General features: G+C 36.6%; 1 protein-coding gene across 8 annotated transcripts; it reads right to left on the bottom strand.

Annotated features, from left to right (window-relative positions):
* Nucleotides 1–12,763: 12,763 nt before the first annotated feature.
* LOC108983575 lies at nucleotides 12,764–32,998 on the bottom strand. Of its 8 annotated transcripts, none has more exons than XM_035689494.1 (9): nucleotides 32,549–32,998; nucleotides 29,958–30,886; nucleotides 28,234–28,307; nucleotides 28,055–28,135; nucleotides 27,731–27,912; nucleotides 15,861–16,421; nucleotides 15,080–15,229; nucleotides 13,680–14,116; nucleotides 12,764–13,542 (listed from the first exon to the last, which is right to left on the bottom strand). In XM_035689494.1, exons 5-9 carry the CDS (start codon nucleotides 27,840–27,842, stop codon nucleotides 12,913–12,915), a joined length of 1,890 nt encoding a protein of 629 aa, XP_035545387.1. In that variant the 5' UTR covers nucleotides 27,843–27,912; nucleotides 28,055–28,135; nucleotides 28,234–28,307; nucleotides 29,958–30,886; nucleotides 32,549–32,998; the 3' UTR covers nucleotides 12,764–12,912. The 8 variants fall into 8 exon arrangements, with proteins under 8 accessions (XP_035545387.1, XP_035545390.1, XP_035545385.1 ...); XM_035689497.1 differs by having other exon boundaries at nucleotides 29,958–30,138; XM_035689492.1 differs by having other exon boundaries at nucleotides 29,958–30,120.
* Nucleotides 32,999–72,089: the final 39,091 nt, after the last annotated feature.

Here is a 72,089-nt window from a genome sequence, read left to right as displayed (position 1 = left end):
GATATGATATGAGTGCACCCACTTTGGAAACAAAGTGGTCTTTTACTTGTTCTTTCCTGTGTGCACACTCGGGGCTCCGAGATTGAAAAAGGGGAAGTTCACCATATGACACTGCCTGGTTTGGCCACCGAGGATAGCACAACCCTACCACGGGGGTTAAACATGGTATATGATATGATAAGATGAAGATGTTCAGTTATGTTATGCCAAAGCGTTTTTGAATATGAAACGGATCTTTAAATATGAATAGTTCATTTTGAGTATGAAAAGATTGAAAAGTCACTCTGATTTTCTGATAACACGTTTTTCTGAGATCTGCATATAAAAATAAAATGTTTTGTTTCTGCATACTGAACTTTCTGAAAAGGCTCATGTTTACATACTAGTATATGTTCTCTGCTTACTGAGTTGTTGATAACTCACCCCCTCTTATCTCCAATATTTTCAGATGATTTTTGGATATTTCACCTGAGGATCAGGACTATGAAGAATTGGGTGAGATGACTTAAGAATAGTGGATTAGGAATAGAAAACTTTCAATGAATATTGGTGATTTTTTATAATTGTATTGTTGAAATGTGAGTTTAAGTGACATGTAGAGGAGTTGGTAATTTTGGGGATTACTGTATGGAAGACTTTATATACGAATATGTATGGTTAATTAAATTTGAAGTGTTTACTTTGGATTTGGAACTTTTGGAAGTGTATTAGCAATGTTGGAGTTGATTATCAGGTGTTTTGAGTTAACTCTCCGGACCCTCGGGGTCGGGGCGTTACAGAGCATCAACTAAAAATATCAAGACCATTGGAGTAAGATTAAGCCCTAAAAGACAAACTTTCTTAAAACATAAACTATTTTTCCTCTTTCAGTTTCTAAGTTTCTAAGAAAAGCTTTCATCAAAAGCTTTAATCATGCAATTAATCTGTAACAAACATTCATATATACATGCTAACAACACTCCATAAGATTCTCGGACCAATACTTGTCCATTAGCTTGGTCAAAAACTCTAAAATATAACACTCTCCAAATTATAGCCCATAATGACCTTTCCAAGGTTAAAATATATTTTTACCAATCAAACGACCATGAAATAAAGCAAAAAAGTTACCCATGGAAACTAGAATCAAAGACTAACAACTTTCATGCAGGAGTAAATGTGAGATAATACTTACAAGAGGTCTAAAATCACCACGTAATACGTCAAAGAAAACTTCCCGAGAGAGCTACCAAGTGTTTCTCTCTAAGAACGGGAATGAGAAGTGATGAAATGAAAGGAAGGGTACCTTTCACACCTCTAGCCTTCTGGAGGGTGAGGTGTGGGCTTGAATGACCCTTGAGTGATGGTGCTTAGGTCACAAAAAGGTAAGAATAGTGAAGGGGGAGTGGGCTGCTGCTGCTGCCTTCTAGAAGGGGTGTGATGAAGTGACTTTTTCCCTCACATCAAGGGACTATTTGGGGCTGTTGAGGGCAGAGGTTGATCTTCCATGGGTGGGTGGTAACTTCCTCTAGAAACTTTGCCAAGATGGACAAAATTTGTAGGCTTTAATGGACCTTAAACAAGTGGGCTTCATTTGGGGTTTAAGAAGAGTTTGTCTAGGGTTTGAGGTGCTATCAAGCCCAAATCTGATTTTTCTTGACCCAATCAAATTTCCAAGGTTTAAAGGGGTGGATCATGCTATCATAACATGAATTTGAGGAATTAATAGCATGTAAAAGTAATTTAACCAAGTGATTAAACACAATGCTAGAAATCAGATCAAATAGGATTTGGAGGCCAACTTTAGGGTTTGGGGAAACCGTTTAGTGTTATCGGTTCCAACAAAAATTTTGAGGTTTCAATTCGATTCCAACCATTTAGGGTTTTACTAAGGTTGAAATCCTATTTGGTTTGGTACAATTTGGGTGGTTGGATGGAATAGGTTTTGCTTAGGTGGCATGATCTTATACCTTGGTTTCCTTTTCAAACCAGCTCGTGGTTCCTCTTAGCACCATGTGTCCAATACTATTCACCAATTGTGGCTAAGATCTTGTCAAATGTCTAAATAAAACTTCTCAAACCTAATTTGGACATTTCACACTGTGATTTTGAAAACACAACATGAGGTGCTACTATTGAGATTATTATTCACTTCGGGAAAGTGAAAAATAAATTTTGCACTGAAAAATCCTAAATATACATACTAAACTAATTGTGCAATTCATTTATCAAAATTCAACCCCGAAGTGCCTTGAAATAAATAAAACGCATTTTTGAACAAGTGTTTGAAACGAAAAGTGGGATTATGACGCCATAGAATCATAAATAATCATCTGAGTCTAATGGTGCAAACCATATGGAATTATGACACTTCTAACTATCTCAAATAAATAAAATCACGCTTTTGGCACCATAGTGAGTGGCAACACTGATTATACTGACAAACTAAAACCTACGCAATTGGTCAGTTCATAAAAACTTAGGGATTTTTACGAGATTCCTGAAACCTAAAGAAATTCCACCATTGAATTTCTAGCGGGATGTTACAGTTCTAGTCGAAGCTCATAATTGAGAAGATGCTCGTATGTCTCCTGGAGATTCATGGGTTCAAGTCAAGTTGTGAGGGAGTTTATGAGTGCATAATAATCCGAACCAAGGCCTGCAAGGATGTAACCAATGAGCTCACAGTTGGTGAGGGATTGGCCTATGGCGGCCAAGGGATCAGCATAGGACTTCATCTTCTAGAAATATTCACTAATGGAGCTACTGCCTTTTTTTGAAGATGATAAATTTACTCAGAGATTGATTATCTGAACATAGACTAAACAGAGAACATGCTCTCCAGGGCATGCCACACTTCACAGGAAGTGTGAAGACCAATTACGTGAGCAAAATATCTTCGAACAAAGAAGAAACAATGGCCGAAAGGAAAAGTTGGTCCTGCTACTGCCAACGATGATGTTCTAGTTAGGAATAAAATGTGAACCATTGTTGTCATTGGTGGATGCTGGAAGCAATAGAGGAGGTGCCGGTATGGAGCCATCAACAAAACCATACAAGTGCTGCCCCTTGAGATAGGGAACCAATTAGGCATTCTAGAGGAGGTAGTTTTCTCTATTAAACTTTATGGTAATAAGGTGATTGACATTGATGAGAAGGAGAGGTGAGGTAGAGGAAGCAAGAGAGGAAACTGTGGTTGAAGAAGATGCCATGGAAAAAAAAGAGGAACTATGACCTTAGTCGTGAATGGCTCTAGATACCATAAAACAGCATGTGAAAAATATTGTTTTGTTGATAATAACTGATACACATGAGCATAGATATATGCAAGTGTAATACCATAGATCTAGGAGAGAATACATGATCAGTAAAAAATGTAAGATAGCACAGACAAGATGCATGATTTGTGGAGCTAGCTGGGTGCTTGATTTGAGGAGGTTAGTACCTGCTCATGCGTTGCTGAAGCTTTGACTGAACCATTTAATGCAGAGGATATGGTGGCTTGATGCATGGGAATAGATTGTACACTATCAACAATGAATGGAAGTGTATAAGATCACCATGTGAGCGTCGCTACAACATTTAATAGTGTTAGTATAGAAATTATATGTTACTTCGCAATTTCATACATATGAAAATATAGAGTAACATAATTTCTATTACAAGTATTTAATTAATGTTATGTTTATCACAATCCAAGTTAGATCATCCAATGGAAAAGATCTCTATTTCTACATAGGAGGCTAATTGTGTTTATTCTTGCAGGATAAACAATGATAATGTCTTGATCGATAAGGTTGGAGGAGCCTAATCCGGTACATGATATGTTCCCTCCCCCGTTAGACAGCAAGCATGAGAATGGTAATAATTAGGAGCAAGTGCAAAAGAATGATTCCCAAAGGGAAAGCAAAAAACTAAAACAAAAGAATATCAAGCAGTGAGACACCATCCCGAAGAGCGAGGACGATGAGGATCAATTGCAACTACAAAAGAATGACACCCTAATGATTAACAAAAAACCAAGAGCTGATCATATATAATAGCCACCAGACAAATCTCATTCCTACAAGTGGAAACTCGAAGATAATTGATCACCAAACAAGTTGTTTTTGCATCCAATTATACAATTATGAGTCAATGAGCATGCAGGAGCACATGAATCCGGTACAAAATATGTTCCCCCAAGATAAGAGATAAGTTTTACACAAAGTTGAGGAAATCTCCCATAACATATTTGTGGGAGGCACTATTGTATTTATAGACTATATCGGTTATATTAGATAAGTACAATGAGATTGAGATTATTACACAAGATAAATATGAATAAAAGATTCACTAGAGTTAATCTATATCTTGATTTGCTTTAGCTTTATCCTTATCACCCTCCCACAAGTTCAACGGGTTGGAGATCACGTTGAGCTTGTTCTAAAATGAGAAGAATTTGTTGGAGACAAGTGGCTTGGTAAGTACATCAGCAATTTGATCATTAGTCGATAAGAAACGAACTTGAAGGGCTTTATGTCTAACATGCTCATGTACAAAGTGATAGTCAATCTCTACATGTTTTGTCCTGGCGTGAAATATAGGGTTCGATGTCATGTAAGTTGCATCAATAAGGAGAGAAGTAAGCCAGAGGATCTCAACAGTAGCATTAGCAACAACCCAATCCTTCCCACTACCTCTCTCCGTCTCTCTTTCCCTCACGTTATCTCCCTCTCTCTCTCATCACTTTCTCTCCCTCTCCTAGTGCTCTGCCACCGTGCCCAGCCACCTGCTGCCGCTCGTGCTTCTCTCGACAGGTCTCTACCGCCTCTACCCACAATGAACAGCTAGGTTGTTTTCAAGTAAAATGAAAGGGATTTGTTTAAACTTTCCCATAAAGCTTTTATGCAAAGTAGAGTAAACTTTTTGAGATTTATTTACATTTATGCCCCTTTTCGTCGCAAGCCAAAGCATTTTAAATTGGAAATTTAGGTTCGGCCTATTTTTTAACGATTTGCCTCAGTTTGATTACAGAAAATTATTATCCTATTTTAAGCAGACTTCGTCTCAATTTATATTAGCCCAAAAAATTTATTTAATATGGAATAGTTAAGGATTTAAATAATATTAGTTTGTATTAAATTTTTTCCTTTCAATGAAATTCCAAAAGTTCAAAAAAAAAAAAAAAAAAAAAAGAAGAAGAAGAAGGAGAAGAAGAAGAAAAAAAAGTAAGGGTTTAACTTCATTTTGAACGCTCTAAATCTGATCAAATCTATTTTTATTAAACAAAATTCTACTAGTTATTTTAATGGATTTTGTTATAATTATGTTAAGTGAATAACAAACTAGATATGTATTTTACACGGGCTTAGTTTTAGTTGAGTAAATATGTTAGTCATGCACTTTATTTTACATAAATAATTTAGAGTTTAGAAGTTGGAGAAATTAAGTAATTAATTTGGGAAGTGGTGATATTTTAGGGTTACGAGTGTAACGTCCCGTTCCCGAGGATCTGGAGAGTTAACTCATATTACCAGATAATCAACTCCAACATTGATAATACTCTTCCGAAAGCTTCAAATCAAACATAAACACTTCAAATTTAATTAATCACACATACTTGTATATAAAATCCCCAATACAGTCACCACAAAAATTATCAACTTCTCTATATGTCACATAAGCTCACATTTCCACAATATAATTGTAAAAAAATCATCAATACTCATCGAAAACTTTCTATTCTTAAGTCACTATTCTTAAGTCATCTCACTCAATTCGTCATAGTCCTGATCCTCAGCTGAAATATCCAAAAATCATCTGAAAATATTGGAGATAAGAGGGGGGTAAGTTATCAACAACTCAGTAAGCAGAGAACTTATACTAGTATGCAAACATGAGCATTTACAGATTTCAGAATGCAGAACAAAACAGTTTATTTTCAAAATGCAGAGTCAGAACATGTTATCAAAAATATCAGAGTGAAAGTTCAAAAATATTCTTATTCAAATTCTTTTGGCATAGCATAACTGACCACCATCGTACCAAAGCATCATATAATATCAGAGGCCATGTTTAACCCCCGTGGTAGGGTTGTGCAAACCCCGATAGCTAACCGAGCAGAAACAAAATGTGAATCTTCCCCTTATTTATTCTCGGAACCCCGAGTGTGCACACAGGAAAGACCACTAAAAAACCACTTTGTTTCCAAAGTGGGTGCACCAAAAACAGAACAGTTGGTACCAACCCAAATAGAAGCCACTATTAGCACCCGTGGTAGGTCAAATAGGTCATCATCCACAAACCGCATCCCGATTCAGAATGTCATGCCAAAAGTTTTTAGAAATTACATCATATCAGAGTACAGAACATCTTCAGAACAAAACAGAGTTTTCACAAATCACATCATATCAGAGTACAGAATATCTTCAGAATAGAACAGAGTTTTCAAAAATCACAAAACATAATTTTATGCACAAACTTTCATATTCGCTCTCCTTTGCACAATTCAGAAATAAAATGCAAAATAGCTCATGTCTACACCAGTCATGCCAGAAAATATTTTATTCTTAAAAAGAATCTCACGAGTAATGCATAACAAATAACTGAGGTAGTTCAAATCTCTTTTCATAACAAAACAAGCATATTTTCAAAAATCAACCTTAGTCCATTTTATTTTTATGCAAATCTAGCATAGGAATCCCGCTTACTTGGAAGACTTAGCTTTTCAGAAATTATCTCAAAAATCTCGAGTCGACTATAAATCATCACCTATAAAAATAATCATGTAATTTTCGTAAGTTTTCAATCAATCACGGATTTCGATATTTAAGCCTAAGCTTCTAAAATAACCTGTTTTAATTTCTCAAAACTTAAAACTTTCATAATCCCAAAATATATCATCACTTCATAAAATCACCAATATCCACTGTAACCAACGTCAAACTCAAAACACCAATATTTAAACCCGACACAGCTAACAAATCTAATAGCATAAACCAATCACACAAACAACTTCATTATCCAATCCAACCGACCCCCTTACTCCTCGGACTTAGTCCGGCACAACCAACCAATTCACAGTAAATATGAGTTAGCGCAGAAATACATTTAAATTTCAAAATTTCTTTGAAAAAATACTTACAATGCTATAATATAAATTTTGAAAGATCACGGAGGTGCTAGAAGCGGCAACGCATCAACAAAACAATGTCAAATGCAATGTGGTCGTGGGTCTCAAAAACTCACTTTTGAACGGTGACAAATCAAGACCCGAGATTGCTAGGGTAGGGCTTAGGGATGTCGGTGAAGCTAGTGATAGTGGTGGTTGGCCGTGGGTGGCAGCGTGGGCGGCAATCGAAGGCCAAAATGCTCAAATCGGAGATGGAAAAAGATGGGCTTCACCGGTGACAGATCGGAGCTAAGGATGGGTGCATTAGGTAGCTGGGAGGTCGAGGATGAAGTAATTAAGAAATCCGGAGGTGGCGCGACGGCAGCGCGCAAGCGAAGAGAAGGCCGCGGCTTTATGCTGCTCGTGCAGGAGAACGACAGCGAGTTAGGGGCTGAGATCGGCCGATGGGGGAGCGAATGGGCGGTGATGGTCACGGTGGTGTGCGGCGGTGGCTGGGTGGAGAGGAGAAAAATGCACGGGGAGAGAGAGGGAGGGGGCGTCGAGCAGGAAAGCAGGGGAGAAGAAAAAAAAATGAGGAGAAAAGAAAAAGAGGAAGAAAAGAAAAAGAGGAAGAAAAGAAAAAGAGGAAAAGAAAAAGTGAGGGAAAGAAATGAGGTACAATCCTCACATCTTGGGTCACAAAAATTATCCAACGGAAATTATTTCGAAACAAGTAAAATAAAATAATTCAAACATAGTGATTAAAATGAAAATAAATAATTAAACCCAACAATAAATTAATTTAAAATAAAGAGAAATTTAAATGCATAACAATTATTAGTATTAAGGAAACATGTCAAATTTAATTCTCACAAATTAAAAAAAATCATAAAAATAAACCCACTAAAATCTGAAAATTTGAAACAAGAGAATCAATTTTTAAATTAATAACAAATAATCATTCAATTAAAAATATACTAAAATATGGGGTGTTACAATGAGAATTTTAGATTTTTAGGAAAATAGGTTATTTTAGTATTTTAGGCTTAAATATCAAAATGCATATTTAATTAGGATTTAAGAAAGCTATGTATCTATTGTATAGGTGACGATCAATATTCATTTGGTACAATCATGGGAAAAAATTCAGAAAAGCTAAAAGGTCGAGATAAACAAGGTTCCTATACTAGACTTTGCACAAAAGAAATGACTAACGTTGATTTTATCAAATTGTGCATGATATGTTTTGAAAAGAAATTTGAAACAACCTCAGTTATTTGTTTTGCATTACTCATGAAATCTGTATGAAAGAGAAAATTATTTTTGTTATGACTATTGTATACATGAGCAAAAATTTTGGTATTTTGTTTCTGAACTATGCAAAATGAGCGAATATACAATTTATGAAAATTTCTGCATATCATGCGAAGATGTTCTGAATCTATTTTTGAATATGTGAAATGATCTAAATCTGTTCAGTACTCTTTTTTTATATGATGTAGCATCTAAAAACCTTGGCATGAATTTTTGATTTTGTATCTGATTATAAACTGGTTTCGATGTTGTTTTTGTTCTATTTCTGTTAAGGCCTTGTCACAGGTATAACAATGGTATACGGCCTCGCTACGAGTATAATGGTGGTTTATAATCCTACCACGGGGGTTAAACATAGTATACAACCCTGTTACGGGTATAATAGTGGTAAATGGCCTTGTCACGGGTATAATAGTAGTATACGATCCCACCATGGGTATCATAGTGGCATTTGGCCCCATCGTCGGTATAATAACTGTTTATAACTGGTATACGACCTTGTCACGGGTATAATAATGGTATATGGCCCTACTACGAGTATAATAGTGGTATACAACCCCACCATGGGTATAATAGTGGCATACGGCCCCATCACGGGTACAATGGCGTTTTATAACTCTACCACAGGGGCTAAACATAGTATATGTCCCGATGTGATGCTCTGATATGATATGAAGATGATGTCTCAATTTATGATATGCCAAACGGTTTTTGAATAAGAATGTCTTTCTGGAACTTTCGCTCTGATATTTTGTAACATGTTTTGATTTTGCATTATAAAAGTAAATGTTTTGTTTCACATTTTGAACTCTATAAATGCTCATATTTATGTACTAGTATATGGTTTTTACTTACTGAGTTATTGATAACTCACCCCTTATCTCTACAATATTTTTCAAATAATTTGAATATTTCAGCTGAGGATCAAGATTATGGAGCATGGGTGATATGATTTAAGCATAGTGAATTAAGCACAGAAGGTTTCTATAAGTATTGGTGAATTTTATTAAGTAATTTTGTTGTGTTTTGATGACTTAGTATTTTGGGAGGTTGATTATATTGAGGTAGTTGGTTTGAAACAATAATTTTTATAGGGCATTGAGAATTTAGAGTCTAAAAATATATTGTTGGAATTTGAGTTTAAGACAAGAAGTAACTCTTCAACCCCACCGGGACCAAGGTGTTATAGTTGGTATCAAAAACGAGTTTGGGATTCTATAGACTTTATTGGTTGAGTTTTGAAAATCTGAGGTTTAGGGATTTTGCATACTTTAAAGATGATTTTGATGGGATCTGAGGTCTTAAATTTTTAAGATGTTGAGGAATGATTTTCATGACAATTGTGGTTTTAGATCCGGTAGGCTTACCTTGTAGACTGTAAAAAATGATTTTTGATAAGACTTAAGATTTAGATTTTGAAGGTGTACATAAGCATGATTAGAAGCTGGGTTTAAGGTTCTATAGGCTTTAATAGATGAGGTTTTGGATTTCTACGGACTTTATTAAATAATTTCAGATTTGATTTTTAGAATTCTACGTACAAGATAATTCTATTCATATTTAAGTTTGAGATTCTGCAAACATCAATATAGGAATTTTGGATTTTGAGGACTTTAGAAAATAATTTTCAAATTTGATGTTTGGGAGACATCAAGAGATGTTTTACATGAGATCTAAGGTTTTAGAATTTTACATCGTTAAGAAAAGATTTTGGATAGGGTTCAAGGTTTTAGCTAGGATCTGTGCATTTTAGCTTATGAGGATGTAGATCTTGCAGACTTTAAGAAATGACTTTTATGAGATTTATGGTTTATAATTTTGCAAACTTTACGAAGTATTGTGGATAAGATTTTAAGATTTGAATTTTGTAGACATCAAGAAATATTTCCTTTGAGATTTTACATCCTGTAGATTTCAATAATAAGTTGTATGAAATTTAAGGCTCTAGATTTTGCACACCTTAAGCTAAAATTATTTTCATATTTAAGGCTATAGACTCTGTAGATTTTTGGACAATTGATTATTATCGAATTTTAGGTTATAGGTTCAACAAGTTTTAAGAAATGGTTATTTTCATATTTAAGGTGATTAATTGCAGTTGAGAATGTAAGAGTATAAGTGAGTGTATATGGATTTGGGGGACTAGAAGTCAGTTGTTATCATAGTGTGGTAAGAGCCATCTTGGCATATATTGAAATGTGTTACTCCTAATTTTGGCAAATTTATCATAGCGTGAACTTTGATAATATGATGATTTGGATGGTTGAGAGTAAACTTTGTGAGGGTTTGGAAATTAGTGACTTCAGAACATTTAGGACTTTACTTTAGAGAGTGTCTTTTACTATTCATAGGTGCTTAATATTTTATGCTGAAAGTTCTTTTTGCAATAATACATGAGGTTTAGTTAAAAAAAAAAAAAAAAAGATTATTATTAGGTTTGTAATTCCATTGTCGAGGTGTATGACGACCACTAGGTGTGTAAATGTGTATGCCAAGAGGATTAAGAGGTATTTAAGGCACCAGAAGCAAAACTAGGGAAAGTTAGGATCTTGGAATATTAGGTTTGACATAATTATCGAAGATTAAAATAGGCATGGATTATGAGGGTATTGTGTACTTTACTTTAGGAGCAACAAGTTTCGAAGGAGGAATTTTTTTAAGGAGAAGAGGATGTAACATCTGGGCCGAGCACGAAACTCGCGTTCAATTTGTTTTTTGGTTAATATGTATGAAATGTCTACTTAAGATTTAACGAATAATTTTGGAATAGACTACGGGCCCAAAACCCGCGATCAAATTATGTTAGCAAGATATGGATATAAGTGCTAATTGGCCCGAAAAATTTCGAAGACAAGATGTATTACTTTTAGAATTTGAGACAAGGCCCATAGAAATTTATCGAATACTAGGCCCATTAGTATTTATTTAATTCTCAACCCATGAAAATACGGACTAACCTAAAAGATTATTTCAACCACTCTAACCAGCCTAACATATTTGTTAAGACCATTCATTATCCAAGATGTGGGCCCCCTAACATTTTGGAAATGGACCCAAAAATTCAAAATTCACGAGCTAAAGCCCAAAAGCACTACTTGAGGCTCGTGGATAACTCCATGCACGTTGTTTTCTTACTTTTCTTTTGTCAAGGTTTCCAACTACGCGTATAAAGATGAAGTTATCAATGGTGTGGTAAAGGGAGTGAAGGTGTGTGGATGGTCCATTTAGGGAAGACGGTGGTGCACATTTTAGTAAACTGGATTTCTAAGTTTGTTCTCAAGTTGCTCAGAAGGGTTGGGGCCCCCGAGCGAATGGTCAGTGTCTTGTGTGTTTTGAGCATTGTTGCCTAGTAAGTCTTTACATCGATTTTTAGTATGTTGCTTGAAAACCTATAACTCGGTATATATGATTTAATTTTCTTTGCATCTATAGTTTTCATGAGTTCCAACAAGTCCTACATGGATTATTGTTGAGATAGAGATTATCAGGCGAAATGTAAAGTTATTATTAGAATTTTGGATCTCTGCTATGATGCCATATAAAGAATAAACAAAGTCTGAATATTTGTCTCACCTATATATATATATATGTTGATCAAGTGGACTTTGATTTGTATTTATGGAGTAAACGAAATAAATTGGTTACTACTAATAAAATACACACCGAAGATATAAAAAAAGAGGTATATAGAACATAGTTGATATATGGTGGAAAAAAAAATATATTTGTAATCATAGAATATGTAAGCACCGTGCAATAATTTTTAAAAAAGTGGGCAAATATAGGATCCATATAAAAAAAATTAATTTATTAATGATAAACTCCACTCTTTTTCAAAAATAGTGTGTGGTACTACTTGTGGATTTGAAAATGCAAATTACAATTTATAATCAGTACATCTTGGGAATACAAAGATGTACCGAGATCTTGAGAAAGATTTTTCTGGAAAGGAATGAAGTGGGATATAGCTCAATATATATATTCGTCGAGATATGTCCCACGTGTGGGCAAGTAAAAGCGGAATACCGAAGACCTGCTAGAAATCTACAGCCCCTACTAATCCCAGAATGGAAATAAGATAATATAGCTATGGATTTCATAGTCGAGCTGCCATGGACTCCAAGTGGAAATAACTCATTGTAGGTGATGGTGGACAGGCTAAAAAGTGCCAATTTCCCTTCCAGTTATCAACACGGACACCCTAGGGAAGTTGACCCGATTGCTTGTGGATGGGCACATTACTCGACAAATGGAACTTCTTACTATATGGTAGCGATTGACCACAACCAAACTAACTTTGGATTTGGAAATGCAAAGTACAATTTATAGTCAGTATATATAACAAAAAGGAAATTACTAAATCGATCTTGTCAATTATGAAGATCAAATTGAATTCTTGATGGAAATAATTCTATTTTCGTCCATCCTAGTGCAACATCGATTGACTACCTTTAACAATCCCCCTTCCTTTTCTTTTGTCTTGCATTTTGGATTTTCTGCAAGTCAATTGCCTAATTGAATTCTTCCTAGAAAAGTCTACGTTCATGTGGTCGGAAAAGAAACCTAGAACCATACGTTGAGCGGAATATATCAGCCCAAAGTCTAAAATGTAAAATAAAAAACAAAGTAACTGGGATACCAGCCAAACTTATTATAACAATCGGAATACTTTCTATTTCACTATCATATACCAGAAAGCAGGTTGCGCTGAACGTTACCACCATGCCTGCTATAGATATGAAAAGTGCTGTCAGTCCAAACAACAACCTTGCTGGTAATGACTGAAGGAAATCCTCTTCTGCATAACGTGACGTGAGAATTGACAAGAATATCAATATCGCAGTCGAGGAAGAGAGCAATGTAATTGCATCTGATATGAAGAATGCCATAAACCAATTATTTCTCAAGAAAATAGGAATGCCTAGGTCTTGACGGTTGCCACCAGGTACAGTGAAGGCTGCAGTGAAAACTACAGTGGCAATCAATGTCGCCACAAGCATGCTATAGTTTGCTGTGTCCTTCATCCATTTTTCACCTTCTTTCTGTAAATTTTCATGTGTCTGTGTAAATAATTCCCAGGGAGTATCTGCAGGTTTCTTGTTTTCATCTAAATTCATCATCTCCGTGTATGAATGCTGAACAATCTTTTCTATCTCCTGTAATGATCAAGGTGTTAGTTAGTACGTAGTTGGTAAGTGAAAGTGCGATGGATATATATATATATATGTATGTAAGCATGTGTGTATGTGTATATATTGCTAGAAGAAAAGAAAACTTCAATAATGTAGAGAACCTTAAACCACAACAACTCTCGTTGTACTTGGAGTGCTGCTCCTGATATGGTATTTAGTCGGTCTGGAGGAGCTATTTCAGCAGCCAAGTGCAGCATATTGTTGTTGTCTTGGTCGGTACAGAGTGCTATGATACCCTTGATAGAGCCTAACTCATATATTAGATTGAATACACTCTCTTGCCTATATTTAATAGCGAGGTGAAATATACTTCGGTTTTTCTCATCTACTCTCCATATGAGATCGGGATAAGAGCGTATAAGTACAATAAGAAATTCAACATTCCCTGATCTTGCAGCATCAAAAAGGAAAGAGGAATGGCCACGAACCAGCTTTACGAAGTCTTTCTCTGGCAATAGTAGAACATTTTTCCAGAGAAGATCAACTAATTGATGTGCTATTGTACCCATCAAAACTTTGTTATAGATCCCTCTGAACCCTGTTATGATATATTAGTGATCAAAAGAAAAATCAACTTTTACAACTATATATGTATTGAGACAAGAAAAAAATAGAGTACTTTTAATTCAATTTCTGATATTTTAAGGTAAGGTAGACTTTTAATATGATTGTTTATGTTCTAAGCTAATAGTGCTGGACTATCTCCTATAGGCAAGAAGCCTTTCGCAAATTTGAATGAGCAACATAATTTTTTAAAATTTAATGTGGGAGGCAAAAGTATAAATAGACTAATTTAGGCAAAATTAGTTTTTATAGAAATGTACTGCTATTTTGACGAAAGTTTTTATTTTCCGCCTAAACAAAACCACCGACGAAGGAATTGTGACATATAGAATAGAGAATGATTTATCTCATAACAAGTAGATGTGATCGTGTAAGGTTAGGTTTAGATACTGAGTTAAGATGAGATGAAAGTTGAAAATTGAATAAAATATTATTTTTTAATATTATTATTGTTTTAGAATTTGAAAAAGTTCAATTGTTTATTGTATTTTATTTGAAAATTTGTGAAAGTTGTAATAATGAGATTGGTTGAGAGTGTTTCTCATCCCAATGAGTTTTTAGTAAATATATGTGATACCCCCATATGTTATGGATAAAGGTAGGTGGTGCATGGGATCTCACATTGCTTGAAAATGAGAAGTTCTCGCTTTTTATAAGGTTTCAATTTGGCTCCAATTGTATCATTGACTAATCCTTTTAGAGTATAGGTCATGTGGTTTGGACCTTCCATTAGGGCGTTACAATATATCATCAAATCATTAGCCTACAAAAATCGATTAATACTTAGCCCCAATATCAAAAGAAAATTAATCAATTAAAATACGGTAATTGCAATATATAAATATATTTATTTATTTATTTATAGACATGCACACACATGTATATTCGCACACGCATGCATGCAAGTAAAGAAAGATTGGGTTGGAGGCATACTGACAGGAGTTTAAGCATCTTTCCCAGACGGATAGCTGACTTTTGCTGCCGATTGCATAAGGCTTTTTAGCTAACTCTTGCAATGCTATCTTCCCATATGTATCCTTCATAGTTGATAATTCTGGATAATCTTTCAGAATTTTCAATGCTATCTCTGTCCATAAAAGCATGCAGCACAATTGATTTGATCACAGTCAAAGCTGGTCAGTTAAAAAGAATCCCCATGCATATGGCCAATAACAATATTTTTGCAATGGATCATATGGTAATTCTATCTGACAATTGAACAGAATCAGTGCTAAGAAACTCGATCCTATGATATATATAATACCCACTAAGTCCAAGTTCAATTACAGAAATTATTAGAATATAATTAGTTAAATATTTGGATCACTTTGAGCTCAAGAGCTCTACTCTAATACCATATTAAATCATCATTTGTCTTAAAAATTTAAACCGATTAAAAGAGACAAATTTAATTATTTAATTTATATTCTAACAGACATCAAAACAAAGGTAATGGTGGTGTTAATTAGACATAATATAAATGATCAAATCTAACTCTTCTCTTATGCTTAAATTTTTAGGAAAAGTGTCAACTTCACGTAGTATCGGAATAGAGAATTTGAATTCAAGCTCTTACTCTATACTTTATTTTATTTAATTAAATATTCAACATGTTGGACCTACTCATTAAACAAGATTGTAGCCCACACGTGAGGGACTGCTTGGACAAAATATAAATTTTGTTTAGACAAAATAAGCGAGATGAAGGATGTGCGTACCATACAAATCACTGGAAATACAAGCAACCAGGATATCAATGCGTTCAAGAGGAGTCAAACGTATAAAAGCAGTGACAGAGTATAGATAAGCCACCATGTTTCTACGTCCTTGCAAAACTGCCATGTAAAGCGGTGTCATTCTTTTACTGCCGCGGATCATTGGCAGTTCTATGTTCTTCTTTACCATCTCCTCAGCAATTGGCACGATTCCTGATGCAGCAGCGAAGCAAATGGCCGTATTTCCATGTAAATTTGGCAGTGCTAATCCGTCCTGATCCATTCGTTTTACCAGTTCTTTTACAAAACCTGTGTGCTCTGCTGCAGCTGCGATGTGAAGAACTTTATCCTTCCGTCTTGTTATGGAATATGTAACGGCATCTGGATATTTATCAATTACTTCCTTTGCAGCTGGCCAATCACCTTTTAGGGCGGCTTTATAGAGACGGACGGAAGTGTCAAGAAAATGAAATCTTCTTGTCTCTGGAAAATTTTTTTGGACTCGCATAAGTAATCGCAGTATTTTGTTGATAAAATGATGCCTTTTAGTTTCTAAGTGAGAAGCTGGAAGATTAAAAATATACCATCAGGCCACATTATAAGATTTTTCTCTCTTTTTCTATATATTTGTTCACGTAAGAGTTTGGCGCTTTTCAAATGCAGTCTTTGCAAGTTGGATGGTGTTTAGCCCGTGGGTCTCAACTGGACACTCTGACCAAGTGACGAACACGTACATTAGCCTCAATATTGAACGTTAGAAATTACTGCAATTAAAAGCATGTCGACATTATGAAGACTACAAAATTAGAATTTAGACTTTTAGAGAAACTCCAACTTCTCTCTAAAAACTCCCCCAATTCGAAACTAGCTTGAGGGCAAAGCTCCCACCCCCTCACTTCCCTCCTGCCCATATTTTCAGTCTGTGTTTTGCTTTTGTTTTTGTGTTCTTTTCAGGTCTAATAAAGGAAGAACACTTTCCGGTGATCCCAATCTCAACATAATTTTCATCTTTGTTCTTCTACATTTCCTCTTCTATATTTCAGCGGGATGATGACCTTTTCCTTCATCCTCTCTCTTTGACCCTCGAATAGTGAGGTGATGAGCTGCCTGTGCAGTGGACCAAGAAGCACACACGCCGGTCTAGAATGGGTGTGCCGCCTGCGCAGCGGTGGATGACAGAGCTTCAGTGTGCCGTCTAGGGCAAGAGCTAGGCGAGAGGTGGGCGAAGTCAATGCTTGTGCAAAACTCGAAGCCGATGCTCAAGCGAAGGATGTGGGCAACGGACACAGAAGAGAGGGGTCATGCAGAAGAGCTTAGGTCAAAGAAGGAAGATGCATAAGGGGGGGCGGACACAGGATGAAGCTAGAAAAGAAAAAAAAAGGGGAGGGGGGGTTAAAGAAAGTGATGAAGCCCTAAGCTCCCACTTACAAACAGGTTGGGCCCATGTGTTCCTTTTCTGTGTTTATTTTTGTTTTTTATGTATTTGCAATTTTTGTTGTTTTGTTTTAGGTAAAAAAAAAAAAAGAAATAAGCTATTAGACTTGGTGTCCATAGCAGCAGAGTCTCGTTCCTCCTTTAAGAGGAGGCAGAGAGATAGTACTCCTCCTTGGAAGGACAGAGGGTGATAGTACTTCTCTGATTTTGGAAGAATGATCTTTTAGTTCTGTTTTTAAAGAGCGCTTCTCTCATAAAAACTAAAACGTTTGTTAAGAGAGTTTATAGAAGTTACGACAACGTCCATCACAAAGAAATTTGTGTGCAGGGTGTCCCAGAGTAGATGCGTAATTTAGCTTGTAGTCCGGGTTTCCCTATATTTATAAGTCACAGCTGTAACTTCGGTTTCATTGAATGGAATGAAGTCTATTTCCATCAAATAAAAAAATAAGAAAGCTTGTCGACCATGGGAAATTGAGAATCGGAATAACTATTAGGGATAAAAATAGGTAGTGGTCCCAGCTCACAAAATCCACTACATGATGATAACGGTATAAAGCCACTTTTTACATAATGGCCATGAGCCCCATTTTTAGGAAATAACCCCTCTCAACTATCTAAACCGATCCAAGGTTAACACATGGCAAGCATCTATTGTCTCTGAAAGTTCTATAAAAGGCCACTCAGTAAGATGGAAATGGAATTGTGAAAAAATAGGAGAAAATATCAATTGATGTGCGCATAATATAGCACAATAGACGGCTTCAAAATGTCTATTTGGAAGCATACCCATTATTAGTATAATACAATGTCTATTAGTCTTTTGGATTTTCATAGTGGAAAACACCTACCTGTTATATGTCTGTAACTAAGGTAGCTTTGTCTACCAAGAATTCTCCTTGTTTAGTTTAATACAATATAAAAAATATATATCTCTTAAATACTCTCGTTCTCTTAAGTGAAGGGCCATTGCTGTCAAAGCCCAATTAAATAGGATGGTGTCCCAAATGGTTCGGAGCATTGGCACAACTCGAAAGTTCTTCTCATCAATTGTGCTCGGAAATGTCGATGACTTGACAAGGTTGAACTGGTGCTGAGCTATGCGATGAGATTCCTCGGCATGGGTGTTACTCTGTATTGGTCATTTTGTGTGTCTAAAAGTTGCTCAGTTGTTACATAAAAAAAAAAAAATGTGGCTCAGTTGCCCGACCCATGGTTCTTTTGCTGTCCGAGAACACATGATTATGCCGAGGACGTTATCAAGCAAGTTAGGTGGCTGGTTTTCTTGGTTTCGTGCTAGGAGTGTTATTGTCGAGCTGTATGATTGGCATCTTTCATACGTAAGACGTACTAGGCCGGCGTGGTTGGGAGTGTAATTACATATACACGTGGAGAGTAGATATATTTTTCCTAGATTCAATAAAATGGGTAGCCCCTAGGAACGTGTCTCCTAACCATTAGTTTCAAGCATGGGGCCATGTGTAGGGGTGAACTACCTTGGCAAAATACACTAAGTTATCAGTTTGCAGGGATTTTGTAGGGATGAAACCGAATTGGATGTGAGACTCAAAACACGTGAAGCTGCTTGTATACAATATGTCTTTGCACAGAAGTGGAAGTTTACTCAGGCAAAAAGCTTAGGGAGGTTTGTTCAATAAAATATAATACACAACTTTACTTTTTCAAATCTCAAAACAATAATAATATTAAAAAATAATTTTAATAATATTTTATTCAACTTTTATATTAATTGATCTCATCTCAACTCATTATCAACACGACACCTTAGTTTTCCATAATAGTGCACCAGTTATTAAGATGCACATGTAATGAGCTCTGTACCAATTTCAAGCAAGCTTGCAATAATATCGAACTATATAAAATTTCAAGATTAAAGGTTACAAATATTCTCGATACGAGCACTATAACTGCGTGGAAGTGATTACAGAGAAGCTACCTGATGGGAACTAAGGTGGGACTACTCTTAAAAATCCTTTGTAAGTTCTAGATTGGCCAATTACAAGATCAAGAGCCAAGAAGATCAAAGAAACAATGCAAGGATTGGTACAATTCACTTAGAATGAAGTTAGCAAGAGCCCAACACTCAATATGTACTTGAAAGAAGGATAACCAGTTTTGATCCACTTGATTCAAGTTTTGGAAGACATGACTTAGAGATAAGGCATATTGTTATTGGAGGCTTCCAATTTGGTTAAAAGATTTATTTTATTAGTTTGGAATAAGTGAGCTTGAGGATGCTTGGCCCACATGTCTTATTTTTTATGAACTAGGATTTTCGAGAAGACCTTGTATTTTGGCCAATGGCTTATTTGGAAAGTTACGTTTTAGGGATGTCTTTCATAGCTTGAATCAAGTGAATCAATGTAACAACCGAGCCAGCCAAGCCTCTTTAAAAAAAAAATTTGAGTTATAGTTATGAAAAATCGTTTGGGATTACGAGTAAAATTTTTAGAATAGAGTTTGAGCCTAAGATATTTTTGGCAGTATATAAAATTTTTTATAGGTTTGATATTTAAGTTTTAAAGTCTTTAATGGATCAAGTGGATGTTCATCAAAAAATTTATGGAATAATTATATTTATTTTAAGTTGATTAGAGACCCAAAACTTTAGATAAAAGCCATGCAATAATCTCGTTAAGAGCCCAGCCGTGAGATTGGGTCCAGGCTTCATCGCACAGTGTCAAGCCATTTCTATTTCATGCACGTCCATCCCTTCCTTTTATTTAGGTTTGTTCTACTTTCTACTTATAGCTTATGTATAAGTTTAAGTTTTTCTCAACCCTAGACTCATTGCCGCTGCCCTCATTTCATGCCCTCAGCACACAAGAAACCGTGGCCATTGCAGCCAGTCCCTACCCTTCTGTAAAGTACCAAACCACAAGCCTTGGTTGCGTTCAGCAGCCCAGCCACCCCCCACAGCCAGGCCAATGCATCGTTCTCCGCCAAACTCAGTCCATGCACATGGAACCTCAGCCACACAAAGTCCACCACTCAAGCCGTGCGCCACCACCATCTTCGTGTAAACACCACCTCTGTTGCACCACCGAAAAACAAAGCACCTACCAAGCCAACGGGTCGCTACTCCCCGGGCCCAGTCCACGCGGAACCTCAACCACACGAAGCCGCCACCCAACGTTGCGCCGTAGCACCTCTGCTTAACCGCTGCTCAACCTCACGAAACTGAGAGCCACCCCCCATCTCACGGAAGAGCCTCTGCTTCCTGCACCAAAAACAGAGCATTTATTGATCTCCAACGCACCGCACCAGCCACTCCAAGCCATCGCCACCCGCACGGAAGAGGACGCCGGACACCCACAGACCACCCCAGCCCGTAGCAACCCCTCATGGTGAGCATCTGCTTCTTTCCGCCCTCTCTCTCACTCACCTATCCTTATCTTTCTCTCGTGCTCAGCGCTGCTCGACAGAAGCTCCGCCGTGCTCTTGCTCTTCTGCTGCGCCACCACAGCTCCTCCAGTCAGCCCCGGCGCCCCTTACCCCTCCTCGCGTGCCTCTGTTTCCCTTGGTTAAGCCCATGTCTCCGCTCACTGGGTGTTTCCCGTGTTTTGTCTGTGCATCAGTTTTTTTTTCCCTTCTTATAAGTGATTTACGTACATATATATATATTGTATATATATATATATATATATAAAGTGTTAACTTGATAGTTGATTTCTATTTCCAGTTTTACCCATTTACGTTCTAGAAATGTGTTTTCAGATGAAAGGTATTTATTTATTTATTTATTTTTATTGTTATGTTAAAATGAGTTTTGGCTTTAAGTCTCATAAAATATTATTTTTGTGTAAAAAATATTTTAATAATATTGTTAACTAAAAGAAGTAAACCTATTTTTAAGAGGAGTTTTGCATGGCGTATTTTATAAGATTTTTAAAGTAGTCTAAGTATTCTATTAATTTATAATATATATTGTTGGTACTTTAGATATTTTTTTAATATTACTCTTTATTGAATTCCGTAAATGCCTAAATACTTGCTCGAATAAATCTATTTTCGGTACGAATTCGATTAAGTGGATATTGGTAATTTTAGAAAATTGTGGTATTATAGGAATTATTAGAATTCTAGGTTTTGAGGATTTAAAATAGGTTCTTAGGTTCAAATATCGAAATACGTGATTGATTGAAAATTTACAGAATTTACGTAATTTTATAGGTGACAATTAATATTTGTTTGGCTTCGTTGAAGAATTTTGAAAGATTAAAGAATCCAAGTAAACGGGATTCATATACTAGACTTTGCATAAAAATAAAATAGACTGAGGTCAATTTTGAAAATGTGCATGTTTTGTTATGAAATGAAATTTTGGAAATGACCTTAGTTATTTGTTCAGCATTACTCATGAAATTATGTATAAGAATGAAATATTTTCTGTCATGACTAGTGTAGACATGAGCTTATTTTTGACATTTTGCTTCCAAACTGTGCAAAAGAGAGCGAATATGAAATTTTGTACATAAATTATATTTTTGTGATCTGATTATGTTCTGTTCTGAAAATGTTTTGTACTCTGCTATGATAAGATATGATTTCTGAAACCTCTGGCATGACATTCTGTTTCAGTTCTAACCTTACCATGGGTGTAAAATTGTGGCCTCTGTTTGGGTTGGTACCAACTTTTCTGTTTCTGGTGCACCCACTTTAGAAACAAAGTGGTTTTCTGCGTGATTTTCCCTATGTGCACACTCGAGACTTCGAGAATGGTAAGGGGAAGATTCACATTCTATTTCTGCTTGGTTGAATGCTGGGTTTTGCACAACCCTACTATAGGGGTTAAACATGAAATTCTATTCTGATATGATGTTTCAATTATGCTATGCCAAGGAAATTTTAAATAAAAATATTTTTGAACATTCGCTCTTATATTTTGATAACATGTTCTGACTCTGCATTCTGAAAATAAAGTGTTTTGTTCTGCATTCTGAAATCTGTAAATGCTCATGTTTGCATACTAGTATATGTTCTCTACTTACTGAGTTGTTGATAACTCACACATCTCCATAATATGTTTCAGATATTTTTGATGCAACAACTGGAAATCAAGAATAGGGAGTACTTGCAAGTTTGTTGATCATAGAAGACTAAGTGCCTTAGGGTACAATGACTGTTGGAGAGTCTTTTGGTAGTGTTAATATTGTATGTGGCTTTGGTATTTTGAGTAATGGATATTTCTAATCCTTGTGGGAGAGTTTATGTTTATTAATGATACATCACTGATGTGCCCTTATGTAGGAACATAGATATTTGTATTGAACAAATATGTTAATATGTTATGGAGATTCTGGTTTATTTTAAAAATATTAATTGGAAATGATTTTTAGGTGATATGAGTTAACTCTCCGGACCCTCGTGGTTGGGGCGTTACAATTAAAACTAGTTCTCCTTCTTTCAAGCTCATCTTGAGTGTTGGGCTCTTGCTAGCTTTATCTCAAGTGGATTGCACCAATCCTTATATTGTTTCATTAATCTTCTTGATTCTTGATCTTGTAATTGGCTCATCTAGAACTTGCAAATGATCTTTAAGAGTAGGCTCACCTTGGTTCTAACCTAATTAAAACCCTAGCTAAAATAAAACTATTTTTACCCAAAATGGCCCTAGATGAATAGTGTCGCGGCTACAGTAACACGGCTATAGTATCGCTACAGTAACTTCTTGAAACCCTAGTTCCTAAAAAATAACTTTTCAAATAAGCCATTGGCCAAAATACAAGGTCTTTCCAAAAACCTTGATTCATAAGAAATAAGACATATGTGGGCCAAACATCCTTAAGCCCACTTATTGTAAACTAATAAAATAAATCATTTGACTAAATTGGAAGCCTCCAATAACAATAGTCTCTATGCCTAATTCATGTCTTCCATAGCTTGAATCAAGTGTATCAAACCTGGTTCTCCTTTTTTCAAGCCCATCTCGAGTGTTGGGCTCTTGCTAGCTAGCTTCATCCCAAATAGATTGCACCAATCCTTATATTGCTTCCTTGATCTTCATGGCTTTTGATCTTGTAATTGGCTCATCTGGAACTTGCAAAAGATCTTTAAGCGTAGGCCCACCTTAGTTCCCATCATTCAGGTAAATCACAACATTTGTGGCGTTCCTCCTTGTAATTTGGGTTCTTGAGATAGGTTCTTCAACGGGCCTAGATTTTAATATAATCTAGATTCTTGAAACAAGTTCTCAACGGGTCTAGATTCTCCATCCATTGACTTGATTTTGGTTTTCTTTAGTGAGTTTTCAAATTGATTGTGGGTTCAAGAGATTCTATTCATACAGATTTATATCATTTGGTATTCAGAGCAAAGTTTCCAATTAGGTATGATTCTATCTTTTATTTCTTGCATATTTAATTCTAGAGCTTCATTGTTCTATGATTACAAAAATCCAAAAAAAAAAAAAAAATAGAAGTGGCTGCCGAATTTCTTCACTATTGTTAGGGTTGCTAAATTTCATTGTTCTAGGATTTGTGTTGGCCGAAATCTCTTGTTCTAGGGGTTTCCGTATATCACTTATCCTAAGGTTTTTGAGTTATTGTTAGGGTTTTGTCAATTGCTTATTCTTTTGATTATAATCAAATCAATTGTTGAAAAGAAGGAAAAAAAAATAAAATCCAAATTTTTTTTTCTTGATCCTTATCATCAAAGGGATTGCATACATCATTCTAGTTGATATCTTATCTTAGAGTTACTCTTTCATTTGTATAATTTCCTTGATTCTCGTATCTTTCTATTCCTTCTGTGTTTATCGTGTTCTTGTTTCTTAGAACTAATTACTAGTTGGGATAAAATAAGGTTGCATTGTCTTGATTGAGTTCAATTAATTCTTAAAGAACTTGAGTAGAAAAACTCTTGAGGTAAAAGACAAGAGAGTGAGACTATTATCGGATAAAAAATCAATTAAGAGTGAAACACGAGTGGAGTGTCATTACTTGAGTATAAACACGAAAGGGAGTGTGAGATTTGTTTTTACCACTAACATTCTTTTGTGCAGCACACTATAATGTCTCACCGGAGTAGCTCATCACTGAGGGGGGAGGGCAGATAACTCATCATTTGTGTTGCAAGCCATGTAACAACAGTTTAAACAGTTGAACTTTGTGTTGGGTGAAGTGAAGGATAGGATGGATCATCAAGAAGAAGCAATTAAAAATCTGCAAAGTGGGAGAAATAGAAGGCGACGTGAGCCTAAGGTTGAAAATGAGTATGAGAATAAAGGAGATGGTAAGGATGAGAAAGACTTAACATTTAAAGTTGGATCGGGTAGATATAGAAGAGTTGGGCGTGAAAGAGGATTTGAGTGGAACCTAGGGGGTCGGGATGTTATAGATAGAGACATTGGGAGTATCAAAATGAAAATACCATCTTTTCAAGGTAGAACTTACCTTAAGGTTTTATCTAAAGTGGGAGAAAAAAATAGAGTTGGTGTTTCATTGCCATAATTACTCTGAAGAGAAGAAAGTAAAGTTGGCAGTAATTGAGTTCACTGATTATGCTATTATTTGGTGGGATCAATTAGTGACCAATAGGAGGAGGAATTATGAGAGGCCTGTAGAGACATGGGAAGAGTTGAAAGCTCTCATGAGGCGGATATTTGTACCTAGCAATTACTATAGAGACCTTTATCAAAAATTACAAAATCTTATACAGGGGTCTAAGAGCGAGGAGGATTACCATAAGGAGATGTAGATAACAATGATTCAGGCTAATGTAGAAGAGGATTACGAGATCACCGTGGCTAGATTTTTTGAGTGGTTTGAATAGGGACATAGCTAATATAATTGAATTGCAGCATTATGTGAGGATAGAGGATATGGTGCACATGACTATGAAGGTGGAGATGCAGTTAAAGAGGAAAGGGACAGCAAGATATACTTTTGTTTCTAGTATTGCTTGGAAATCAAAATGGGATAGGATTGATCCAGCTAAAGTAAAGGAAAAGACCGAACCACCTAAGGGAAAAAATGAGAGAATTAGCAACAAACTCAAGGTAGAATCTCAACCTTTACGAAAGAAAGAAATTAAATGTTTTAAGTATTTGGGTTCAGAACACATCGCTTCTCAATGTCCAAACAGGAGGGTGATAATTATGCGAGACAATATAGAGGTGATGACTGAGAGTGAGGATGATAGTGATGAGGTGCCCGAGTTGGTTGATGCTAGTGATGATGATAGAGTAGTATACCCCGTGACAGGTGAGTCTCTTGTTGTTAGGCGTGCTCTCAGTACACACATTAAGGTGGATGATGCAGAGCAACAGAGAGAGAACATTTTCTTGAAACGAATTCTCAATAGGTTTAGATTCTTCATCCATTGACTTGATTTTGACTTTCTTGGATGAGTTTTCAAATTGATTGTGAGTTCAAGGGATTCCATTCATGCGAGTTCATATCCTTACCCTTAGGTTTTCAAACATACCATTGATTTGAGCAAAGTTAAGATCTATTTTCGAGCAACTTCCGAAAAAGGACATTTCTAAATGGCAAATCAAGAAGGTTGCAATCAGCAGCCTCCAAATCATTGAGCAAAGTCTCTTGGAAAGATGCTCACATTTACCAGGCAAATGACGTAGGTCGGAATCACAGTAGAAGACCTCGCGATTACCGAAGAAAGAAAATAAGCTTTTGCTAGAGTTCACCGAGCAAGGTCAATTCCTAGCTTGCGATCGAGGAGCAGGAAAAACTAAGCCCCTTCTCTGGAACACCGAGCAAGGTTGATCTCTACAAGCCTCCTAACAATTACCGAAGGCAAAATAAAATTTAGCCTTTGATCGGGACCATCAAGCAAGTCCACTTCCTAGCTCGCGACCAACGGGCAAGAAAGAAAATATGTCATTGCTCAAGAACACCAAGCAAGGCCAATCTCTTCAAGAGTCCACGCAATTGCCAAGATAGAAAGAGAATTAAAAGCCCTTGATTGGGACCACTAAGCAAGGTCACTTCCTAGCTTGCAATCAACAAGTAGAGAAGAAGTTAAGCCATTGTTGGGGACCACCGAGCAAGGCCACTTCCTAGCTCGCAATCAACATACAAGAAAAATTAAGCTCTTTCTCGGGACCACTGGGCAAGACCAATTCCTAGCTCACGATGAACGAGCAGGAAAAGTTAAGCTCTTGCTCAGGACCACCGAGCAACTCTAATTTCTAACTTGCAATTACAGAGGAAGAAAGAAAATAAGTCTTACTTGGGATCATTGAGTAAGGATAATCTCTTCGTACCATTGCTCAAAATCGAGCATGAAGAAAACAAACCCTTGCTCAGAACCACTGAGCAAGGCCCATCTCTAAAAACCACCGCGCTCAAGATCAGAGAGTAAGGTAAATTTCTACAAGATGATGCACGTGATTACCAAGAAGGAAGAAAAATGGTTCTTGCTCGGAATCATTGATCAATGTCGATCTCTACAAGACTATTTTGCGATTACCAATGAGCAAAAAAGATAACCTACATCAAGACTTCATCGAAGGAAACACAAATACGTTCTTAAAGGCATCAGACAAGACCTCATTCGAGATCAATGAGTGACGTCAAAAAATAAGGTAAAATTGTTCGTTAAATATTAGATTGGTTTGATATATATATATATATATATATATATATAATGATTTGAAAAATTATCATGGCTCAAGGTGTTGAGCCCTTAGATATGCACTAGACATTCTGACTAAGTGAGTAACACATTACCCACAATGTTGAGTGCTATAAATTACTGCAATTAAAAGCACGTATAAGATTCCCAAGCTCAATCTGCTAAGCATGTCAACCATGGGAATCATGGGTAACTGTTGGAGATAAAGATAGGTACTGGTCCCACTCACAACCCACTACATGCCACATTGTGATAACCGTATAAAGCCACTTCTTAGATAGATAAAGGCCATGAGTCCTATTTTTAGGGAATAACTACTCACTCCCAACTATCTAACCAATCCAAAGTTGACACATGACAAGTATCTATGGACTCTAAAAATCCTAAAGAAGGCCACTCCATAAGATGGAAAGGGAATGGTGAATATGATGCACGAAATGACTAAATGACTAATTTAATCATCATAGTGTCCCAGTCTTTCAGGACCCGGCCGGCAGAGTCCGGTGACAATTTTCTTGTTTTACAAGAGTTCAAATTATCAGTATGAGAAATGAGAGGGTCATCCGACAATATGGTTGGCATTTTCCCTTGAAAGACAAACTTACGAACAGATGGTGCTAAAATCACAAATTATTCCAAAACAAATTGATATATTTAATATTGAAATGGAGGATAAATCATAAAGTACTGTAAAAATCAAAGTTTAAAGTTATAATCTTTCTCTAATACCATGTTTAATCATCAATTGTCCCAAAGCTTGTTCTCTAGTTTCATGCCAAATGCCAATATGGATGAGCTAGAGAGAAAGAGAAAGAACTTACTCTCAATAGCCTCATTTTCAGCATCATCGATTGCGTCCCAGTAAACTTCCGTTTGAGGAGATGATGGAGAAAGAAAGATTCCTTGTTGATCCATAACGTTTCCATCACTCATCGTGGAAAAGCTTAGCTAGCTAGCTCACGTACTCCTTCCAAAAAGCAAATCTCTGAATACTAAATTTGATCTTCAAATATGGAATATTTCTTTTGTTAGCTCGTAAGAAATACAAACAGATAGAAATGAATACTAAAATATGCTGAATATCATGAGGCACAGATGAATTTTTCATGTGAACCAAATATTTGTGAAGTATAATCAGTACGTACATGATCAGAATAAACTTCGATGCAGATTGATGAATTTTTGGATTGCTGAAAAGGGCGGGGGAAAAGTGTCGACGCTATTTGCTGAGCAAATAGAGAAAAAGTGCTAAATGCATGATCACAACATGCAACTATATATAATATACACTGTAGATCTGTTAAAGGAGATTGTGAATGCTTACTTTTGCGGTTGCAAATTGAGCTTCAAAGCCTCGATCCCAGGCAGCCAAATGAACTAAGGTTTTGGATTATCAACCTTGCAGGAGCGTTTGACGACAAAGTTAAACATATGATCTAGAAGACCAGGTACTTCACCATAATACGGACAAAAACACACCAATGGATGGGACGATATTCATTTATTAAATAATAAATATACTTTTTTAAAACCTCTACGTTTGTTTAAATCAAAATTTTGTACAGTTTTAAGTACTATTATTCTATCAAGGAACAGTACTGAGTGCACTATCAGTACTACTTTCTTGACATTGCAATCTGTTTAGTCCATTGGTACCATCATTCATTCATTCATTTAATCAATCATGGTCGTTACGTAGCTTTATACATGATTAAAACATTCATTTCATTTTCTTTCTTTTTCATTCATTCATTTCAATCCTTTCCTTTTCATCCTTTTCATTCATCAGTCCATTTCATTCCATAAAACATCATTTCATAACATAGGGCATAGAACATCATCATTTCATTTCATAGAACATAGAGACCATAAGTACCACATGATATAACATACATTTCATCATACATACAATTATTCTTGATGTGCATAAAAAGAGGTTGCCAAACAAAGGCCATTACATACATATATCTCAAAACATTAATACTTTAGCATATATTTATAAAACATCACTTCATTTCTAAAAAAAAACAAATTTCATTTCCTTTCGTTGTATAAAAGACATTTTTATAAAGAGAAATGTTTCATTTTCATATCATTTAGAAAACTCTAGAAGAGAATGAACATAATATGTACTGGACTCCCTGCCATTTTCATTTCATGCAGTCCATTCATGTGCGTGTCAGATAACAACCTACATTCATGCATAGCTTTACCTCAATTTCCTTCTAACTTACATTAGAACATTAAACATAAAATTTGCATTATTAAAACTACTCCTAACTCTAAGTGCTTCTTTTCCACATGGTCTTAATTTTTAGTTAATTCTTTACTTAAACCTCCTTCACTTAGACTCATCATTATCCAATTAACCTCCTTCACCTATTTACTTGTATACTTCCTCATAATATTCCTAATAGTACAAACTTACACCTCTAGGTATTCATAGCATCCCATTCATTTCACTTATACAAGTCATCATTCAATCCTCGAAGCATAGCCATTTTCATTAATCTTTAAACCTAAACTATGAACGTAAAAGCCCAACTTCATTTCTAACTAATGATCTCATCATCTTCTAGTACTCTACCTCACGTTCCTTAGCTTTGTTTTCGTTAACTTCAAGACCATGACTTAGCTAGAACCTCATTGAGGTCATACCTTTCTAAATCCATGGCCTTATACTTTAAAATGAACCTCCATGCTCACTTTAAGTCCAAGGCACAAATCCTATCAACTCCATTATTCCCTTCCTCCATTCATGCATAATTCAATCCAACACTTCAACATAATCCAAACCAAGCTACATATACAACCAACCAAATACACACGTAGACAAGGTTGCCCAAGTTTCATCCATACACAATACATTCAATATGCATAAAATCTGTCCACATTATAAATCCAACTAAATATACCCATATTCCTTACTCATTTATCACCTAAGGTCAACATACAATCCATCAAAATACCCATTTCAGCTACATTCATCAAACAAGCCTTCTACCAAATAGAATATGAGAGTAAATATGGGAGGGATGAGAGATTTACCAAAAAGTGTGACCCGAGAAATTACAGCTCAAAGGTAGGGGCTAAGCTGCTGGTTCCAAGTACACATGGCAACTACTGCAGGTGCCGTTGCTGCACTAATGCTTATGCTGCTTTCTACTGTTCTTTTGGCTCCCAAAACTTCACGTCCTCAATTATGCACTCACTAGACCATAAATAGAAACTAGAGGTGAATGGAAACAATGATAAAATACCATATAACAAATTGGTTTTAACCGAAATTATAGGGAACTAAAGTCTGGAGAAAAAACGTTGAGACCAGAATTGAACCAGGGAAAGGGAACTATTCAGACTGCTGTAGTGGCCATTAAGGAGGCTGAGTCTCTTCTTAAGGTAGCTTAAAACAAGGTAGATTAGTGGCTAAGGGTGTATGAGGTTGAAACTATCAGAAAAAGAGGAAACTAGGATTTTTGAACTACTGTGAATTTGCTGAACTGCTATTGCTTATGATTTTTGCAGCTGTCCGAAACTCAAAGTCCTTCTGCTTGCTGCTCTAGATCACGATTGATCAGGAAGAGATTATCATACACTAAAACTAAGAAGGAAAGGAAGAAGGGATGCCAAAAGAAAAGATTGTGGACTACTGGCTTGACACTACCCGAAAACTGAAATTTTGGTGTTAATGCTGACATAATTTTCGGTTGTTGCTGTTGCAGTCCTTTGTAGCTGCTGTTTCTCAAATTTTGGATGACTATATTGGCTAGTTTGGTTTCCATTATGTTGTAATAAGATGTCTTAATGTTGAAATTACAACAGAGGAGAAGAGAGGGTAAGTAGCTGTTCTAAGTTTGAAAATAGAAGCTTGATATGGTCTGAAATTCTACTGCTGTTGCTCTTTTGCTTTTGCTTTTTGTACGAGTTTCTGCAACACTTGGGTGTTTTCATCTGGTCTATGATCCCTGTGGTGACAGCTACAAAAACAAGGAAACTGAATTTAGTGTTGTTGGTTGAAGGTGTCGTGTACTTGAGGTATGAAGGCCCAAATGTGTTATTGCTGCTCCAACCTCTCTTTGCTACTACATTGCTGAATTTCATAGGTTGCTGTTTGCTGTTTGAGGCATCTAAATTCTGCTGTAGTGGCTGAGATACATTTTGAGGAACAAGGTAAATCAGTGACTAAGGTGACGAGAGTTGAGAGGAAGGAAGGTTGAAGCTATCGGGTTGAATATTTTTCTTGCTACTGCAACATGATTTTCTGCTGATATTGTCCATGATATTGCTGCCTTATTTCTACTAAAGGTCGAAATGGTGACTGATTCCACTTCTCATGGTGGCCTGAGACATAGATCTAAAAGTGACAAGTGACTAGAATAGAGGACAAGTAAAGATCATAGAAGATCAAGCTGAAATGAAAGGTATGCATGTGACAAGTATGCAGCTGAGTTTTCTGTTTTCCTTTGATGTTTCCCACTGCCATTTGGTGAAATTATAAGCTTCGAATGTCTCTTGTTCTACCGTGGCTAACAAATAAAGTGATGATGATGAAAACTTAAGGAAATTAGCGAGGTTGAAGTATAAAAAGTAGATCTGAAATGTATAAAATGCTTGCTGCAGCAAGCATTGATTCCCTCTGCTTTCACTTGCTTCTACTGTTAAAACCTCTTAAATCTGCAGCTATAACTAGAGATTTATCATATAATAGTCACACTTCACTTAAGAAGAAAGAAAGAGGATTTGTTTAAGAGAGAAGACCTTAAACCATCGGTTTGGAGCTTACAAGGTGTAGGTATGAAAGCTGAAAAATTCCTGCTGCAGCTGTTGCATATTTCTGCTATTGTTGCTGGCCTAAGTTTATGGTGATGAAAACTACTATTAAGGCTTCTGTTTGACATACCAACAAGCTTCTATTGTTGCTTCACCTACAAGTTTTTTGGTGTGATGGAGTTTCTGTTTTGTTGTTGATTGAGTGCAGTGAGTGTTGACCGTGAATGAGTTTCCTAACAGTGCTAGGAAACAGAATCTTGGTTGTCTCGTGGTTGAGTTGCTTTACAGAAAAAGATAAAATAAAAGAACCAGACATGGAAGAGGGAAGGAAAGCTTGCTGTTATAGTTCGGTTTGCAGTTTCTTTTTGCGGTTCCTGCAGCTGTTTTCTTCAATTTCTTTTGAACTACTATCAACCAACCTTATACGGAAGATAAAAATGAGGATGGAAAAGGCTTAAGACCTCATAGAAGCTGAAAGGCATAAAACTGGATAGATCCAAGAGGGTCACAAAATTTTCTGCTGCCATAGCTGCTGTTGCAGAAATTCTGCTGCACAGCAGCTTGTGGTGGCTATTTGAGGCCTAAATTCCTTGCTCTAATGGTTGAGGATGCTGAGAATGGTGTTGTTGTGAAGGGGCTTAAGCAGAGGAGTTGAGGAGAGGGAGTTGAAGCTGCTGTCAGGTGGAAGGAAAATCTGAAATTCCTGGAGTGTAGAAACCGACTATTTGCTTCTGTTTGTGCTTCTTTTGGTTTCAATTTTCAACTGCTAGTGCCTTGTTTCCTTCCAGAATTTATTTGTAGTGTGCTTGTGGTAGAAAGGAAGAGTAATAGAGAGTTGCAGCTGGAGAGATTAGACGCGAGAGACATACTTTTGCTGCTGTCTAACTCCGCCCCTGCTGCTGCCACTTTGCATTGTTGTCTGTGATGTTTCAGCCGCTTCAAGGGCCTGAGTTGCTCATCACTTGTTGCTGTTTCAGGTTTCTAACACCAGCTGTGGTGGTTCTTGCTTATGGTGGCCGGAAGTGGAGCTTGAGATGGCTGAGGAGAAGAGAAACCGTGAGGGTGAAAGAGAGCTGTCATGGACATCCCACTGCTGTGTTGCTGCTAGTGCAGTTGGTTTTTGTTACTGTCATTGTGGCTCGAGTGGCGTGTGTTCTGTGAAGAAATAAGAGGAGAGATCAAGACAGTGAAGAAGAGTTGGGCGTTGGTTTGCTGGAGTGAACGGAGATTGACAGAGGAAAGCTGGTGTTGACCGATTGTGTGTGAGGCAAATATGTGGTCTAAAATTGAGAGAGAAAACGGAGAGGAGATGAAGGTTGGAATAAAAAGACATCCTAGCCATAGACGTGTTCTAACTTTAATCAAAGGGTAAACATAAAACATAGAGAAATAGAAAGGAAGTAATAGAAATGGGAGAGAAATAGAATAAATGGAAAAAGTATTTTTTTTTTTATCCAAATTATTAGAATTTGATATTATTTTTGAGACTTTAAATTAAAGAGGCTTACTATAAAAGTTAGCTTTGATTCAATAACCTAACTTTTAAAAATCATCTACTAAACTTAAAAATAAGAATTCGAGTTTAGACTTTTAGGCGAGGCTTGGGACCAACACAAGAGGAAATCAAAACGGTTGGTCACAGCTACCCGCCCTATATGGCTCGGTAGTAGCCTCATCAAGTCCCCAATCCCGCCTAGGCGAGGTGGACATCTTCAACCCTGGCCTAAGCCCCACTCTTCCACCATATTCATCCGTCCCGCCCAAACAAAGGGGTGGATCTCTCAAGCCACAGTTCGGCCGTTGCAATCCAAACTTCAAATAAATTTTAACCTCTAAACCAACAGATCAAAAGTTTATAGATCCACAAATAAACATAGAAATCCATAGATCTAAAGAAGATCTAGAACCAAGAGAACAAAAAAAAAAGTAGCAGACAAGGGTCTGCCCATCACTATAGTGCAAGTGCCATAGGTCTGTGCACACCCACGATATAACTTGAATGTGGGTCTACATGGCTTGGCCATGGGTATGTGCACACACACGACACAACTTGGCCATGGGGTGTAAAAATACTTGAATGAGAAGGAAAAAAATAAAACAAGAATAAGAGAAGAAATGAAGGTGGAAAAGAAGAACATCAAGAAGAGGAGGTGGGGAAAAAGAAGAAAAGAAAAAGGGGGCAATGAGAAAGGGTTGTGCAGTGCTGGAATGAGAAAAAATGTTAGGATTCTTTAGTTTATATACCTAATCAGGCATTTGGGTTCCATATCCGGAATCCACTCACTTAGATATATATATATATATATATATATATATATATTCATTTAATCTATCCACCTACACCCGTGTCCGGGCAGGGCAGGTGCTAGCACTGTTCATCTAGGCCAGGTTTTTTCCTGACCTGGTCTGGAACCTGGTTATCCAGCCTGAAACAAACCCTAGCCGGTACCCGTCCTCCAAAACCCGAGTACACCCGGGCCAGGTACCGGGTTTAAAACTCAGGTACACTCGGGCCAGGTACCGGGTTTAAAACCCAGGAACATCCGAGTACACCTGGGCCAAGTACCGGATTTTTTTAAAAACCAACCCCATTATCAAAATAGTGTCGTTTTAGCACTAGGTTTAAAATCCCCGTCTACCCCCCATCTCTCGATTCTCTCTCTCTTGTTACTCAAATTCAATACTCGAAATCTCAGATTGCAGAAACCCTAGCGCCTACCCTAGCCTCCCTCGTGACTCCATCATCGTCATCGCTGACCCTTCGTTGCCTACTCGCTATCATTCTCGTGACCCCATCATCATCACCTACTCAAATTGCAGAAACACTATACCTCTGCCGATCGAAGCTCAGTTCCTCGTGGCCGTCGTCTTCCACTTTTTTGCTTCGTCATCGACTTCTACAACCGAATGTTAATTTTTCTCTATTTCACACACACATTATCTCTATATTGATGCTATTATTTCAATTCGGGTTGTAAGAAAACATTTTGTTATAATCTATAGCTAGGTCTAGTATCTATGTTGTCGTGGTTCTGTGTTTCTAGTTGCAGGAATCTTGTGCTTTGCTTTCCCTTGTGGCTCTATACTAGGGTTTTCTCATAGTTTAATTTTGTCAGCTGTTATGTTGTAGTACCAGTGATTTGTAATTAAAAAAAAAAAAAAATTCATTTTTGTTCATCTTAGCAACAATAAGTGGATCTCATCACTTTCAAAAATAAGTGGATCGGATCACATGGCTTTAACAACAATAAACCAAAAAAAGTCATTAAAAAAAAAAACTTGGCAAAATTTTTATATTTTAAATGGATCTCATCACTTTCACAAAAACAAAAAACACACGTCTAAATTATATATATATATATTCCATTTCGAAGGGTTACGATGCTCTATTTTCAACGAATAACTCGTTATTGTCAGTCACCCAAAAGAAAAAAATCAGTTTATTAAGACAAGTATTTTTCAAAAAAAGAAAAACAAAACCATCAGATTATTTCTGCTATATATATTTCTTAAGGAAAGAAACGTTTTTGTTTTTTTTTTTCTTTTAGAGGGGGTCCTATATATCATTTAAGAGCGTTAGGTAAAAGTAAAACTTTCACTAGGAAAGAAACGTTTTTTTTTTTTTTTGGTCAGAGGGCCGGGGGTCCTATCATTTAAGAGCATTAGGTAAAACTTCTGTAGAAGATGGGCTAGCTGTCGGCTATCCCTTGTCAAGTCTATTCTTTCTCCTCATGCAGTCGAGCGGGAGAAATTTCATAAATTTATCTTTGTCCTTTTTGAATTATATGCGAACTTGATAGCTAGCATGAGTCAACCATAACCCTTCGATGATTGCTGGTGCGACATATGGGGCCCGGCCTATTCAACTTCAGGAATCAGGACCCCCATAATGAGGGGGTTGCCATCTCATTTTCCTATCTTTATGAAGTTGATCTAGTGGGGACCCTCCTGTAGCTTTGAAGCAGCCCAACCGCCCTGTCGAGACTCGATACTCCTTCCTTCGAATCCAATTAGGACCTTTCTACAAAAGACTGAAAAAGCATTTGCCAAATTTTCTTAAACTGCGGGTAAGAAATCAGAGCATGGTATTATAAGCAGTCTTCCATGATGTCTTCCTTGCAACAGTCGCATTTATGGGTTGAAACCCATTTTTAAATTAAAATACTTTTTGACTTTAACAAGCATGTGCTTAGGATGATTCATATGCACTCGGACAGGTGATTCATATGCTGGTTATACTTTTACCATTTGAGGTCTTGAGCGTGGCAACATGAACTTGGGTTTATATTATGTGTTTGCTCTTCTAATTTGAAATGCTTGCATGCTGGTTGCGTTGTTGAGCATCCTCCATGACCATAATTCCAAAATATAGTTGCAACTAATATTACAAACGACGACATTGACATATAACCTCTTCACACAATTACCCACTTACCTACCTTTACTTCATCAAAAGAAAAAGGGATTAACTCCACTAATTCATATGCACTGGCCTTGTTTTATAGTGTACAAAGAGAACTATCATATGTGTGTTTGGTTATGTATCTGATGTGTTTGATTATTTATTATATTATGTTTGGTGGTCTTTATTACTCAATAACAGATGGAAAAAAATTCTATGAGTTGTAATGTTGGTACAATCTAAGGGGTTGGTGGTGACTCCTCGTCTATTCCAATAGATGTGGAGAAGTATGGGAGTCTTCCAACCCCTTCATCCACATATACACAACAACTTATTCATTCCATCTCACATTTACCCAAGAAATCCAAAAAATACCTAGTAACCAATCGGTAGTTTGTGAACACTTTACTAAAACGCAACCTATTGACCACAATAACCCAAAAGCTTAGTGTAATTATTGCGCTAAGCTATACAATTGCCAATATAGGAATGACACTTCATCTATGATACACTACCTCTAGAATGCATGTGAAACTTCTCCTCCTAGACTAAAAGGAGTTGAAAAAAGTCAATCATCTAGTGTTAAGAGGAGTGTTCAGAGAAGAGTGTGTAGCCCACAAGGTCTAGTGAAGTATGATGCAGAAAAACTTATGGTGTCAACCACTAAGTTTTTTATTAGGTGTGAATTGCCTTTTAGGGTAGTGGAGCACGAAGGGTTTGTTGAGTTCATGGCTGATTTAGAGTCTCAATTTACTTTGTCATTCTGAATCATTTTAAAAATGGATTGTATTAAGTTGTGTAACGAAGAAAGATATAGCTAAAGAATTTGTTGGATGGTCAAAGAATTTGTCTTACCACTGATACCTGGACGTCGATGCAAAATATGAACTACACGTGTATTACTACACATTTTATTGATTGCAAGTAGAGATTGCATAAAAAGCTATTTAAGTTTTGCCAAATTCCTGGCCATAGGGACGAAACTATTGGAGGGTGCTAGACTTAGGATTGCATGAATGAGGTGTTGATAAAATTTTGACCATCACAGTTGACAATGCCTCCTCAAATGATGTTGTTGTTGATTACATAAGAAAGAGAATAAAAGACAATGATTGTATTATATTGGGTGGTGAATTTATTCACATGTAGTGTGCTGCTCATATATTGAATCTGATTGTTATGAATGGTTTGAAGGATGTTTATGAATTTGTAACAAAGATTAGGGATGCCATCAGGTATGTGAAATCTTCGCCATCAATATATGCCAAGTTCAAGGCTTGTGAGGCAATGGAAAAGATCAATAGAAAGATGATTTGCTTGAATGTTCTTACTAGATGGAACTCCACATATTTGATGTTGAGTACTATTGAAAAATATAAACAAACCTTTGAACAATATGTGTTTATGGATGAGCAATTCGTGAACCCCACTAGTGATGATTGGAAAAATGTACGTATTTTTGTAGAATTGCTAAAATGTTTTTATGATGTTACATTGAACATTTATAGTTCTTTGAATGTGATGGCTAATGTATATTTTGAGCAACTTTGCACAATTGAAGATGCATTAAATGATATGTGCTTGAGTAATAATATTATCACTAGTGCTATGAGCATAAATATGAGAAGTAAGTATGACAGGTGTTGGGATAGCACAAATAGGTTCAACTTGATGTTATATGTTGTTTTTGTACTTGATCTACGATATAAAATTATAGCAATGAAATTTTGGTTGCAAAAGTACAAAAGGTATGAGTTGGCAGACAAGATAGAGGACAAGGTTAAACTACTTTTAGGCCGCTTGATCGAGCAGTATAACACATTTCGTGTGGCTAGTGGGGAGAGTGCTAATGTGCCTCAAGGGAGGCCAAGCAGTACTAATACAAATATTGGCAATGAGTTGGCATAACCCTCCGACTGAATTTCGGATCATGTTTACCAAATACCTTGAGGAGCAGGGTGTTATGGAGTTTAGATTGGAGCTAGAGAGGTATTTGTCTGAGGCATGTGTAAAAGATTTGCTTGGTTTTGATATCCTAGATTGGTGAAGAGTTAATACCGCTAATTATTTTGTCCTTGCTGAGGTAGCACGTGATGTGTTAGCCATCCTCATTTCAACTGTTGCCTCGGAGTTCGCATTCAGTACTAGAGGACGCATCTTGGATTCTTTTAAGAGTTAATTGTCTCCAGAGATTTTCGAAACTCTCATTCACATCCAAAATTGGTTAAGGATCATACCTATCCACATCCGGGAGTTGGAAGAATACATAGAGTTGATGGATTTTGAAGATAAGTTTGAAACTTGAAATATTTTTTTTTATATCTATCTAACTCAATTTATTATATATCTAACTCAGTTTTTAATTTTTTTTTAGATGATTATCTAGCTTCATCTTCAATCGAGGCTATTGTAAGTCTCCATTCCCATTCATGCTGAAAAATTTAGAAAGTAAGAGATTTATGCATTCTTTCTTATTCAAAAGCTGCATCTACTAGAAGGAAATGAACCTACAGATCCCTATATGTGTACTAATTCTTACTCCTTTCTTCATTAATCATTTGCACGCATAAATATCTTTCTTTTACTTATCTTTAGTACTTTACTGTTTTTTTTTAAAAAATGAAATGACATGGCCAATCAATTTGACTTTATGGTAAATCACTTGGATCGGTTTTATATCGTGATGGAAATGAAACAACCATTAAAACTCTCAAATTCTTTGATGAAGTTGTCCTAGTGTGCTACTTGCAATGGATATAGGTGTATTTTGGGGTTTCAACCTTACTTGATGCCACCTCTATTGATGGTCTAAAAGTAGAAGATGAACAAAAGGAGTAATTTCAAAGAAACGATATTGGATCTTTTCATATTGATCTTTTTATATGTGTTGCGATGCTTTGTGGCATTTATGTTGTGGTAGGAGTAAATTCTAATGAATGTCATGTTTGCGTTTGAACCAGGCAGAGTTATCAATTTCAAAATTTTCAGGAAATGGTGTTGGGAATCTAGGATATTATCTTATCTCAATACCATTGCTATCACTTTCTTCTTGGTTTTTGTTGCAAAATGGGGTGATAAATCATTCTTTTCCACAATAGGTTAGTGGAAAAGCCAAATACCATTTGATGGAATTGTATTGAATTGGAAATTATCGTTTCTCTCATGTTGCCCATGAGACAATTTTATTTGCATGGATAGATTACTAGATTTAGAATATGCAAATTAAATATGTTCTTTTGATAGAAACAATACCGATGGCACTTCTGCACCTGCATGACATTTTTTATTTTTTATTTTTGTACTTTTGATTTTTGATTTCATTATGTTTTTAATTAGGTAACATTTAAGGATCCTGATTCAGCCAAGAGAGCTTGTAAAAACCACTATCCTGTGATTATTGAAAGAAGAGCTAATTGACAGAAAAGTTTCTAATTTTTTGCAAACAATTTTTTGTGTATTAGAGTTTGATTAAAGCAATGTATGTGTTTTATAATATTCTTAGCAAATTAGTTTAAACAATGTAATATATAATGGATTGCATCGTGTATGTCACATGCATTTTACATGATGAATATTGATTTTTTTTTACATGCATTTAGTTAAAAAGTTAATTAGTTGTTTATAGGCTTATGTTCTATTCAGAGAGTTGAGTTTTCTCTGTTCCTTTAAAGGCCATCATCTGATTTTAATTCTCAGCCGCCGTTGTTCTATATAACTTCTTTTTAGCATAAAATTTTCTGCTAATAAAAGAGATGTATATTGTTTTCTATTGAGAATATGATTTGAAATTCCAAATGGAGACAAAATCCTTGAAGTCCAATTAGTAATAAATAAGCATTTGTTAAAAAAAAAGAAAAAGGTACATTCCGGATTTCAAAACACTGGATTCATCCTGGTTCCTACCCGACTTTGAAACCTGGGTTCCGGCCAGGTATACCCAGGTATCCGGTCCGAAACCTGGATGAACAGTCTTAGCAGTCGCGGGTGACGCACCCCTCACCCCTAATGAAGCTGATAAATATTGATATATAAAAAATGCCTATTATGGGATTGAGGTTTGAGTTTGTGAAATTCACTTGACAAAATACTCGTTGTGTTTGGTTTCAAGTAAATTTCAAAACTCTTTGAAAAAACTTTTCATTAAAAAAGTATTTGAAACATCGAAACTGTTAAGTATATAAATTGTTAAAATTTATCTCTTCCTACCAGTTTAAACTTTTGAAGCAAGTAATAAATTCATATAATATCATAGGAGAGTTATTGAGTTTGAATCCAAACTTTCTATCTCTAAAACATATTGAGCTCATTTCAAATATTTTCTCTATCATTCCATAGAAATTCTAACAGAGACATCTTACATATAAACATGAATTCTACATCCATGTGACCTTTTGACTTTGTTCCCGATCAGAAAGCAAATGGTCTAAAAAATAACGGAAGCCGTGTCTCTCTCTAGAAAAAACTCTCTTCCTTCTCTCTAAAGTCTCCTAAAATCCAGATCTAATGAACGGGGGTGGGAGCTTCAGCTCCTCCCCCCCACCCCCTCTTCTGTCCATTTTATTTCCATGTAGTGTTTTTTATTTTTATTTTTGTGTTTTTCTGGCCAAATAAGGAAGGATCGTCGTTTGAGTCTTTCCAGCTGTCGTACTTCTACACGCACCCCACCGGCATGACTCCTAGCTGCCGATCTTCAAGACCACCAAATTCGGCGCCCATCGGAGTGGAGCCTAGCCCGCATGTGTGGGACAAATTTCAGTTATCGTCTGCTCGTGGCCATCACGCGCCACCGAGGAGCCCTCTACTGACGCCACGCTAGGTTTCAATGGAACCTCTGACTCCAGGACTTCCGAGTCTGACCTTCGGCTTTTCGCCCAGAGTGAACATTGTCCTACACACGCCACTACTGATCCATTGTGCACTGTTCATCCTTTTTTGTTTTTGTTTTTGTTTTCTTTCTTGTTTCCGTTTTAGTGTTTTGTACTTGTTTTGTTTTTCTATTTTTGTTGTTGTTTTTTGTTAACCCAAGTGAGGTGTTGAGCCTTTGGATCGGACGTAATCCGAGGCAAAAGCTGTTTGAGAGTGGTGGACGATGCTACGACCGATGGTCGTACGACCGAGCTGTTGTGATCCATGCGTGAGCTGGGTGCTAGTTCCGTCAGGGCTTGAGATGACGATGCTTGCGGTGGGCATGACATCCAGGGTCTCACCAGTGCTTGTGGTCATGTAGTTGTTAATGTGTTTATTTGTAGGTTTTTGTTATTTTAGTTATTAATAAAATAGAAATAGGCTATTGGATTTGGTGTCCATAGTAGTGTCCCGTACTCATCCTCCTTGGGAGGACAGAGGGGACCTTTAAGTTCTATTTTACATAGCCATTTCTCTGTTAGGAAATAGTTTGTTTAGAAGTTCAGACAATGTCCGCCACAAATGAATTGGTGTGTGGGGAAGCCCCAGAGCTGATGCGTAGTTTGACTTATAGTCTAGATTTTTCATGTATTGATAAGTCACAATTATAACTTCGGTTCATTAATGAAATGAGTCTGTTTTCATAAGAAAAAAAAAAAGAAAAAGAGAAAAGAAAAGAAAAAGCAAATGGTCTACATTGAGAGACAAACCCAATTGTAAGCATTTAAAGCTTCTAGGTCAACACAAATTGAGCGAAATGCTGAAGCTCAAATCCTAAGGACTAGTAAATCTTCGTATTTAAAAGTAAAATAAAAACCATCAAAAGAAATACTAGAAACTAGGGCTGTAATCAGTCCGATTTAGTCTAGTTTTGGACAAATTTTGGGATCGAACCTGTATATGCCGATTTTGCATTTTCAAGAACCGATGTCGCCCCGGTGACCCTCCAAAATCGGTATTTCCAATTTTATCTGTTTCGGTTCGGTTCGATCCGGTTTTTAATATATATTAAATCTCTAATCTCTTATACTTATATATATATACACATATATATATATATATATATATATTAGTAATACACTAATACTATTGGTATATAGTAATACTATTGGTATAGTACTATTACTATATGTTAGTGATAATATAATAATTAATATACTAATGTATATTAGTATTCCTAATATATTTATCAAAAGGAATATGTTGAGAATTTATTAATTCATAAAATGTAATTAATATATATTTTATATATGTATATATTCTTTTTAAGAAACATCAGACCATAGCACGAATACAAAGAGGAATATCCTCCAGTTAAATACACTCCTCAGTAAGTAGAAGTGCATTCCTGGCTAAAACATGGGTAACACTATTAATGCCCCAAAGAACACGCCTAACAGGCCACTTATGAATTTTCTATAAAAGAAATTTAACATCTCTGATTATCATTCCATCTAAACTCCACTTCTCTGCTGAACTGTTTATGAATTTTACAACTGAGAGAGCATCACCTTCAAAGATTACTTGCTGCAACACCAGTTCAATACATAAAATAGTGGCTTTAAGTACTACTATTGACTCTCCTAGCTGATCATCTGGGAATATCCCTCTTGATGATCTAAGTGAAGCAACCACTCGACCTCCACAGTCTCTAACAATCACTCCTTCTCTCACCTTGCACTGAAGTTTATCAATAGCAGCATCCCAATTGACCTTGAAGGTATTTGGAGGTAGGGCTTCCCATGTCTAAATCAAAGTTGAAGTGTTATCTTCTCAGGCCTAAACCTCCTTAACTGCATTTCTATAATCCTCCATTGCTTGAAGGGACCGAGTAAAAAGCTTATTAGGAGATATAAACTTCCCTTAAGAAACAAAATAATTCCTTCTCCTCCACACATGATATGCAATTATTGCAACTTCATCTAAGACCTCAACTGGCATTGAAGAGAAGAAATGGGATAATAGATTTTGGAAAGAAGTCATTTCCACACTAGACTTTTGTAATCTCTTTGAACATGATCCCCATACATCCTGAGCAGAGCTACAACTCCATAATGCATGAATAACAGATTCAGGTTCAACCAAGCAAATAGGACAGTTAGAGGATTCAACTACCTTTCTCTTATACAAATTGAGCTTTGTTGGAATGGACTCAAGATTGGCTCTCTATAGAAAATTTTTAACATCATTTGACACTTTTAGCTTCCATATCTTAGACCAGATTCCTGCATTCTGAATAGAGTTTGATGACTATTCCCTTCTTCTTTCCAATAATTCACTTTGAAGATGATAGACACTTTTTACAGAGAACCTGCCATCAGTGTACACCTCCATGCCAACCTATCTTGATTGTTGCAAACACTAATGGGGATTCTAGAGAAAGTCTTATACTCAGGTTCTGAAAATATCTCCTTCAGTCGGGCCAGATTCCAGTGCTTTGTGTTAGGGTTAATTAAGTCTTTGACCCTTGCATCCTCATCTAATATTTTCACTAGAGATTGAACCTTGAATGAGGTTGGGGTAGGAACCCACTTGTCATGCCATATGTTCAATGAACATACATTCCCTATCTTCCATAAAAGTCCTTCAGATAACAGATGTTTTGCTGCCATTATGCTCTTTCATATAACGGATACATTGTTGCCCAGTTTTGCATTGAGAAAATCAGTCTGAGAGAAATACTTAGCCTTGAGAATCTTGGAAGCCAATGAAGCAGGCTTCTGGAGGATTCTCCATCCCTGCTTTTCTAGTAAGGCCAAGCTGAAATCTTCAAAATCTCGAAAACCCAAACCCCCAGCATTTTTAGCTTTCCCTAATAGCTGCCAACTCAGCCAATGTATGTTAGATCTCTCTACCCCTTGCCCTAACCAAAACTTTTACAAAATTCCATTGATCTCTCTCAACAGGACTTTAGGAATTCTAAAAAGCCCCATGCTATAGGTAGGAATGGCCTGAATTACAAATTTGAGACGAATCTCTTTGCCAACTTGAGATAAGAATTTGACCTTCCAGTTCCTCATCTTGCCTCTAATTTTGTCCAAGATTGGGTTGAGAGTTTTGGATTTGTTCCTACCCACATATGAAGGTAAGCCCAAAGATTTCTCATATGACTATGATGCTTTAACTCCTGCAGCAACCAATATCAGATCCTTCACTTCTACTCTAGTATTTATGCTAAAAAAAATTGAGGTTTTTTCTAAATTCAACCTTTGACCATAAGCTTGTTGATAAGATTGAAGAAGATAGAAGAGCCTACTCCACTCTAGACTGTTAGCTTTACAAAATAGATGCTATCATCTGCAAAAAAAAAAAAAAAAAAAAAAAAGGATGGTTAATATGCAAAGAGCCTCTTGCAATTGGAATCCCTGAAAGCCATTGTTTTTCCTCTGCACTGCTTAGTATTAAACTAAGCACTTCAAAACAAAGTATACAAAGATAAGGGGACATAGGGTCTCCTTCTTTAATTCCTCTCAAAGGTTTGAAACTTCTCTGAGGAATCCCATTTATTAGAATGGAATAGTTAACAATGCTTACACACTCCATAATAAGTGTAATCGACCTTCTATCAAAACCCATTTTCTCCATAATTGCTGTAAAAAAAGACCATTCCACTCTATCATATATTTTGCTCACATCAAGTTTAAGTGGCATAAAACCTTCATTTGTTCCTGACATTCGAGTTTGCATAGTGTGCAAGGCTTCATAGGCAACAATAACATTATTTGAGATGAGCCTGCCCGGAATATGTACACTTTGTGTTGGAGAAATCAGATCTGGGAGTATAACCTTCAGTCTATTGGCTAGCACCTTGGCAATTATTTTATAAAAGACATTGCATAGACTTATGGGGCAATAATCTGAGACCAGCTTAGGAGTTAGTTTTTTTGGGATCAAGGTTATAAAAGTCTCATTCATATATTCAAAACCACAATTTGAGCTAAGAATGGCCTTGACTGCCTGAACCACATTATTGCCAATAATGTTCCAATGATCTTGGTAAAACACAGCTGGAAAACTATCAGGTCCTGGGGAACTCAAAGAATTCATCTCAAAATAGCAGTAGTAATCTCCTTAGTTGAGAATGTTGGAAATATTTTCAAAATAGTATATATAATATTTATTATTAATAATATTTTGGGGATTTATTTTTGGAAGTTGTGAATTAGTTTGGAAAGAGAGAAGTTATGGAAACTTATAATGGCTATATTATTGTGTTTTTGTTTGCAACCATAAGCCTTTAACTGGTTTAGTGGTATTGATGCTTCCCATGTAAACCCATGGACTGGGTTCGATCCACACCTCTTCCAAAGGAAGGGTTTTTTGTGGATTTATTTAGAAGCCTCTCCAAGAGGCGTGCTGCCAGCACCAAGGGATGCGTGAAGCATTGCAATGTTTGGGGTTCAAGGGGCGCGCGCGAGGCACATGCAGCGAGGTGCTACAATGCTTGGGAAAAGGAAAATAAAATTCCGAAAGTGTGCGTCTCATGATTCGAACTGGTGCCATCAACTTGAAAAGGAAGCAAGGCAACCATTGGACTAAGTCCAACTGTTGTGTCATTTGGCAACATGCACAATATATGTACTGGTTCTGAATAGTTTTCAGAAATACGAAGAGTTATAACTTTTCGTTTACAACCTTTGGTTATCTATAAATAGACCCATTGGCCTGCCATTTGAAGAGTACAAAATATAATTTCGAATTCTCTCTCTCTCCCAAGTTCTTCACTTCTTCATATTATTAGAACTTGTTAGAATCTGTTTGTTCTCGAGAGAACAGATTTCTAATTTCTTGGTTGAATAGCAAAATCTGAGGGTATTCGGGGTCTAATTTCGTGTGTGCATAACGCAGTTAGACAAACAGACTTGTTCTGGGCTTCATTGTATCTTGGAGGCAAATTTGCTTGTAACCCGTGTGCATACCGTTATTGGTGGGGGCGAATATTGTCTTAAGGAAAGCGACATTGTAACGCGCCTTGAAGCAAATTTTCTCTCACTATTGTCTGTTTTGCAGCCCCTTTGTTCCAACAGAGAAATCTCTAATCAATTGTTTGTTCATTCCATCAGTCACTGACTTGCTGAGATACTCAAGACTATCTGTTATCCCAGTAGGCATAGAAGTGGAAAACAGTTCTTGATAATATTTCTGGAAAAAGTTGCGAATTTCCTCGACTTCTAGCCCACAAACCTTCTCCATTAGAGATAGAATGAATGAAATTTGATAGTTTTCTCTGATTAGCACATAAGTGGAAATACCAGTATTTCTATCTCCTTATCTCAACCACTTCAATTTAGCTCTCTGGCACTATTTCAGATCTTCATCTTCAAGGTAATTATCTACTTCTTTCTATAAGCCTCTAATTGTCTCATTAAGGTCACCTTGATTCAGACTCTGGATCTCTTTTATCATGTCTCTCTTATGTGTTATTGTCTTCCTTCTATCACCATGAAAACCTCTACTCCACCTAACTAGATGTTCTTTACATCTGTTCAAACCTTTTTTTAATGAACTCCATTATGCTAGCATCATTAATTGTGGATCTCCAAGCATGCCTAACAAATTTTGAGCAATCCTCCTGTCTTGACCAATTAGCTTCATATCTAAAAATTCTTTTCTCTCTACTAGATTCTCTTTGATCATTATAACAAGTAAAGAACAAAGAACAATGATTAAAATTGATTATAGGAAGTACTTGAACCTCAGATATGCCAAAGAACATATTCCACTCTCTATTCACCACTACTTTATCCAGCCTTTCTTTTGAAAACTCCCTACCTTCTCTATTGTTACACCAAGTAATTCTTGAACCCTTATAACCCAAATCACTCAAAACGCAATCCTCCAAAGCTTCTCGAAACAGTTCCATCTGTTTGTAAGGTCTGGTAGCAACTCCTGATTTTTCTTCCTGTGAGAGGATTTCATTAAAGTCCCCTATACACAACCAAGGAAAAGGCAAAGAAGGTTTGAGCTGTCTCAACAGATTCCAACTTTCCACTCTCTTAGCCATTATAGGACTCCCATAGAATCCAATCACTAATAGTCACTGAGATGTGACCTTGGAACTATAACTGAAGTACAGCCTGTATCTCCTTTTCCACATCAAAGCAATACCACCCCTGCTACCAATACAATCCACCACAAAACTATGCTGAAAATTCAGCTTATTATGAATAAGCTCTAACTTATCTCTTACACATTTGGTCTCCATAAGGAAAATCACTTTTGGGGACTTCTCCTTCACCAACAGGTGAATCTCACAAACTGTCTGAGGGTTTCCAAACTCTCGGCAGTTCCAGCTTAAAAGATTCATTGATATTGGCAGGGCTGCTGAGCAGCCACTGCCAATTCATTATAGTTACTCACATTAGTAAGCACCTGGTGTTTAGACTTCTTATTGTGATGGACCTTCACATCATTTGCCTCCAAACTCCTTTTCTTAGGACCACTATGATCTTCCAGAAACATTGTTGCATCAGCATGTCATTAAGTTTATCCAAAAAATCGCTCCTAGCTCTTCTCTTTCAATTGGATAAAGATTTATGCTTACCAGACTAAACAACTTTTGTGAGAGAGAAATAGGATGAGAACATACCTGCCTATCCCTTGCAGTAAAATCAGGAGTTTCATCTATTTGTTGGTCACCTGATATCTCGGAGAATAATACTCCAGTCTTCTCCTGACTATCTCTAGCCATAAATTCAAATAAATGTTCATGCTGCATATGGGTGCCAACTGCCTTTTTGTTACCTGACTTCTCGGGACATAATCCTCCTCCTTTATCCTGCATGATCAACGTTGGGTAGTTTTCTTTATTAGCCTCATAATCCAAATGTGGAAAGTCAGCACTCTTACTCCTCTCTACATTTATCTCCTTTCCTAAACCAGCTTCTTCCAAAACAGCATTTCCTAAAAGTAAGGGATCATGTGAAACAACAACCATTTTTTCAGCAATCAAAGAATCATTTCCATTTACGTCGAATTCAAACTGCCTCTCATTGGAGGTACCCTGCCATGTCTCGTCGGACGTGTTCCTCGATTTTGTACCTTCCTGCTTCCTATGGACTCCAATTGGCTTGGACATAGAACTCGCCCGTAACCAAGGACCGTATTGATTCATCATACTATCATCATATTTCTTTTGATCAATCTTGCCACACTTCTTGTTTCATGCTTGATAATACCACAATAGAAACAAAAGTTTGGAAGCTTTTCATATTTGAAAGTAATCCAGACCCTTTTATCACCAATGGTTAAAAATCTTCCTCTTGACAAAGGTTTCGTGATGTCCACCATAACTTTCACTCTTAAAAACTTGCCCCATCCTGATCCACCTTCATCTATGTTAACTATCAAGACGTTCCCTATAATGGCTCCCAAATTTTCACTCGTACGTTTGTTCATGCCATCAAAAGGCATATCATGAAATTGAATCCAACGAGGCTCATAAGAAATTTGGATATCTTTTGGTGCAGTAACTCCATCACATTCAATAAGGCTCACCAAGAATTTATCAAAAGACCATGGACGCCCCAACAAGATCTTTTTATTCTCCTCTTCCCCACGAAATTCAATCAGAAAACTATTCCATCCAACTTCCTTGAATACAACACAGCCCTCAGCCTAACAAAGTTTTGCCATTCTTGATTTAAAAGCCCCTCTATTAACCTCCTTGTCAGACACAATGACAGCCACTAAACATCCCATACTCTTCTTGTAAGACATCTCAATATCTTCCTCTAGTACTACCACCACTTGTTTCTCTTCATCAGTGAGTTTCAGTCCCTCACACAGCTTAGAGATCTCACTATCCATTCTCACACTCTTTTCAGACCTACAGCCTAAGAGACTATACTTTACATTCCCAATGAACTAGAGAGAAAGCACCCTACCCTCACGAGAGGAGAGGACCTCCGTTCGAAATTAATGGTACAATTAGTTTTATATATATTCTTTTTTCTGGTCAATAGACTTCATTTCATTCAATGAAATTGAACTTACAGATGTGACTGATAAATACAGGAGAAAAACCCATATTACAAGTCAAACTACTCATCTATTTGGGACTTCCCTGTACACAAATTTTTTTGTGGCAAACATTGCCTTAATTTCTATAAGCTCTCTAATGACAAAACCTTATGAGATATGAGACTCTGTAAGAACAGAGATTTGAATCTCGGTTTGTCTAAGAATATAACACTCTGTAAAAAAAAAAAGATAACCAATATCCATCCTTTAAAGGATGAGAAGGAAAACCACCCCCCATCCTCCAAAGGAGGAGCGAGAAAACCATCCCCCATCCTCCAAAGGAGGAGAGTGTTCTTTTGCTATGGACAACAAGTTCAATAGCTTATTTCTTTTTATTTTACCTAACACAAGCAAACAAAATAGAAAAACATAGGAAAAACTGAAAAAATAGAAATACAACAAAACAGAAACTTGAAATACACTAAAAATCGAAAAAACACTGAGCAAGGAGGTTGTAATGGTGTGTGAAGAACTCGCTCCACACTAGGAGTATGCCAGACCGTCGATCTTGAAGCTACCGAGATGGTTGACCCCAAAAATGCCACGCGTGACGGCATCATAGCCCTCTATGTAGTGACGCGTGGAGGCCACGAGTGTGGATCACGTGCCACTCCTTTTGGCGAAACCTTCGGTAGTCCGAAAGATCAGCGACTTAGGAACCCTGCGGTGGGGCGTATGGTGGTCACTGGCCACTGAAAAACATCAAAACATCGCTTCTCCATGCTTTGATCTAAAAAATAAAAAAATAAAACTAAAACACTGACTAGAAACTTAAACACCTGGAGAAAATTGCATCTGGGAAGAGGGAGGGAGGGAGGAGCTGAAGCTCCCACCCCCCCTCTGAGGTGGTTTTCGGTTTGGGTTTCTAGAGAGAAGCTCTACCTTCTCTCTCTAAAAACCACACTATTGTACTCCCACTCTCCTAGTTTTCTATTTAAAACATATGATTAAATAAATATTCATGTTAAAGGTTAAAACTTTATGTTACAAATTATAATATAACATTATTTCATATATAATTATAATTTATAAAAATTATATATAATATTAAAAATTAATTAAAAATATTTAATATGCGAACCGGTCTAGTCCTAGAAAACATAAAACCAATACCGGAGCAGTTATGTCCGGTTTTTAAAATGGAGGAACCGGTCCAGACCGAACCAACTAGTCTAGGCCGGTTTTTCAGTTTATTTTTACTGCTCTACTAGAAATGCCTCCAGCTTATAGATGAAGGTAGTAATTACATAATTCATTATTACATTAAGTGATGGTTTGGTTGGTGAGTTGAGACGAGATGAAATGAAATGAGAAAAAAATTTAAAGTTAAATAAAATATTATTAGAATATAATTTTTATTTTGAGATTTAAAAAACTTAAACTGTTTATTTTATTTTATTTAAAAATTTATAAAAAAAAATATAATAATTAGATGAGATAAAATAGAATAAGATCAAATAAAATAATTTATCTATTCAAATAATGAAAACGAAAGGCTTTCACGTGACCCCTCCAGGCTTTGACTTGTTTAAAGTCACTGGGCAAACAGTATAGAGTAAGAGACATAATGACAAAAAGATAATTTAGATAAAAAAAAAAATGGGACAAATTAACCACGAAAAAGAATGGGGATTGGGTCTATAGAAGAATGCAAAGTCTATAAAAAGTAAACATGCATGAACTTCCCTGGTTCGAGGGGTAAAGAGACAAAATTTAGTACTGTTAATGAAAGGTAAAGATCCATTATGTTCGACACAACCCAAAACCACACAACAAAGGCAATCTAAAGAAGATGACTCGATCCCATCAATTGCTGCGCGCGTGCGTCTCCATCTTAGTTGCTGAAACCAATAGGTCCAGCTGCATGCATGCATTTGATCATCATGAACATGAAGAACAGATCATTTGAAATCAGTAGATTTGACAGGACGATATCAATCCTTTTCACTAATAAAAGAGATTAAATAAATGCATCGTGCTACAGCCTCCGTTGAGATCTACTGTCGGAGCTGTAGTATATATTTATACGTATTTTTTTAAAATTATTTTTTATATAAATTTTTTTAATATTTTTTAATATTTTTAAAAAATAAAATAAATTTAGAACATTATTAAAAATATTTTTTTAATAAGAAGTAAAAAAATTATTAAAAAATATTTCTTTAATTACGAAATAAAATAAAAAAATCATAAAAAAATATTTTATATTTTATTTCGTGATTAAAAAAATATTATTTAATAATGTTATAAATTTTTTAATTTTTTAAAAATATTTAAAATTATTAAAAATATCTATATAAAAAAAATTAAAAAATACACATAATAAAATACACTAGAGCTCCAGCAGGATTCCAGCGGGAGCTCCAGCATTTTCCTAAATATAAAGGCATTATAATTGGACGCCAGCAACCTGCATCATCAAAATAAGTACCACTTCACACCCACTTGTAATTAATTAAAACTCGGAAAACGACCCATGCCCAAACAATTTCCAAGGATGTATATCGATATTTTTCCATGATTTATTTTTCAGTTGGTACTGGTAATTATGTATAGGAAGAAGGTTATTTGTAATTTTTTTTTATCATTTTATGATGTGATAATAAATAATTTGTTTATCAATAAAATATAATAAATATTATCTAATCATTTAATACTATATTATAAGATGATAAAAATATGATTAATAAATTTGTTATACACGAATTTATATCCATATAGGATGGTAAGAGAAATATGAATCATTTTGAAGAATAATGATATTTTACAATATATATTTTAAAATAAAGATATTTTTATAAATTATTTTATAAAATTATTTTAAAATATAATTATATAAAGTATTATGAAAGTGAAGTATATTTATTATTATTTTCATCTTGAATTGTGTATTATTTAGTTTGAATGTGACAACCAGGTCTCGATATTTGCGAATCTGCAGGAGTCAGCTTCAGAGTCTTCGATCTTGATTTTTGAAGACTAGTCTCAATAATTTGGTAAAATGTGGACAGGAGTCTCAATAATATATATGCATCATGTGCACTCAAAATTAAATAAAATCATGAGACTGTATATATTTTACTTATTTAAAATCATGCTGGGAAGAATTTCTTCATCATGGCATTCGTCTACTGCAGGCCGTTGGGCCTGCATGACTCCCCTCATGCCAAGTAGGAAGGTTGCCAACACTCTTTGACAAGCTTCTTAGATGGCATTCAAGGAGCCAGGCAAGCATATATATCTACAGCAGACAAATAAATGATGCATATCCCAGGCCTGTTTTGGTTTTTGAGCTTCAACACCTGCAAAATTGGAATTGAGGTGATTATAGAAATTGGAATTGTCATCGAAACTTTCCCTAGGGATTCTTCAATCTATGGCTATGTTGGAACTAATTTTTCTTACCATCGAATCCTAATCAATACAACACCCCCACATCAATTGGATCCCGGTCACGGCCTGAAAAACCGAATCAGTCGGTCGGTTTCGACCAAAAACTAAACCAAATCGATAGAATATATATATATATTTATGTGTGTGTGTGAAACCGACAGTGGGAGAGAGAATCGGCCGTCCTGATTTTGATCAGTCTGTCAATTTGTGACTATTCTTAATATTTAAAGTTTCATTTGAAATTTTTAACTCTATTTTTTATGTTAGTTAGGTTAACAAAAAATCAAACTAGAAATAGTAAATACATACTAGATAACTAAAAAATAACTCTACTATATGTCTAATACACATTATAAAGACAAACCAAATTGTCCTTATAAGCACCAATGCACCATACAAATATTACTAAATAAAAGTCTTACAACTAAAAAAGAAAAGATAAAGAAACATTCTTGATTCTTCACTCTTGATGCTTCACCCTTCAATGGTTGTGACATTTGATTGTGCACTCAACTCCATAGAAAAACATAGTTAAAAAGATAGACATATAGTATTAGTGAAGTTTAATGATAAAAAAGATTCAACTTAAATTATAAAAACAATGAATATTTAATGAATATCAAAACATTACCCAATCCCACCAAGAAGTTCTCCACATCATCCATGGATTCTCGAACATCTATTAGTTTCAACTGATGTTTCAACCAATATTGAGCACAAATAAGAATCCCAATGGTTCTCGGAGCTAATGAACTCTGAAAATGATTAAGTACACATAGAGACACGTATTGGCCATGACAAATGTCTTAAGTTGATCAATTACAATAAAGACATCAAACAAATGTAACGGCCACATCGTAAATTATTTGTCACGTGCAAAACATACAACAACAACAAAAATAATAATAATTGTTAACGATGTGTTTCACACACCTCTAGACCAGGTTTCTGCAGTTCAGGTCTTTCAAAATGGGTCTCGATCGGTGAGGTACATAGCCCCCAGTAGTGGTCTGGTGCAGCTGTACGGTGTTGGTGCATACGTTCATGGCGGTGAACAATATTTAAATACAGAGGAAATAATAAGAGATGAACACACAAATTTACGTGGTTCGGCATGAGAGTTTGGAGATAGGAGATTCTACTATAGTAAGCTTGTTTACAATCTCTCATTGTGTAACACCCCGTTTCTTCTTTCTAATGTAAGCAAATTTCGAGGGCGAAAATTATACAACAGTCTACCCTTCTCTCTAGAGACTGCGAGCTTCTTTATGCGTGTCAAACCTCGATGACATGTTTTAAAAGATACTATGTGATTTCTAAAGTACGCCCAGTGTTTTAAATGCACTGTAAATATTTATATGGGGTATTTCCAGTGTTATTGAACTAAACTTGATTTTAAATAAGACAATTATAATATTATTTATTAAAATGATTTTAGTTATTTAAAATATCATGAGATTTAAATTATTTGGAAAACTCTAATTAAATTAAATGGTTTTATTCTTTTAAAGATATTAAATAAAACTTCATCATTTTATTAATGATGAAATAATATTATTTTATAAACTAAAATTTAGTTTAAATAATATTCTACCTTAATTCCTCTCAGTGCTTTTAAATAAGTTAATGTTTATGCATTTTCAAATCAGTATTTTAATTCCCCACCGTTAGATCGTTTTGTAGATCCCAAGATGAATGGACTAGATTAAATATAATCCCCCTCTCTTTCTCCCTCACTTTTCCCTCCCCCCTCTCTCCTCCCTCTCCCTTACGTTGCACGCCTCCCTCTCCCTCCCAACTGATTCTTCCTCCTCCAGCCTAGTGCCGCCGCACGTCGCCTGGCCTCACCGCCACCACCACCGGCGTCCTCTCACGCTGGCAAGCTTCCACCACCGAAGCCAGCCCCCCACAAGCAACCCTTTCTCTCTTCACACGGTAAGCAACCGAAATGGGTAAAACCCATTTATCCTCCTTGTTCCATCGTACATGGCCACCCACAGCCACCTAGCACCACCATGAGCTCCCCCTTCCTCCTCCACTTGACTCGAGGCCCATAGCCTCCCTTACACACACGGGCGTTTTCCCCCTCATGCACAGGTTTATCACCCTTGCATTGTTGTACATGGTTACCCAAGCCGCCGCACCACCACCAGAGCTTCCTCTGGCCACCATCAGCCTACCCAAACCACCCATATCCCCGATCTACCCCTCACGCATGCTCACTCTCCCACGGCTCCTCTCCACCCGTTGGCTTAGATTCGCTGCCATAGGCTGCCGTGCCGCCTCCACTTGCCACCATAGCTCCACCAGCAACACCCTTAGCCTCCCATGGCCAGCCCACGACCAGCCAAGTCCTCCCTTTGTTTTCTCATGTCGAGACCCATGGCCTTAGCTCCTCCACTAGCCGTCGTGTCTCTAACGTCTGCCACCTCGGCACCACCACTCCAGGACCACACCCGACCCTCCTATGCTTAGACCCGCACCTCTAGCCACCTCCAATGGCTAAGACAACCACTGTACACGGCTAGATACGCTGTGTACCGCCCCTCACTGCCACCATGAGGCCACCATGAGCCATTCCAAGACCACACTTAGCTATCTAAATGCCCAAACAACCATTGTACATGGGTTAGCCGCCACGTACGACCCTTATGACATCATTGAATGTGACGATCAGCGAGCAACGCACAGGTTATCCCGTCGATGGTATAACCCTCTATCACTCGTTATTTATGTTAGATGCTGATTGGTTGATTAGGTTGTGGACTGTGCTGTTGGTATTGTGGAGTTCATTGTATTGTGATGTGCTGTGTAGTGAAGTGTTGGGAGTTGGGAAGTGTGCGGTGCAGTGTTGTGGACTGTGCTGTAATGGTGGCGTGGAGTTGGCTTAGAGTCATGTGGCATGTATGGATGTGAATGAGGATTTAGTGTGGGCTAAGATGCATAGAGGCAATGATGGGTGTATTGTCTAGAATTGGGATGCGTGATTCCGTCAGTCGGAATCATGCGTTGGAATGTGGTTAGTAAGAAGAGTAAGATGAAGGTCTTAGTGTCTTAATCCTAAGGTGAATTATGGGTTCACCTTAGTGAATGAGCACTAGAAGTAGAACGTCGAGTTTGGAAGAGATAATGACTATAAGTAGATCTCGAAAGTTTTAGCATAGTAAATGGCACGTAAGAGCACGGGATAGAAGGACAATGTTCCAAATGAAGTGTAGTTCTATTCTAAGTTTAGTTGGTTATGCATTAGATAAAGAATGACATCAAGGTTATGTGTATGCATGTAGGTTCCCATCTGACACGCACATGAATGGACTGCATGACATGACAGTAGCATGGAGTCCAGGTAAGTATTGCATTCATACTCTTCTAGAGTTTTCCTAAATATAAGAAATGAAAATGAAACACTTTTTCTTTAGTTACGAAGCAAATGACACGAAATATGTTTTACGAAAACGTGCTAAGTGTTCAAAGGTATAAGTATGTACGGCCCCTCCTTGGCAGCCCCTCTTTACGCACCCAAAGTATAAATTATACACATGTAAATGGATAATTATATGTTGTATCTATTGTTTGTATTTTCTAAGAAAATCAATGTTGAGGCTTATGCCTCGAGGTTTAACTAATGTTTTAACGACACGAAGAAAATATGTTGTTTTAAAAGGTCCCTAAGAACTGACGCTTTTATGGATGCCATGAACTGATGTTTTATGATGCCACGAACTGATGTTTTATGGATGCCATGAAAAGAGGATGTTTAAGCTCATGCTTTTAAAAGACATTTTTCCATGAACAAACTGTTGAATGAAAATGACTGAACTATAAGAAAGGACTGAAATGAACTAAACGTTTACTGTATGAAAATATGTAACGGCACGAAAGATGTTTTACAAAAATGTGCTAAGTGTTTAAAGGTATAAGTATGTACGGCCCCTCCTTGGCAGCCCCTGTTTACGCACCCAAAGTATTAATTGTACGCATGTAGATGGATGACTATACGATGTACCTATTGTATGTATTTTCTAAAGAAAATCAATGTTGAGGCTTGTGCCTCGAGCTTTAACTGATGTTTTAACAACGTGAAGAAAGTACGTTGTTTTAAAAGGTCCCTATGAATTGATGCAAACTGATGCTTTTATGGATGCCATGAACTGATACTTTTATGGATGCCATGAATTGATGCTTATGGATGCCATGAAAGAGGATGTTCAACCCCATGCTTTAAACGATGCTTTTCCATGAACGAACTGTTAAATGAAAAGAACTGAACTGAAAGAAAGGACTGACATAAAATGAACGTTTACTATATGAAAATACGTAAGGCCACATGAATGAATGAAAAGGGTACCAACAAGTGGGCAGATTGCAATGCCGGATAAGTAGTACTGAAAGTGCACCCAATCCTGCCCTCTGATTGAAAAGGGATTCCCAACCTGTGGTCAATGGCGGAATTCGGGTCTAAAGGAAGATCGCTAACCCCAACACACGGGGTGTAATAGTGTGTACCTGCCAATGAAAGTGATAAGAAACAAGGTATGAATGCATGAATGCATCGAATTCTTTAAGAAGTGAAGGCACTGGCGGGAGAAACATTTTATGAAAAGAAATCCCATTTTTAAAGAAAAACTCCATCCAGTGATGTTTTCAAATGAACGCACGTATGCATATATGCATGTACGTATAATATGTATGGTATGATGAATGCATGAATGAAAACCTATGTTATTATATTTTAATTTTATGAAATAATGCTTACGAGTCATCGACTCATTTTAGTTTTTATGTATGCCCCTCCCCCCACAGGAACTGAATGAGCAGTACGTATTAGGACGGACACGGCCCATGGGGAAGAGCATGGAAGTCTAGGCATGCGTTTTAATTGTATGAGAGGCCTTTTATTTTAAAGATTAATGTTTTACGCTGTAAACCTCTTTTATTATCACATCACGTTTTATTTTATAACGTAGAGTCTTGCACCTTGGGTATGGAAGTAAAAAGTTTTAAATCGATCGATAATTCCCATCGTCCTTTCTAAAATCATTTTATAAAAAAGTATCACCAAAAGGACGGGCGTTACACATAACCTCTCATTTCTCACTGTACAATTGGAGCAATAGATCTACTTGCTGGAGAAAATATTTTCCCTAAAACTTTTAGGTTGAAGAAGAAATCCCAAAAGTTAGAGAAAATGGTAACCAATTCACTTGGTGGAATGGTAAGGGACATCAGCATAGCATTTGCGAGAGGTTAGATCACTTCCTAGCTAATATGCAGTGGAAGTCTCAAAATCTGTTGGCTGAAGTTATCCATGGCTTTGCACCTTACTCTGATCACATTCCTATCATTCTCAAGACTTAGGATGACAGAAGACAAATGGCTAGGCAAAATTTTTTTAAGTTTGAGGCTATTTGGGCTGAAGAACCAGATTGTAAACAGGTCATTGACCTAGCATGGACAGGAGCTACGGGCCAAAGTGACTTGCCATCTATCATAGACAAAAAAAAAAGCGTTGTAGGGAAAAACTTTATGAGTGGAACAGATTATGTTTTGGCAATGTGAGAAGAAATATTGAACAGGCACGATTGAATTTAAAGAAGCTGCAACAATCAGACCCTTGCTGCTAAAGAAGTGACTCTTTTCGAGCCGCTAGAACCGAGCTTCAAAAGTGGTTAGAAAGGGATGAACTATTATGGAAACAAAGAGCAAAAGTTATGTGGCTGCAAGCAGGTGATAAAAACACCCATTTTTTCCATAGCAAAGCTTCCCAAAGAAGACAGAAAAATGTTATTAAGGGTGTGAAAGATGCAGCAGGAGAGTGGCAGACTGGAAGTTTAAGAGATCAGATTATCACAGACTATTTCAATCAGTTGTTTAGATCCGCAGGCCAACAAGGCCAGACTGATTTCTTAGAGGTCCTTGTTGGGAGAGTTTCAGATGATATGAACTCTACTTTTACCAAAACCTACACGGCAGCAGAGGTGTCACATGCCTTGAAACAAATGAATCCTCTTTCAGCCCTAGGACCCGATGGGATGGCGTCCATTTTCTACCAAACATTTTGGAGTGTTATAGGTGGGGAGGTGATTGATGCAGTTTTGAAAGCACTCAATTCTGGGCTTTTTCTAGCAGGACTCAACCACACATTCATCACCTTGATTCCAAAAAAGAAAAAATCAGTTGAGGTGGCAGATTATAGACCTATCAGCCTATGCAATGTCCTTAACAAGATCATCTCAAAGGTCATTGCAAATAGGCTGAAAACCATTTTAGCCGACATGATCTCCTCAACACAAGCTGCTTTTGTCCGTGGCAAGTTAATCACAGACAATGTGTTGGTAGCATACAAAATGGTCCACTTCCTGAGGCAGAAAAGGAAAGGAAAACAAGGTTACATGTCCCTAAAGCTTGATATGAGCAAAGCATACGACCGTGTAGAGTGGAGTTTTCTTGAGAAGGTTATGCTTAAGATGGGGTTTAATAATAAATGGGTGAAGTTGGTGATGCTATGTACAACCTCATTCTCCTTTTCTGTTTTAGTCAATGGGGAACCTAAAGGCCCAATATTCCCATCTCAAGGCCTGCGACAAGGAGATCCTATCTCCCCTTACTTATTCTTGCTATGCACAGAGGGGCTGATTTCTCTCCTTGAGATAGCTGAGAGATCAAAACAAATCGAATGTTTGTGTATTTGTAGAGGAGCTCCAAGACTAAACCACCTCCTTTTTGCAGACGATAGTGTACTGTTTTGTAAGCCCAATCTGGTTACTAATGTACATATTCAATCTCGCTGGACACCTATGAAAAGCCTTCGGGTCAAAAAGTAAACAAAGATAAAACTTCTATGGTGTTTAGGAAAAATGTTCTCTATCAATAACAACAAGAGATCCTTAGTTTTTGGGGGGTAAATCGTCATCAACAATATGAAAGGTACCTTGGCCTCCCTCCTGTGGTAGGTAGAGGAAAAATAAAGACCTTTTTTAGACCTAAAACAAAAGGTATGGTCCAAACTCCAAGGGCGAAAGGAAAATGTGTTGTCTCAAGGTGGTAAGGAAATCTTGATAAAAGCAGTGGCTTTGTCTATTCTCTCTTACACTATGAGCTGTTTTAAGCTCCCTTCTACTTTTTGCTTTGAACTTGAAAGTATGATGGCTAGCTTCTGTTGGAGTCAAAAGAAGAACGAGAAGAAAATCCAATGGATTAGCTAGAAGAAAATGTGTGAGACTAAAGGGAATGGTGGGGTGGGTTTCAAGAATTTACAGATTTTTAATATGGCCCTTATTGCGAAGTAGGGCTGGAGAATCATGACTGAACAACAGTCTTTGCTACACCAGATTTTTAAAGCCAAATATTTCCCAAAACTTAGGTTCCAAGAAGCCAAACTCGGAGCACATCCCTCTTATTTGGAGAGGAATTTGGGAGGCAAAAGAAAACCTGATGAAAGGGTGTAGATGGAGAGTCGGTGATGGGAAATCTATCAATGTGTGATCTGACTACTGGCTGCCACAACACAAGCTCCTTCCTCAACCTGCTAGCTTCGAAGTTATTCACCAGAATGCTACTGTTGACACTCTAATTGACAGAGATACCAAGTCGTGGGATGTAACAAAGATCCAAAGCCATTTTCCAGCTCCTCAAGCAGCAGCTATTTTCAAGATTCTCTTAAGCTCTGACCCTTGGAGCATGAAAAGAATGGGGATTACAGTGTAAAAAGTGGTTATAGATTTTTCTCTTCACTTGGGACAAATGAACATAGAGAAGAATGCTCAAATGCTCAAATCCAAATAAATTTTTGGCAAAAACTATGGAAAATGAATGTGCCAAACCGAGTTAGGATATTTGGTTGGAGGGCATGTAGAAATGGCTTACCCACCTTGTTGAATCTACAATCTAGAAAAGTGCTAGTAGAACCTACTTGTAGATGGTGTAAGGAAGCTAAAGAGGATATCACTCATGCACTTTTAAGTTGTCCAACTGTTAGAGATGTGTGGTCCTCTCTATTTGCTCAACTTCCAGCAAAGGCTATGAATACTAGCTGGTTTCATTTTGCAATGTATGTGTAGCAAAGAGGCAACAATGGAGAATTAGAGAAGGTGTTCTTAATAGCTTGGGGAATGTGGCACAGGAGGAACCAGATGATCCATGAAGACATGGTCATACCTGCTTTACAAGCTGCAGAAACGGCTCTATCCTCCCACAAGGCTCACCTGCAGGTTCTTGCTTCTTAAGGTCCTAGGAAAGCTTGCTGTTGGGAGCCCCCTGAACCTGGAATTCTGAAGCTAAATGTGGATGGGGCTGTGTTTGCAAACCAAAGAAGCACAGGAGTGGGCCTTATTCTCAAAAACACAAAGGCCAAAATCATCTTCTCGGCTAGTAAAAAGGAAAACGAAGTAAATGACCCAATTGAAATAGAGATGCTAGCAATTTTGAGAGGCCCCCAATTTTGCTTTCCCTTTGGAATCTCTCATTTGGTTATTGAAAGTGACTCCTTACTAATGGTGAATGAAGTGCAAAGTGACACCACATCAAGATCCCTCCATGGCAATTTGGTGCAACAGATCAAGCAACTAATGTCAAGACTTCTTTGTTGCTCTATTCAACACAGCAGCCGTTTAGGCAATGGTGCAACCCATGGGTTGGCTAAACTTGCATGGAATATAGATGATTTGATAACTTGGTGGGGCTCTTATCCCGAATGTATTGCACAAGTTATTTGGTCAGATTCTTGTTGTAATCGTTTCTTATTAATGAAAGAAGTTTCTATTATAAAATATATATATATATATATATATATATAATAAGGTTGGTAGGCAAGAACCTTGGTTGGATCAAGTATAGGCTAGTTATAATTAGTATTATTAACTAAGTTGTACTTGTTTATTTTATACCGTTTTAGTGACTACATTTATAGTATTGTAAGAGTACCCATTTACTACTATCATTTGTATATTTCTTAATAGTATTAAGGTTTTATTCAGCACCAAAGAAAATTATTGATCCATCGGAGATGAAATATTAAATTGAATGAATTTTCGAGTCTTGAAAAGACACAACATTTCTCCTAACACATAGAAAGACCTTATATATATTAAGAACCCCAACATTTCTCCTCACATCCCAGCGCAAGGTGAAAAATGACTTTCTACCTAATGGTAAGCAAGCTAGAAAAGCTGTCTAACGCGCGAAGGCAAGAATGAGGAGCTAAACAGGCTGGTTGCTTGGACAAGAAAAAGAGTTACTTGTCCAAGGCGCATAACGGTCGAGGAAGGACTGGGGCAAATATGGGTGCTTTCTGAAACAACACGGAAATGCTTAGAAGGTGGTACTGTCATACGCAGAAGTTCACACTCTATCTCTATCTAAAGAGTCACATCTGAAGTGAGTCTACAAAAATGATTACGACTCGGCAGATCACATCTTATAGCACAAAGGTATGGTCTAGCACCACGTGGGAGATCGTCACTTGAGCAGAGGCTGAGGACTGCAGGTAAGGCAGATTTTAAGGACATGCAAATCATGTCCTACCAGTCCATCGCTATCACCCTGCAGTGGGATGACTGAGACTAAGACCTTGTTTGTATTCACGGCCCATCTCAACTCATCTCACTATTATTCACTACTATTCAGCAACTTTAACTCACAAATCTCATTACTATTCACAACTCATCTCACTACTATTCACAACTAATCTCAACTCATCTAAACTCATATTCGAATCCAAACCACACCTAAATGACTCATTTTCAAGCATGCCTGAAAACTATAGGGCTTTGTTTGTCCTATAGTCTAAGTGTCCTTGGATTCGAATTCTTCGAAGGAAGAAAGGGACTTCAAAGTAGATAGAGAGGAGCAGAGCAGCACCGCTGTATTAATTCCAAGCAGTGAGGTAGGTTAGCTTCTAAGATGGAGGTTGGGAATGTAGGGTGAATTTGTGAGAATGTATGAAAGTTTCATATGCATACTATGTAATCTCTCTTTTTCTGATCATGAATAAATAAATTTCTTCATTGTTATGTTTATGAATATTTTTATTTTGTGTTTTCTATGATTTTGAATATAATTATTTTCGGATTAATTTTGTGTGATATCCGTGTGTGTATGTGTAACCTTATCGTGTGCCAATCATCATGGATGGGTAGAGAGATTCTCCTGACCATTCCAGCAATGCATTGTCATGAGCTTCATACTGGTAGAGAGAGTCCCAGTGATGGTCGAGGTGGAACAATATCATATTGGCCTCACTTGATAGACGGGAAGGAGAATACTCAGGTATATCACGTTAGTATCTTTGACTTAGTTTGCCGGGTAAACGTTCATTTGTGCAACATGTATATCTCTGTGTGAGTGTCAACCTGTATGAGACAAGCGAGTCAGCTTGCACATTGGTCAAGTGGGAGTGATTTCCCGATTTTGAACTGTGAAATGGCTTCCCCTATCATCATTTCAAGCGAAAAATGTCTATATGAAGAATATCCATGTGATAAATGTGAACATTTATGTGATGAATATGATGAGTTTTACATACTTGAGAAGATAGTGATTCCTTGCCTCGGTGCCCTATACATATACATATATTGAGTTTTGCACAAAGGGTAATTCCTCATAAGGGATTCCTTACCATGCTTATATAGTCATGTTTTACTAAGAAGGTGATTCCTCACCATGTTTACGAATATATATGTTTTGCCTGAGTGAGTGATTCCTTTCCATGCACTAATATATGCGTTCACCTATTTTGTTATATGAAACTGTACATTGCACTATTATTGTCCATTAGTAGTTTTGTCATAGTTGTCTAACCTACCTATAGTTTCAATAATGAAACTATAGACTTTGATATAGAGATAGATTCAGGAATGATGCCCGAGGAGGAAGAGATGACCCCACCAGAGGAATAGGCGTGGAATCAGGCCTACTTCGGTTGTAGAATCTATTTACCCTTTTGGGGAGTTGTACATATGTACTAGTCAAGCGATCATATGTATTCGGTCTGCCTCATTTTGGATATATGAAGTAAGTATTTGGAAACATGTGTATTTATTGGAAGAAATGGAATACCTTGTGAATATTATGTGAATTTATAAATGGATTAAACTTCTGGTATTACAATGTTTAGCCTCCTAACTAAGCCTCTATTTCTTTTCCGTTGCAATTCAATATCTATATCCTTATTATATGTGACATTGCATGCTTGACCCAATTAGAACCTTGGGTGTTGTCATTTGGTTGGTACCCTTGGCACCACGGATCCTCGCCATGTCTTTTATTGAAGAACGAGGGACCACAGATAAGGTAGTCTACCAATTAAAAAGATCTCTAGATGGGCTTAAATAGTTTTTAAGATAGTGATACTTGAGATTCCATCAAGCAATATCAGAAATAGGATATGAAATGAGTCTACTAAATCATTGTGTATATACGTGGAAGTGTGATAATAAAATAGCAATACTATCATTGTATGTAGATGATATACTATTGCAAGCAATTGTCTAGATATGATTAATATTATGAAGGATGTGGGTGAGGCCGCTTATGCTCTTGCTATATAAATTTCAAGAGATTGAGATTCAAAAATACTATATTTAGACCAAGAAAAGTATTAAGACAAAAGGTGCTTAAAAGATTTGGAATAAAAAATTGTAAAGCTTTGAGCACACCTATTTGGAAAGGACATATTTTAAATAAAAATATGTACTCAAGAAATGAGGGAGAAATAAATGAAATGATTTATGTTTCTTATGCTCAGGCTTTGGACAGCCTCATGTATACAATGAATGACAAGTAAAAGACCTAATATTTTTCATGTTATCGGATTAGTAAATAGATATCAATCTAAGCCGGGCAAATAACATTGGCAAGCAGTACAACAAATACTGAGAAACATACAAGGCAACAAAATATATAAAATTATGTTTTAGAATCTGTAATTTAGAATTAATTGGTTATAGTGATGCTGGCTTTGGAAATGATGTAAATGATATATTTTTTATTATTTGGTGGAATGGTTGTTTCTTGATTAAGTAAGAAATAAGGTTGTGTTGCAAAATCCATAATGGAACCTGAGCACATTGCATGTGGCACAACTATTAGTAATCCAGTTTGGATAAAACAGTACTTTATTGAAAGTGGAGCATAAAACTCAAAAGGAGCACACTCATGTGCGTTATCTAAAATAAAGAGGGGAACTTGACATCAAATTTATTCCCTCAATTGAGATGGTAGTACATCCTATGATCAGGGATTGTCTCTAGAAAAATTCAGAGAGCATGTAGTTGATATATGGTCGAGATACACATAGGTGATCAGGTGGCCATGTGGTTAAAAGACATAACTGAAAAGAATCTAAGGACGCGTAGATAAATAAGATTGTGTAATCCTACCTAAGAATAAAATTTGTCATTTGTAAGGTAGGAGACACTAACGTATATGATCGCGTATGGTAGGCATAAGGTAGGCATAACGGAGGCATTTTATGCACCATATTTTTTTAGTAATATATATGATCGCGTATTATAAAGTAACTGATAAGATAATCGATAAAAACTTCAAGAATAGTCTTAAGTAATTGATAAAGTCAACTGGTAGTTGTCAAGCTCACAGCTCATGTAGGGACTCCAAAGTGGTCAAAGCCTGAAGTTGGTTTCTTTAAAGTCAACTGGGATGCAACTGTAAATCAAAAGGAAGGGTATATAAGAATTGGAGTGCTCATTAGAGATCACCAAGGTTTCTTTATTGGAAGCCTATAGGCACACATATCCTTCAAAGGAACCCCTTTCGATGCTGAAGCCTATGGCATACTCCTAGCAGTAGTTTTTTGCAAAGAGTTTGGCATAACACACTGTTTGTTGGAGGGAGATTCAAAGCAAGTAGTGAATTTAATGAATCATCACACAAAGAATTGGAGTTTGGGTGGCTGCCTAGTGGAAGATGCAAGGGTGGTACTTAATTCCTTTGCTTGTTGGTCAGTGGCTCATACATGCCGAGAAACTAACATGGCAACACATCACTTAGCAAAATCTGCTCTTGAATGCACAGAGGATCTATATGATTTTAAAATATGCCCCTCATGTATCTTACTTATTGTCACAAAAGAAATGAGGTAGTTGTATTACTCGATTTTTGATTGTGAATTGATATAATTGACACTAATGTTTAATGAAATCAGTTTCTTTTATCAAAAAAAAAAAAAAATTAAGTAATTGATAAAAGTCCGATGCATGTAAATGTACGGTTTAGATATTCTGTTGAAGTCATTAATTGTAGCCGGTCATTTTGCTGGCCACGGATAATTGATGTCTTTCCCTAATATGTAGTGAAATGAAGTCGCTCTAATTTGTTTCCAACGGAGGACATGATAAAGAGTACGGTTAGATAATGAAATGTCAAAAGCAACGTAGGGCCTTGTCATAATCTGACCCTGATCTGCAGGTGATACAAGTACTGAGAGTTGACATGTGACAAACTTCTCATTAGTACCAAGATAAACATATATGTTCAACTATATTCGTTATGCTTTTGTATTCAAGTGGAAGATAAAAATGTATGGGGTGCAAGATACCACTATAACAATATGCACCCCCACTATATAGTATACTCAAACTCTCTCATGGTCATGACGATTTTTCCCAGGAGTACTGATGCTTAGGGATGTAAGGAGGGACACAATTGTTTGGTTACAACCGACAAATGTGTCTCGTTAACCAATGTCATTGAGTTTATAAATAAGAATCCTTGTGCAAATGTTTAAATTAACACTTTTACATCCCTTTGATTAACATCCCGTCAGACCAATACCCTAACAGAAATTCACCATATTTGATTCTTATTTTTCCTTCATATACAACCTAAAGTACTACTCGACTTGACACAATTTCAACTTTGGCACAACATGGCATTTAAAGGACTGTTATTCTCACTATAACGAAATGCTAGCTATATATGACCCCCAACAAGAGATTAAAGGATAATTAGTGCTAATTAATAGGCTGACATGTTTAATTAAATAAATCTAGTTATGATTGAGTCATATATCATTTACGATTGGAATCTGAATTAACATGACTCGGACCAAATACTGGAACACGAATTGTAATTAGTCCAACCCATTTAATAAAAAACGACAGAATTAGCGAATATTTATAAAAGGCAAAATTGAAATCGAAAGCAACGCACACTACAACAAATATCGCTTTTTTCCGTGAGGTTTAGGTATTCGGCTAAACCTCACGCATCATGATATCGCAATTGATCCCTATTTTTTCTTTTTTTATTTAAATTTTTAAAATCAGTAAAACCAAAAAAAAAAAATCAAGTTTTTAATTCCAAATAGATTAGAAGACTCTTTTTCAATTTTGAGAAAACTCGGGTATGTTTATAAAAAAATTATTTATTTACGATCAGTTAATTTTAATAAAATAATTATTTATAATTAAAGTTAATTATAAATAATCTTTTAATTATAATAAATTGATGACAAAAATCTATTTTTCTTGTAATGGTTTCGGTATGCGCGTAGCTGACTAGGCATTAGGGCTGGGCTCCGACTCCGACTCCTGGACGGAGTCGGAGTGCTCGTTTCCGAGATCTCCGACTCCGACATAAGAGTCGGAAGCTTCGAACGCGAGTCTTCCGAGATGGACTTACTCGACATAACAACGGAGTCGGAAGTGTACAAAAAAAAATTTCGGAGTCGGAATCGGAGCTTCTTGGAGCTCCGACTCCGACTCCGACTCCGAATAGATATTCGGAGCTACTCCGAATTCCGATGACTCCGACGAAGTCGGAGTCGGAGTCGGAGCGGAAGTTGGACGGAGTCGGAATTTTCAGAATTTTGCACACCCCTACTAGGCATGCATCGGAAGTTTCCGCTATAATGAATTGCGCAATGCGCATTATTGCGTGTTTTTATTTTATTTTAGTCAATTTTGGGCGGCGGCATATATGCGTCATGCATGCATTATTGTAGCCAAGCCCGCGTCGACTTGGTCTTAATAATTACTAGTTTTTTGTGCTCTACTTGACTTTGTATTTAATATTGAAAAATTCTGGTTCATATAAACCCACGAAAATCAACTGATACAAACTCATCTAATCCTTTAGGTAGCTGGAGGGAGGTACGTCTTCAATCAGTACTCTTTTCTTCAGTCGGCCACTACCCTCTATATATATTATAAATCTCTCTGTTTACTAGTATGTATTTTTCTCTCCTCATGCAAGCTATCTTTCTAATGAATCTCCAATGATTATATATAGTTTGCAAAATGCATATAATTTTTCAAATTAGATTACGATTTTCTTAATTATTTCAATATTGTAACTTTGCTACATATATAATGATATATCCCATGGATGCATGCGTATCATGAAATCTCGTTGTATTTAATCCTAGTTTCCTCCATTTCTATTCAATTTTTTTTTCTTGATGAAACGGTGAAATATTCAGACAAAAAACATGAGAATCTTCGCATTACTGTCATTAGGGCTGTACACAAACCGGCCGGACCGACTGTCAGATTCAGGAACCGGCAGAGAACCGGTCGGCCGGCGGTAGGAAATTAAGGAAACCGTTGTCGGCCAGTTCAGTCTGCGGTTCAATCCTGGTCTAAACCGACGAACCGGCCGACGTCTTATATATATATATATTTTAAATATATTTCTTATATAAAATGACGCTGTTTCACTTAAATAAGTGAAACGGCGTCATTTTTTCCTTGGAACTTTAAAAAAAAAACATATGGAACGGCGCCGTTTGGCTTAAAAGCCAAACGGCTTCGTTTCAAAATGGATTTAATTGCCCCTCGCCCCTCTTCTTCTTCTTCTTCCCCACGTCTTCTTCCTTCCTCCATTTCACCTGCAACTCTCTTCTACTCTCTCATGGTAAACGGCAGCACATCCCTCCTCCGTGAGAGAGACGCCGACGGCAGATCGATGAACTGAACCACATCGCGTCGAGACCGATAATATCAGTTTTCTCTCCCCCAATCAATCGGTTTCGGCCGGTTTTTTCATCTCATGGCAGACATCGGTTCGGCGTCGGTTTGGCACCGAAACCGCGCCGAACCCATCGGTTTTCAGCCCTAACTTTCATAACTTTATTATTTATGAATGTTAAGATATAAAATAAATTATAAAATTTATATCTTAATCATATCAGCTTAAGCATTTGGGATAAATGGTGATTTCACATAGTATCAGTGTAGCTAGAGGTTCTGAGTTCAAATCCTGACTTTACATTCTATCTCATTTAATTAAATATTTCACGTATTAAATCACCCATTGAGGGAGAGTTTGGCCCACATGTGAGGAGAAGTGTTAAAATATAAAATAAATAATAAAATTCACATATTCCAATCAGCTTAAACTTTTGGGACAAGTGGTGATTTCATAATAAACATGCCAGGAACTAATTATATATATATGGAAGAATATCGTGTTCAATAATGGATTTGTTAATTTGGAGGTTCTGAATCTTCACAAGTTTTGTTAAGAGAAATTCAACCTTTGAAAAATTTCTCAAAAAGTTTTTCAAAAACTTCAAAGATCAAAATCTTATGTCCGAAGAACTCTAATCCTAACTTATCGCTCCCTCATTGTGCGTCACACTTTATGCAGAGCGTTTCTGCAAGACTAACTGGCTTGGCTGGTTGATTAGAGAAACTAATGCCTAAAAAATCAAGAAAACAGAGCCAGTGTTATCCGGTACAGGATATTTACCCTCCCCAGTCACAGTCAAGTAAATCAAGTACTGATCGGATCTTAACCTTGAAGGATATGGGGCAAGTGGCTCCTTGGAGTCGATGCGTTGATGAGGGCCAGCAAGTAGTGCATAACAATCACAACTCGAGGAATCAGAAAAATCCCATAGGCAATCAGAGGCACCAACCAAATTCCAGGCAGAAGAGTCGGGATGATGACAGCCGGCAAGTAGGGCATATTAACAATCACAACTCGAGGAAGCAGAAAAATCTCATGGGCAATCAGAGCCACCAACCAAATTCCGAGTGGAAGAGCCGAGAAGTTGTGGGGCGAGTGCACATGAATAACAGTACCCCGAGTAATCAGAAAAATCCCACTGGAAATCAGATCAGCCGCCAATCATCCATTGTCATTGATAGTGGCACAATAAAAGCTTTTATCTTGGTGTGTGTTTGGTTTTGCCATTTGGATTACTAAAAAATCTTGACATAGATGTTGATCAAGCACAATAAAAGGCATCATAAGAGTGTCAAAACCCAAAAACAATACTGATTAATAATGTACCCATCCTAAGATTGCGTATATATATGTAATGAGACCGTATCCTGTGCTGTTTCCTTGGATTAATCCTAGCTAGCTTCCTCACAACACCTGGCCCCTTCCCTATTCTTCGGACTTCCAATGAAAATAATTTATGTCCTGATCCCATCACGTAATTGAATGGTTATAATATATAGCCTTTGTTCAAACGGCCTCCTCGTGTCTATCTCGAAATGAAATATATATATATATATATATATATATATATATATATATATATATAAAATGCTACGCTTTTAGTTTAGTGATGAGTTTATAATTTGGATTAATGATTATTTTATGACCCTTTGATCATTATTTATTAAAAAAAAAAAAACTAAAGGCCGTTGATAGATAATTTCACCTTATTATCCAATCTCATTACATAATTTTCATGCCAAGAATTCGAAAAACAGCAAAGCAAGAATCTATAGTATAAAACACTTGCAGGGGATTGCATGCATGTAATTGAAAATCTTCTAATTAGATAGTATTACATGATGACTCTCTTGCCCAAGTCCTTCCTGCCTTCTCATGACCAAACATATATAATCTTGAAAAATATTTTAGAAGAAAATAATGATGGGAAAATATATAGCTTTTAAGAAAATTGATGGGTTAATTGCTCTTTATGAGGATTTTTTTCACCTTTTACAGGGTCTTTTTTTCCTCGGCAAAAGAATTACGAGTACTTCATTAATAACACACTGTTTGTTACAAAAACAAACTGAGTATCAAACTTATAATACAAATCAACAAGAAAAGTTGGAGGGTGGATCTTTTTCACTATGAAAGTGTAGCAAACACTGTGGAATTCTTATTAGGGGGATTTTTTCAAACACGTTGTCAGAATGTGCACATTGCTCAATGGAATGCACGTATCGATTTTGAGATCGATGTATTTTGACTGCTGCCCAGATTTCAAAATCTCTTAGGAGATACAAGGTATCTCTTGCTATGCCTTATGTTTCCCAATTGTTAGCTTTCTGAGGGTGGTTGATGCAAGAGACGGCATTTGAGGAGTCACAGTCACCTTTTATGATGATTTTTTTTATCTACTGTAGGTGTGCTTCCTTCGCTCCTATGAAGGCTGCCATGGCCTCCCCTTGGTATGGATTAGTGTTTTTCTTGTGAATTTGGTTACCACAAATCTCATGGATCTATTGTGTGATCTGCAAATTGTTGTTGTTGTGCTGCCTTATTTTCTAACTGCTACATCAAATGTGATTGGAAATATATCTTCTAAAGAGGGTGGAATCCATTTGGGAGTGGTTTCAACATTTTTCCATGTCCAAGCTTTACAATGCTCCATATAGATTTCTAAACTCTTTTTGACAAAATGATCTATTGTTGGGATTGTGGCATCTTGAGCAATTTGATTTCCAGTGAACCAGAGATTATCCATTGCTAAAACAACAAAAATTTGAAAATGATGGGATTCACTGACCGAGATGCTTAACTAGTTTGTGGGATTCAAAATCTGATTTATCCAATTATTAATACCTAGGTGTAGAAAAGATGAGATGTCCAAAGGCTAGGGAGACTGTCTCCACAAGATTCTTGTATAAGAACGATTCAGGAAAAGATTACTAATTGGCAGATTGGCATAGTTTCTGGTCTTCTGTTAAAGAAATACAATTACTAAGTAAAAACTTAGTGGGCAAGATATTATTTGAAGTTTTCCGAAGAAGTAGTTTTAAACAATCTTGCATTTTTAAGGACCAAAGTTTTTTCCAATCAGTGGTAGGATGAGACTCATTTTGTTCATTGGATTGGAGAACAATTGTAGCATAGGCTAATTTAACAGAGAATTTGCCTAATGAATGATGAATCCATTTAGGGATGTCTGGTTGATTATGAAAATGATATTTGAGTGAGATAGATTTTTTGGATTTCACCTACTGATTCTTGTGTGAACAAAGCTTGGAGGAGAATAGTGTCTCATCTCCTAGGTTCCTCTAATGTAAGTTCTAAGACTCTTAATTGAGAATATTTCACTATATTGGGAGACTAAGGTGCAAGAATTGATGAGTCTACTGTGGGAATCCAAGGATCAGACCATACTTTGGTATCAACCTCTTTGTTAATCTGGAAGGACACACTAAATGTGAGACCCAAGCCCGTAGCCCGTGAACGAAGGCCAGCCCTCCTGAGCCAAATATGGCGTTGTTTGGTAAGCATCCCTTCCATCAATTTTTCCTTCCCGATTTTTCCTCTCATCAGTTTTTCTTCCTCGCACATTTTTCTCTCCCACGAAATCTCACTTTCCCAACTCCCTTTTGTTTCGTTGCTTAATCATTTTTCAGTTTCCTCACAAAAAAAAAAAAAAAAAATATGCATCCTTTCTCTCACTCTTCTACGATTTTAGTGTAGTTAATTTTTGCTGGAATTTTTCAATTTGGTGTTGCCGATCACTT

The sequence above is a fragment of the Juglans regia genome, chromosome 4 (genome assembly GCF_001411555.2).
Source record: "Juglans regia cultivar Chandler chromosome 4, Walnut 2.0, whole genome shotgun sequence".
In the NCBI taxonomy this organism is placed as follows: domain Eukaryota; kingdom Viridiplantae; phylum Streptophyta; class Magnoliopsida; order Fagales; family Juglandaceae; genus Juglans; species Juglans regia.
This window is presented reverse-complemented; position numbering and strand designations above follow the sequence as displayed.

Excerpts from the sequence above, each read along its gene's own strand:
- LOC108983575 (XM_035689494.1), bottom strand. The coding sequence starts at position 27,842 with ATGAGTGATGGAAACGTTATGGATCAACAAGGAATCTTTCTTTCTCCA. Across the intron at positions 15,230-15,860 it reads TATTTCCAGTGATTTGTATG|AGATAGCATTGAAAATTCTG; the intron begins GTACGCACATCC and ends TTTTATGGACAG. Across the intron at positions 14,117-15,079 it reads GGAAAGATGCTTAAACTCCT|GGTTCAGAGGGATCTATAAC; the intron begins GTCAGTATGCCT and ends ATATCATAACAG.